General features: G+C 47.1%; 1 gene segment (V, D, J or C); it reads right to left on the bottom strand.

The window, feature by feature from the left end:
• Window positions 1–12,565: 12,565 nt before the first annotated feature.
• LOC132381353 (Ig heavy chain C region-like) lies at window positions 12,566–40,883 on the bottom strand. The segment is given in 7 exon segments: window positions 12,566–13,260; window positions 13,909–14,220; window positions 15,812–16,111; window positions 16,957–17,268; window positions 39,942–40,001; window positions 40,408–40,716; window positions 40,823–40,883. Coding segments are annotated over 7 exon segments (1,725 nt in total).
• Window positions 40,884–72,089: the final 31,206 nt, after the last annotated feature.

Raw genomic sequence — 72,089 nt, forward strand, 5'->3', positions numbered from 1 at the left:
TTACACCTTCAGATCCTATGTCACCTCTTTCTAATTATTTAATTTAATTTTTTTACCAACACAGCCACACCGCACCTTTGGCCTGTCCTTTCAATACAATGTGTATCTTTGGACATTAAGATCAGAGCTATAACCTTCTTTCAGCCACGATTCAGTGATGCCCAGAAAGTCATAGATGCCACTATGTAGCTGGGCTTGAAGTTCATGTAGATTATTCCATATCCTGCGCGCATTCAAATATAACACCTGCAGTCCTGTATTCATCACATTTTAAAATTTTGTCCCCTTTTACATTGCAACTCATCCCACTAACTGCAATTTTACCTGATCATCAGCTTCTTCTTGCTAGCAGTCTCATTGCACAGTGCCTCTGTTTGTTAGCCAATGATTTGATCCTCAACCTCATCACTTAATTTCAGACCCCACTGCCAAATTTGTTTAAACCCTTCTGAACAGCTCTAGCAAACCAGTCTGCAAGGATATTTGTCCCCTGTGGATTCAGGTTTAACCTGTCCCTTTTGTACAGGTCATAACTTCTGCTTATCAAGGCCCAGAGGCTTGGAGTAAAGAGGAAAGGTGTAAAGTCCCAGGGGTTATGAAGGGCCTCAGACTGCATTGTCTGCTGATTGTGCTGTTGTTGGGATGGCAGTGTCAGAGAATGTGATGTGAGATAAGAAAGGTGAAATTGTTTCATGGGATGTCTCTTTAGTCAATTAGTTACCTTGACAACGGTGACAAAGGTGCTGTAGAGGAAACTGATGATGAACAGAATGGCAAAGGCAGCAACTGTAGGCACATTGTCATCTCCATCCACGTGTCCCTGATCTTCCTTCCCCTCCTCTCCTGGCAAGTCGGTGCAGGCTTCTGAAAGAATTGAGAAAATGAGAGCGTTAGTTTCTTGTCAATGTTGCTTGAAGATCAACAAGGCAATAAACTTGAGTAAACTTGATGACTTGAGTCATGTTTCCTCACAGCATGTCACTTGTAACCTGGGAGCCCCTGGACAGAACAAAATGAACCAGTTTCTTCGAATTGACTATGTTTGCTCCGCGAAAAATATTGACCAGATCTTCACTTAGTGTTCATTAAACATCATCCCAACTTGTAATCTGCACTGGGAAGTGCATGTATGTTTAGCAGTCCCTCCAAAACAGTTTGTCCAAAGACCTGGAGTTGGTTGCTGCCTATTCATTTCATGAATTATGATCTCTGTAGTTAAAGCCTTCTAGATGCTGACAGATCTGCCAGCCTTGTGTGAGTGGCAAAGTTGGTCATGTGTGTTTCTGCCCAATACCTAAACCATGAGTAAATCCAGTGAATAATCTCAGCACTGAACACATTGCTGCAGGTCCCAGGGCATCACTGGCTACATATTGTCCCTTCTTACTGTAACTCTCCACTTTCTGAATGAGTTAACCAAACACCTTCACAAAGTTGATAAAATACCTTTCTCTGTTAATCAACCTTTGAAACTGTTGACCAATCCAGAATGTACTCTCATTTGCACAGTGGAAATTACAGCACACATATACCTATATCGACTTGAATCTCTGTCTATCTGCTTATACTATGAAGGACAGAGCCAACCAGACAACACTTGCATTTAAGTCACACATTGTATCCCAAAACATACCAGCATTGAACACTGGCAGCCGAATGCTTTCCATACCATCTTTATTGCAACTTTGATTACACAAACACGGGCAGACATTTAACCTGTCAAGCAGTCTACACAAGTTTCCAACAAGTTCAGACATGGCACAAGGAAGTTTTAACAAGAACTGTTGGATTTCAGAAATGTTGGTAATTTATTTTGATGTATTTAATCATGAAATATATACTTCCATTTTGAACTAATGAGAAAGGACTTGTAGAAAATCTTGCTTGTTTCAGTGATGTGACCCATCAATTGAAGGTTGACAATTGGAGTTGTCGGCCACTCTGTCCATGGGAATCTCTGCTGCAGAGAACCCAGTGACCCAACTTCTTTCCATCTCATCTGGTGGGGAAGGGTAACTTCAGCGGGCTCCTATTGGGATTTTTTTAATATGACGTTTACTGGAAATATTCTGCTCTTACACCATCCAGGCCTATGTTTACACCACTAGTGATCTCTCTGCACCTAAATTGTAAAGGCTTTATACTATTCAAAACATAAAAGAAATTGTGAAAAGCATTCAGTGGGTAAGAGAACACTTATGAACAGAGAAAGGGCTAACACTGAGATAGCATCACAAGTGTACTCTGTACCATTGCTTCAGCACTAGTTCTGTTCCTGGCTGAGTACTGTGCATCTCTCTGGTTTACTGGAACTCAACAACAGTCTGGTGTCCAGTTACATTCCACAATGCCTGCTCCAGTGGAACTCAGTTCCTCCAGTTCTGCTGACAAATAGACTTGCTTCATGTCTCTGAGACTCTGGTGTGCAATCATTGATCCTGCAGTCATTATTTCATCATTCCCGCACTGACAAGGCCGGCATTCCTTGCTCTGCTCCAGCCAGCCGATCACAGAGCAGTGAAGAGTTTGGTGTGGGACTGATGGATATGGGTAAACATGGTAGGAAGGCCAGTGTCCTTCACCAAAGAACATCAGAGAAATAGTTTGTAATCTCAAACTAGAATCCGGCACAGTCACCTCTGGTTGTGTGTTCATGCCATTGTCCTGAGGCTTGGGAACAGAGTGTAGGTCAGTGATTCTGGTAATTTTGGTCACTGTTCTACAGGAAGGATATTAATAAGGTTGAAAGAGTGCAGAGAAGGTTTACAAGGATTTTGCTGGGACTTAGGAAACTGAGTTACAGAGAAAGGTTGAATAGGTTAGGAATTTATTCCATGGAGAGTAGATGAATGAGGGAAGACTTGATACAGGTATATAAAATTATGGTGGGTATAGATAGAGTGAATGCAAGCAGGCTTTTTCCACTGAGGCTAGGGGAGAAAAAAACAGAGGACATGGGTTAAGGGTGAATGGGGAAAAGTTTAAAGGGAACATTAGGGGATGGCTTCTTCACACAGAGACTGATGGGAGTGTGGAATGAGCTGCCAGATGTAGTGGTAAATGTGGGCTCACTTTTAACATTTAAGAAAAACTTGGACAGGTACATGGATGAGAGGTGGAATATGGTCCAGGTGCAGGTCAGTGGGAGTAGGCAGAAAAATGGTTCGGCACAGCCAAGAAGGGCCAAAAGGCCTGTTATTGTACTGAAATGTTCTAAGGTTCTACTAGTACTGAAGGAGTGCTGCACATATCTGTCTGAGATGTGACAGAGGGGCCCAGATGGGCACTTACTGATGGACAGACAGACCTTGTGTTGGTAGTTTGGAAGAGAGTCAAGTTTTGAAAGCATCGGATGAACTCTGATTCTTTCCCATTCTCTGCCTCTGCATTATTAATCCACTCACATAACTACAACAATGCCACACTTGCCGTTACCTATTGACCTTGCTTGGCCCTGGGTTGTGGCTGTGGCAGAGGATGACAACAGTGGAGTGAATCTCAGAATCATACCTTGAATGTTTTTCACATCCAGCCTGACGCTGGTGTTGGAGGGGGGATGAGACACTGTGCATCTGAAAACTGAGCCTTCCTTCCACTATTCTGGGCTCACGGTCAGGACGTAGCTGGCAATGAAAGTCCCCGCCTGTTCCAGAGTAGCTGGTCTCACACTGATGTTGGAAGAGATCAGAGAGTCCCCTTTCTCCCAGGTGATGGTTATTTGGTTTGGGTAGAATCCAGAAGCAATACACTCGAGGGTGACCGTGTTCCCACTCTTGGTCTCTCCCTCTGGCGGGGGCAGCAGTCTGACTTTGGGACCTTTTGTCTCCACTGGAACTGATGAGCAAACAATGGAAATGTCAAACATTTTTACTGAGGTAACAACGTTGTCCATTTTAATCGCTGACCTCTTGCCCACCTTCGGTACTTTTCGTCCGTGCTGATACTGGTGAGGTTGAAGAAGGTTGTTGGGCAGAGCAAGTGTACTCCACCCCACTGGCCCATTCCTCCACACTGGTCTGATGTTGGCTGATCACTGTGTCTTGGGTTCCTTCCTCTCTGGGCTTTTTGGTCACGTTTGCTTTGATTTTCTCCCCCTCGTTCACCTGCCAGTGGATTTGGACCTGGCTCAGATCAGCACCCACAATCATACACACCAGAGTAGCGGTCTGGTTGATCCACATCTCTTCAATGGAGGGATTTTGGATAAAGACAGACAACTCTGTAGATGAGAAATAGAAAATTTACAAACTGGACAATATCTGCTGTCAGCTGGCTTGACAACTTCAGCTCAGACTCATCCTGAAGCTCAATTTGTACAGACTTGTACATTGGAATGAAATCAGGTTTGTTTGCAGAGTGGGTTGCTCATCTCTGCTTACAACCTTTGACTGAGAAAACAAAACCAAACAACAAGGAGCTTATTTCCTCGGGAGCCAGTCGGGTCACAGCAGAGACTGCAGGACAGTTGGCCAGCTACGTGACATTTAGCTGCTGGAATGCAATGAGAGATGCAGTTTCTCATCAAAGACAACATTTCCTGAAATCTTCTTGTCTCAGTGCATGTGAGAGACTGTAGATCCATTTGTGAGATTGAGCTGAATCAATGAGCTGCCTCATATCTCTTTGCACTGAGCCTGGGATTTCTCCAGATTGAAAATTGTGGTGCTGACTTTCGAATCTCCCATGAAAAATCTCTCTTTTCATCTCTGTAACTTGCCTGACCCAGTCAATGATTTCACTTTGTTCCAATTGTCCTGTTCACTTTGTTTATTTCCATCTCTACACTTTAAACCTCCCTGCCATTCTATTTACCGTGGAGTCTGCTTTTCATTTGCTGGACACTCATAGACACGGCTTTGTGTTCCATCATCCACATCATTAGTAATATCAGTGAATCGTTGCAGGGCCAACAAGGATCACTGCAGAACACTGCTCATGATTAAATCCTGCTGGGTTCAGTCCCCTGTCACATGATTCAGTGATAACATAGTTTTTGATGAATAATTGCAAGCTATTTCAATCCATTAGTCTACAGCAGATCCGGGCATTGTGTGGGGGCAGCCACCTCAGGCCAACATCGGGCAGTCACTGGAAGAGCTGAGCACCATGATCGCTAAACATGAAATAGCACACCGGGATTTGAACCAGGACATCTTGAGGAAGTCTCTGTACAATGTCCACTAACATATCTCCTGTGGAAACAGAGGAGCCAACACTTTACCACTGTTATACCACCATCAACATGGTTACCGTGCCAGCCCATGACCACACTCCCAACATATAGGCAGAGAATAAAGACCACAGTACTGGTAGTGAAGTCCAAGAAGATATGGTCAAGAAAGGCAGAAGTGTCCCTACAGTACTTTGAGTTGGAAAACTGGGCAAAATTCAGAGACATATCTTCAAATTTGAATGAATATGCTACCTTTGTCACCAACTTCATCAAGACCTGTGTGGATGAGTGTGTCCCTTCGAGAACATCCTGGATATAGCCAAAGAAAAAGCTGTGGGTGGACCAAGAGATTTGTAGATTTACCAGGGCTCATCTATGGCAGTGTAGGCAGGTGACTTGGCATTAGACAAGAAGCCTAGGTATGATCTGCAGAAGGCTATTTTACGAGTGTTTAAACACATTTTGGTCAAAGTCGCCCCAGCATACAAAGCTCCCTCAGTCAATGTCTTCCAGATAGCTCATGGAAGTATCCTTTTTTGGTCCTTTACGTCTGTTTTTCTCCTTAAGTATTTTTCTGAGACTGTTAGAGTTAGAGACTGTGATTTAGATTGGAGATTGTTTCAGTGATGCAGTGCTTTGCTGTCTCCAAGAAGATTACGAGCATGTACTCAGAAGGCCTCGATGCGATTAAACTTTAAACTGATGATTGACTCCATTTCACCATTGAAGTTGTCCATTAAGCAAGCGAGAGTTTCGGCACCGATTTCTTGCCTTTTGATCACTGCTGGAGATGGACTCTATGAGCAGCCTATTGCTGTGTGGCTCTCTGCCTCTTGTGGTGTCCATCTCCTTCAATGAATGTCGGTGATATCGGAGATGTTACTGCGGATCTGTGTTTATGGATTGGACTGTTGTGTTTATGGACTGTGGACATTTTAACACTTATAGTTTTTTATATTATGTGTTTTATATCAGCTGTTTCCTTTCTGTTTTGTTGTGTGAAGGGAGGGTGTTCTGTTAGTTTTTTGTGTGGGGGAGTGGTTGTTTTTTGGGGTTTATGTTCCATTTTGTGGAGGGAGAGGTGGGTATAAGGACTCTTTGATGATTGTGATGCTCTTTTGTTGCTGGTGGAGGAATGGGATAGGTTTGATGTTTCGCTCTGAATGACTTTCACATTCTTTCTTGTTTTCGTGGCTATCTGGAGAACACAAAAAATTTCAAGTTGTACGTAGATACAGGCTTTGATAATAAATGAACCTTAGAACAATTCCAATTGAACTTAGGGAAGGAATCAGATCCACTTTAGCTCTGGCAAACTTTTCAGGCCATTACTTCCTACAAGTTGAAACCTTAAATGGCAGTGATGCTTCATTCCCAGATGAACCCAATGCCATTAATGTACACTTCAAAAGGGAGAATAAAACCACATACGTGTGAATCCCTGCAGTGCCTGGTGACCCTGTCATCTCTGTCAGAGGCCATTGACAGAACAGCTTTCAAGAGGGTGAATCCTTACAAGGCATCTGGCCCTGATGGTGTACCTTGTACGGAATTGAAAACCTGTGCCAACCAACTAGTGGGAGTGTTCAAGCACATCTTCAATATCTCACTGTTGCAGTCAGAGGTTCCACGTGTTTCAAAAGAGTGAGAATCATACGGTGCCCAAGAAGAGCAGGGTGAGCTGCCTCAATGACCATCACACAGTTGCACCCACATCTACTGTGATGAAATGCTTTGAGAATTTGGTCACTGCAAGAATCAGCTCCTGTCTATAGCAAATGGAATCTCACTTGCTCTCCACTCGGCCTTGGATGACCTGGACAATAACAATACCTGCTGCACGTCAGGATGTTGTTTACTGATTCCAGCTCAGCATTCAACACAATCATTCCCTCAGTTCTAATCAATGCGCTCCAAAACCTGGGCCTCTAGGCCTCCTTCCAAATCTGGGCCCTTAACACCCTCACCAGCAGACCACAGTCAGTGTGGATATGGAAGAGCATCTCCTCCTCACTGACAATCAACACTGGAGCACCTCATGGATGTGTGCTTAATCCACTGCTCTACTCTCTCTGCACCCACGACTGTGTGGCTAGGTACATCTCAAGTGTCATTTAGACAATTGCTGATGAACTATTGTGGGCAGAATTTCAGGGTGATGAGGAGGCATACAAGAGCAAGATCGATCAACTGAGAAAATGGTGTCACAAAAACAACCTTGCATTTAACATGAGTAAGACAAAGCAATGGATTGTACACTTGAAGGGGAAATCATGGGAACAAACATCAGTCTTCACTGAGAGAGATCAGCAATGGAAAGTGTGAGCAGTTTCAAGTTCCTGGGTGTCGATATCTCTGAAGATATTTCCATTTCTTTATTTGCATAGTTCTGATCTCATCTTTTCTCTCTTCTTCCAATTCTTTCTGTCTCTGTCTCCACTGAACTCACAAGACGAAACCAGGAGACAGTGCAGACCACCAGATTCCATCCTCTGGGCTGAGATTTCTGGGTATTCATTCTCTCTGAGGGAAGAAATTTCCCTGCACCCCAGTTTCAAATGTCCTGCCTTTTACTTTGTAACTCTGTCCCCACAATCGATGCTCTGTGACATCTACCCTCTTGTGCCCCTTTTTATATCTGATGTGTTTGAATCTTTTCAGCTACAATCAATGCAGACCCAGACTGTCTGGCCTCAGGCAGCACGAGTGAATCTGCAAATGCTGGAAATAAATAAAAAACACAAAATGCTGGCAGAACTCAGCAGGTCAGAGAGCATCTATGGGAGAAGGTAGTGATGACGTTTCAGGCCGAAACCCTTCATCAGGAGTGAAGTAACATGGGACGGTCAGGGGAATAAGAAGTGGGGGGAGGGATAATGTAGAGAGCTAGGAAGTGATAGGCTGGAGGGAAATGGGCTAGGGGGAAGGTGGAGAATTATGGGAAATAAAAGAGCACCAATGAAGGATATGTGACTATAATACCAGGTCTGGGTTAGCGTGTGGTCCAAAAGTTACAGGGCCGAAGAAATAGTAGGTTGGGAGCAGAGAGACAGGCTGTTGCTGAACTCCCGTCAGAGAGAAGATCTGAACTTCTTCAGTGTAGGCATCACTGGAAGAGGCTTCGCAGTAGTGAATTCAAAGGAAACATGAGTGAATCTGCAGATGCTGGAAATAAATAAAAAACACAAAATGCTGGCAGAACTCAGCAGGCCAGACAGCATCAATGGGAGGAGGTAGTGACGAAGTTTTGGGCCGAAACCCTTCATCAGGAGTGAAGTCATTGAGTCATAGAAAATTATAGCTCAGAAACAAGTCCTTTGTTCCATCTGGTCTGTGCTAAGCTGTTTAAACTGCCAAGTCCCACTGGTTTGCACCCAGACCATCGCCTCTATACCCCTCCCATCCTTGTAACCACCCAGACTTCTCTTAAACATTGAAATCGAGCTTGCAAGCACCATTTTCTCTGGTTGCTCATTCCACCTCTCACAAGTCTCTGAGTGAAGAAGTTTCCCCTCATGTTCCCCTTCAACATTTCACCTTTCACCCTTAACCCATGATCTCTAGTTGTAGTCTCACCCAAGCTCAGTGGAAAGAGCCAGCTTGCATTTACCCTATCTATAGTCCTGATAATTTTGTATACCTCCATCAAATCTCCTCTCAGTCTTCTCCGTATCAAGAAATAAAGTCCTAACCTTCCTTATAATTCAGTTTCTCCAGTCCTGATAGCATCCTTTTAAACTTTCTCTGTACTCTTTTAAGCTTAATTACATCCTTCCTGCAGGTAAGAGACCAAAACGGAACAGGTATTGATTTTTACTCCTCATGTATATGAAGGATGTAAGTAATAAAGTCAATTCAATTCAACTCAATTCAAATTCGGCCTCACAGATGTCTTATACAACTTTAACATAACATCCCATCTCCTGTACTCAGTACATTGATTTATGAAGGCCAAAAGAATTCTTTATGATCCTATCTACCTGTGCCTCCATTTTTCAATGAATTATGGACCTGTATTCCCAGATCTCCTTGTTCTACTGCACTCCTCAGTGTTCTATCGTTCACTTTGTAAGACCTACCCAGGTTGATCCTACCAAAGTGCAACACCTCACACTTGCCTGCATGTAAGTCCATCTGCCATTTTCCCAGCTGGTCTAGATCCCGCTACAATCTCCAATAGTCTTCCTTGCTGATCACTCCACCCCCAATCTTGGTGTCAATTGCAAATTTGCTGATCCAGATTGGTTAGACATGCACTAAACACACAAGGCCATGCTGACTATCCTTAATCAGTCCATGTGTATCCAAATACTCATATATCTGGACTGTTAGAATACCTTCCAATAACTTACCCACTACAGATGTCAGGTTCACTGGCCTATAATTTCCTGGTTTATTTTTACAGCCTTTTTTAAACAGTGGAACAATGTCAGCTATACTTCACCTGGCAGTCATAGAAACATAGAAAACCTACAGCACAATACAGGCCCTACGGCCCACAAAGTTGTGCTGAACACGTCCCTACCTTAGAAATTACTAGGCTTACGTATAGCCCTCTATTTTACTAAGCTCCATGTACCTCTCTAAAAGCCTCTTAAAAGACCCTATTGTATTCGCCTCCACCACTGTTGCTGGCAGCCCATTCCACGCATTCACCACTCTCTGAGTAAAAAATTTACCCCTAACATCTCCTGTGTACCTACTCCCCAGCACCTTAAACCTGTGTCCTTGTGGCAACCACTCCACACTTAACTGGGTTGAACTCCATCTGCCACTTCTCAGCCCAGTTTTGTATCCTATCAATGTTCCGCTGAAACCTCTGACAGCCCTCCACACTATCCACAACACCTCCAACCTTTGTGTTACCAGCAAACTTACTAACACATCCCTCCACTTCCTCATTCAGGACATTTATAAAAATCACGAAGAGTAAGGGTCCCAGAACCGATCCATGAGGCACTCCACTGGTCACTGACCTCCATGCAGAATATGACCCATCTACAAACATTCTTTGCATTCTGTGGGCAAGCCAGTTCTGGATCCACAAAGCAAGCTCCCCTTGGATCCCATGCCTCCTTACTTTCTCAATAATGCCTTGCTGAAATCCATGTATACTACATCTACTGCTCTTCCTTCATCAATGTGTTTAGTCACATCCTCAAAAAATTCAATCACGTTCGTAAGGTACGACCTGCCCTTTACAAAGCCTTGCTGACTACTCCTAGACATATTATACCTCTCTAAATGTTCATAAATCCTGCCTCTCAAGATCTCCATCAACTTATCAACCAATCTTTGTGCTCTTAACATATCTGTAGAGTCCCTTGGGATTCTTCTTCACTATGTCTGCTGGGGCAACCTTGTCCATTCTTTCTTCAGTGTTTTTTTAGCATTTCTTATACTCCATAAGTACCTCATTTGTTCCTCCAGCCTCTACCTGTTGGGCAATTCCTTTTTATTCTTAACCATGGCCTCAATATTTCATGAAGACCAAGGTTCCCAAATCTGTCATCCTTGCCTTTATTCTGACAGGCACGTACAAGCAACATCCTCTCAAAATTTCACTTTCAAAGGCTTCCCACTTACCAAGTACAGCTTTGCCAGAAAACAGCCTGTCCCAATTCACGCTGACCAGATCCTTTCCTATACTATCAGAATTTGCCTTTCTCCAAATTAGAATCTGAACCTGTGTACCAGATTCATCTTTTTCCATATTTATTTTGAAACTACTGCATTATGATCAGTAGATGCAAAGTGATCCCTTACACAATCATCTGTCACTTGTCCTGTCTCATTCCTGAATAATAAATCAAGTATTCCTGTTGGGATTTCTATGTATTGATTAAGGAAACTTACTTGAATACATTTGACAAACTCCATAAACTCCATCCATTTGTATTATGGGAGTCCAATTAATATGTGGAAATTTGAAAAGACCTACTATCAATGCCTTGCAATAGTCTGTGATCTCCCAGCAATTTGTACCTCTAAATCCTGGAGGGTGGTCTATATTATAGCCCATTAGCATGGCCATACCTTTCTTATTCCTCATTACCACCTGTAAAGCCTCACTAGAGGAGTTCTCCAATCTCTCCTGATTGAATATTGCTGTGACACTTTTGTTTGTGTGCAACGCCGCCACTTCCCCGTCAATCCCTCCTGCTGTGTTGCATCTAAAATAGCAGAACTCCGGAACACTGAGCTGCCAGTCCTGCCTTTCCTGCAACCAAGTCTTACTAATGGCTACAATGTCATAATTCCATGTGTTGGTCTCTCCCTTAAGCTCATCTGCCTTTCCTACAATAATACCTGCTTTGAAATATACACAGCTGAGAACATTACTCACACAATGCTGAAATTTTTGATTCCTGACTTTGTCTAATGTCCAAACAAAACCTGTCTCTACAACCTCTCCACGATCTGTTCCTGCGCACTGGTTCTCATCCCCTGCAGCTCGAGTTTAGCCAGTCCCTACCTGCACGATGCAGCACAAGCAAACCTTCCCACAAGGATACTATTCCCCCTTCAATACAGATGCAAACTGTATTAACATGGCCTTTCTTATTCCTCATTTCCACCTGTAAAACCTCACAAGATTAGTTCTCCAGTCTCTCCTGATTGAACACAGCAGTGACACTTTCACTAATGTGTACTGCCACACCTTCCCCTTCAATCCCTCCTACTCTGTTTTGTCTAAAACAAAGGAACCCCAGAATATTGAGCTGCCAGTCCTGCCTCTCCTACAACAAAGTCTCACAAATTGACACCACATCATAATTCTATGTGTTTTTCCCTACAATTATACTTGCTATAAAATATACACAGCTCAGAATATTTCCTTCACACCATGCTCAAATTTTGATTCCTGACTTTGACTAATGTCCTAACATCTGTCTCCACAACCTGTCCATGATCTGTTCCTGCACTCTAGTTTAAACAGCTCCACCCCTACCATGCAGGACAAGCAAACCTTCCCACTATGTTATCAGTACAGATGTAAACTGTCTGCCCTGAAAGACAGATGTGTAACTGCACCATTGCAACAGAACAGTTCCCAACAATGATACATTTCATTTAGTTATTGACACACATGCACCAGATGAGGAGCAGCAATGTTACTGGGCACAAGGGGCCCTCAAACAGTGATCTGACATTTTTGACACCGATATGATGTTTGATGAGTGGTTTCAACTCTCAACTTTGTCAGATGGCCATAGGTTTGAATTTTTCTAACCATTAGTTGACAGCTGATCAGTGGGACACCCAGTGCAGGGAGGGTTTAGACACCAGATAACCAGATACAAAGATAAGTATTTCTCCCCGAGTATATGTCACCTGCAACACATTATGTTGGAAGTTTCTTATTTCACATCCCCAAAAAGTACAACCAAGACATTTTCATATCATATTTATTGAACTTGAATCGATACTTTGACATATACAAAGATTTCATACATTATGTAGTCCCACACAGGGTTGAAATCCATTCAAACATGGCAGAAGGTGGTCTGAGAACCTACCCAGTAACTTAGAGGATTGTGGTGAATCATGTTTGTAGTTTAATTTGGTTTCTGATCTTAATTTCTTTATTAATTATTTGAAAAGGTCCAGGCTTTTATCATCAGCTAAAAATCCTCTGTGATAATTAATAATCATAAAACTAACAAAACAAAAGGATCTCATACATTGGATCACACAGTATTACACACAAGATTTAAAACTATCAGTCAGAACAAGTGAGACATTGACCAGGGTGGGTTTGCTGTGAGATTTATTGATGCTTCGGAACAGGTTGGTTGTGAGCGACTCATGACCCACCACACAGGAGAAAGTGGTGCCGCTCTTCCACTCCTCAGGAGAAACCTTCAGCTGACTGGTCATTGTGTTCCAGCCTTTTCTGGGGTCCTTGGTCACCGGCTGGTTCACAAACACTGTCTTCAGAAGGGTGTCATTGGCCATCCAGACCACATAGATGTCTGCGGGAGAGAACTTGGTGACCAGGCACATCAAGGTCCCAGTCTGATCGGTGTCTATCTCATCCGATGAAGGTGGGAGGAGGTAGACCTGAGGACGAGTCACAAAATCACCTGGAACAGAAAGAATCTCAGTTAGAATGAATCTTCTAATAATTCCCGACTTACCCAACAGTTTCTGGTCTTGTACCAACATGAACAATTTCTAAATCTGAGAGGCTTCACTTTATCTGAAACTAAAGGCTTTTCCCTTTCTGCTCATCATTGGGATTTGTGGAGTGGAAATCTTGAACCTGCTGCATTTTACAGCTTCCAGTGAGGTTAGTCCATTCAGTTCAATCAATGGGAGTCGCTGAACACAGCAACTCGACAGAAAGTGGAACTCAGCCCCTGGACTTGCATCATCCTGTGCTGTTTGTTCCATCTCCCCTGGAGCAGGGGTGGCAGTCTCAGCTGTGTACGTGTAGAGGGAGTGAGAACCTGTGGAACTCTCTCCCACAGAAAGCACTTGAAGAATTATCGTCTAATACATTCTCGAATGGATTGTATATACTTCTTCATGTGAATTCGTCAAAGGATATCTGGAGAAAACAGGTATTGAATTCGGACGATCAGCTGCAACCAAATTGAATGTTTGAGCAGATCAAGAGACCCAGTTATCTGCTCATGTTTTCATTTTCTATAGTCCATCACAGTGCTGGATGGTGATAAATCTGTCCAATTGCTAAGATCAAACTCACACTGAATTCTGTCCACACGTACCTGTGTCCTTCCTGATGGATTTCTTCACTGGTGTTGGCAAACTCTTGTCTTCTATCACACATGAGAACTCAGCCCCACTGTTCCACTCTGCAGCAGGGACTGTCAGTCTGCTGGTGATCGTGTCTTCACCTCCTTTGCTGTCTGTCCTCACCCCATCTTCCCTCTTCCTTCCGTCCACCTGCCAGGTTACACTGAATCCCAGTAAATCACTGTGAACCACCTCACACAGAATGGTCGCTGTCCTCTTTGTCCAGATCTCTTCGAAGGATGGTTTGCTTAAAGTGACTGAGGAGTGGGCATCTGAACAGTCATCTGGGAGAAACGTCACAAATATTATTTCACCATTCCCCAATAGATGATTTTGTCACTGACAAGACCAGCATTTCCTGTTCATCTCTGGTCAAGAATTTGCCAGTCCCATCAAGATGAGATAAGACTAATTTACCTGGTGAAGAAAGGAATCTCCCCTATTGAGCAGACAGGGTAAATACCCTGAGGGAATGTAAATGAACAAGATTGGCCCTTAGATATTGTTTGCAGTTTCATGGTCACTTAAGCTGTTACCAGCCACCTATTAAAACAAATACAGAAAATACCCAGTATTTCAGAGTGCATCTGTGGAATGGGAAACAGAGCAAAGTTTCACGTGAAAATCTTCCAGAAAATACACTTCATGTTTCAAAATTCATGTATGAGAAATATTTAGTTACTGTCACAAATATTAAAATGCACTTTTGTTCTCAGTGTAGTATAACAAAAATTTGCTGCAGCTTTGTCAGAATATTGTGTGTTCTACACATTGTCCAGGCTGACGATTCCCACACAGGAGCAGAGAAGAGCTGCTCTGCTGGAAATTCAGTCGCAACTCAGGCACTAATCAGAGGCTGTTTAAAGGGAGAAGGAGAGAGTAAGAGTGAGAGAGACAGGTGGAGAGAGATATTTGAAGACAATTATTAGGGTTCTCCAGCGTCACTGTACAGGGAAATGATGTGGATTCTCCTCAAGTTATGAAAGTATTTCCTGAGATACTATTATGTCAGGTTTGTAAGTTCTGGATTATGTTGGTTGAGCATGGAAAACAAACCGATGGTTGGATGATTTAAGTGCCAAGTGAGATTAAAAAAAGTTAGGGTGTTGAGGCAGAGTCAATGGACAAACCGGTATTCAGCTCACTACTCTATGAGGCTTCACTCACCTCAGCACTGAACTGACTCTGCAGCTGCGGCCTGCAGCCATCGGCACACACTTCAGCATGATAAATGAATAAAACAGCTCTTTGATCAGTTCTGGGTCACCTGTCCTCTGGGTTAGTGTCGGTTTTGTGTGAAGTTGTTGAGGCCGTCTCCCAATGCGCGATCATCAGTTCACGTACATTGCAGCTCTCTGCACTTCGTGTACACCATTTACACACTCGGTCCCCTTTTGCTCTTTGACATTTAGTGTGGAGGCTGATTGTGTTTGTGTCACGGTTGAGTCCTTCAGTGAGACTGTGAGTCAGTGTCTTTGTCTGAAGAAAGAGCAGATGTAACACACACTGTCCAGTCTGACTGGGATGGGTCATTCGCCAAGGTATGATTTAGATTTCTTAACCCTTCTCATGTCAGTAAGGTTATGAGCAATTTTCTTTGAAAACAGAATGTCCGAGGGTGCAATGTTATGAAAATAGTGAACTTATTTTCATTATAACTACAAACAGAGACAGAATGGACAGGTGACCTAATCTTACACCTTTCCTGCCCAGTAGATGGGGTTAAAGCTGCTGGTGATGTGAGTTGATTCAAACTACAAAGATCATCTGTACATCACTCAACCAGATTGACAGTAGGGACAGGAATTGTGTGGGAGTATCAGTTAGGTAGTTTAGTGCTGTAAGTTAATTAATTTTTCCTCAGACATCACTCACCCTCTTGATACATCATGTTGACCTGACTATTGACACCGGAAGGTGCGTGATTCACTTCACAAGTATATTCCTGTTTCTTGGTCCATTCCTGCACAGGCACTGTCAGGTAAGCGATTGTTTCAAATCCACCACCAGATCTCCGAGTGGAAGGGAGAACAATGCCTTCTTGGGCAGATCCAGCTTTTTTCCAGGATACTGTAACATTGTCAGGAGAGAATCCAGATATCACACAGCCCAGGACAGCATTTGCTTGACTGCGGATCATCTCCCGGGATGGAACAAGGGAGCTGAGCTTCGGAGCTGTAACACATTTAATATCTGTCAGTACATGATTGCTTTGTCCATGCTTTGGACTTCATTCCCCCTCATCCCGGGCAAGTTCCCCAATTCCAGCCCTCTCAAGAATGGTGTTAATTTACAGATGGTCTGATGATCTGATGGCTCACACCAGTGAGTGGGAGGGCTGGGTGTATCACTTGGGACTCCCAGCAGTGTGTCCCACTATGCTATGATAATGCAGAGAAGTGGGTCATGGGGTTGAGGTGCAGACCTGCCGTGATCTAATTGTTTAACGGAGAATGACTGAGACCAGCTCCTGTGAGCAGGAGTACATGGTGTGGTACTGTTTCCACTGGCAAGTTTGGGAAACAAAATTTTACTTTCAATGAGAAAGAAGAACAGATGGACAGGAGGGAATTATTTTGTTGTATCTGCAAAGGCTTGTTCAGATCTGTGAGAAGATGGTTAAAGAAGGGCAGTGGAGTGGATTCCTTCATCACATTCACAAGGGATGATTTTACCAGAAGAGGGGAAAGTGCAGAAGGAGGGGGGTAATGTTTAATTTGTTGTTCTGTGTGCAGGGGTACAATGGGTCAGTGGTCTCTGTATGTGTACAGGAGCTGATCTGTAGGGAGGGTGGTGGAGAGGCTCCTGAAATTAGACAATGGATTGGATACAATGGAGGCAGATTCTGATAATGAAATTCACTGCTCATATCGACTTTCATAGGTTTTCTCACTGTTGTTGTAATAGTAGAATAAAGGAATTAATTGCCATGCTCCTACATTATCTGATGAAGGTTCCTACTCCAGATTTATGCTCTGACATCAGTGCAACTTTAAATACAAATTATTTCTGATACTAACATTGAGGTTGAGGTTTCTGCCACTCCGCTGTCTCAATCTCGTTTGGCTTGTACCCTGCCTTGCAGTAGTAAACTTTATTCTTCCAGTCCGCTGCAGAGACTTCGAGCAAGCTGCTCATCGTGTACTTTGAATTTTGCCCCAACACCGCCGGGTATTTCTTGATTCCAGTGGTGATGTCCCCATTGTTAGTGGACCATGTCTGACTGACGCTCTCAGGCTGATAGTCCTTGACCAGACAGAGGATCCTGTTGCCTTGGTCAGATTTTCTGTTGCAGGAAAGAGTGATGTAGACTGATGGCACAGACTTGACCTCTGAAACAGAAAGAAATTCACAAATGAATTACCATTACCGGCAGAGAAAGGAGATGATATAAAGCAGTAATTGTCAAAATTATTTACCAAATTAAATAAAACATATATCACTTTAACACTCAGCTGTGAGTCTGTGTCGCTGAGGTAGGAGGGTGTGGATCAATCCCACAGTGGCAACTTGGACACACAGTCCAGGCCAACACTTCAGTGAAGGCCTGAAGCAGTGACCCAATGTCCGATTGGTCGGATTTCAGTCAAAATACCAAAGTGACAATCTGTCTCTCATCCAAATACAATTCCTGATTCTGAAAACTCTGTTAGCCCCTGATCAGCAGAGTTTTCAGAAGAAGTAAGATTTAGAAGTAACTTATTTGAATAATTCTGATCAGTTCAGTGTTGCTGTCGATGAGAGGAGTGATTGAGGTGGATATAGTGGTACCTGGTCTCCAGCACCATGTGTGCAATATAGTGAGGTTGGGAAATGGACTCTGCTTCTGAAATTCAACTCAACAGACTACATGATACAGCTGACACTGCCTCACATATTTACCGTGTGTGACTGAGCAAGAATTTCAACCCCACTGAGCCTGTGGAAACTACTGGGTAACCGGGAGGGAACTTGCATCAGAATGGACAGAGGAACTGGGGAAATACATTAGCCCAGACTCTGTGGAGAAGTGTCAGCCAACACATGAGATTCCTGGGCACATGGCGATATCTCATCTAATGCCATTAGATGTAGGTGATATTCTGAATGACCAGCCCAGAGAGTCCAGTGAGGAAATGCAGGTTGTGTCAATTCACAACCACTTCAGGTGCAAAATACTCTTGAAAGCACTGGTTCTCAATTAATTTCACTGGAGAAGGAGAAGTGTTGACTTACCAAGGTAGGTAAAAGTGTCAGGATCAATTAATTATTGACCAATTGACAGCTTTGACAGGTGGATACGTTGAGAAGATGTGGTTTGACCAGTTGTCAGAATTACCTTGGACAGTGCTGTGGACGGAATTTGTTCTGACCCACCGACATGACATCGTTTACCTCATGATTGACTCTGTCAATGACAGATTGTTGCTGGTGGATGAGGTTAAAATCACCCAAAAAGACTGCTTGGACACAGCGGAACATGCAGGAACTCTGGGAGTAGGAGACTAGTGGGAGAGTATGTGTCAGACAGTGTGAATTGCAGTAGATGAGGGATTTTTTGTCCAGCAGTAAAATGGTCAACAGACACACACACAGGCTTCAGATCGATTCTGCTATCGGAAGGGCAGCAAACTCAGCATTTGGAGAAGTGGAGTGGTGGGAAGGTCACAATTTCATTCGGGGCAAAATAATGAAATATGCTCTTCACCGTAATCACTCTGGGACAAAGGGCATAAAATATAGATATCTGGGTTTCAGATAGAATAAAAGTAAATAAATAAATATAACAAGTAAATAGGAATCAATATAATCTAATTGGTCAATAATGACAGCTGCATTGTTTAGGACCATTTCCAGGTGACTCTGGGGACTGTGAACTCAGAACATTTGCCTTCCTGAGTAAACACAGTTGATTCAGGTTGACAGGACAGGCAGAGCAGAGAAATGGTCCCTTTCTCATTCCTTCAGACTGAGCCTGAAACAACCAGTGAAATGCTGATGCCAGACCCCCTACCGGGGACACACCTTCTGTGAAACAGAGGGACAAGCTGACTTGTGCTGTGGGTGAAGGGTCACAGGAGAGAAAGCAAAGGACACGGTGCCAACTGGACCATGTCCACACAGACCGGGCTGAATGGTGCTGGTTCTAACCTGCTGGGACTCTCCCCACACTGCTATTTCAACTGCAACACAGAGTCTTGCCATTTTCAGAAGTTTTCTGATGACTCTGCCATAGTTGGATGCATCAGCAAGGGAGATGAGGCTGAGTACAGGGCTACGGTGGGAAACTTTGTCACATGGTGTGAGCAGAATCATCTGCAGCTTAATGTGAAAAAGACTAAGGAGCTGGTGGTGGACCTGAGGAGGGCTAAGGCACCGGTGACCCCATTTCCATCCAAGGGGTCAGTGTGGACATGGTGGAGGATTACAAATACCTGGGGATACAAATGGACAATAAACTGGACTGGTCAAAGGACACTGAGGCTGTCTACAGGAAGGGTCAGAGCCGTCTCTACTTCCTGAGGAGACTGAGGTCTTTTAACATCTGCCAGACGATGCCGAGGATGTTCTACGAGTCTGTGGTGGCCAGTGCTTTCTTTTTCTTTTCTTTTCTTTTTACAATATTTTTATTCAGAAGAAAAGAAGATTTACAGAGTGCAACACATAGATACATCTCAACATAACTTGTGTACATTCATATATTGTGATAAAATTGATCAAAATGTTATAGCATATCACATAAAGGTGTGCCATTCTGTAATCAAAAATTTAAAGATAGGTCATACATCATAAAAAAAATTATATACAAAAAGTCATCCCCCTGTCAACTACCAAAGAAAAAAGCTGATGGATGATAATGGATAAATTAGAAAAGAAAACATTCGCTTAAGAAGAGAAGATAAAAATATACATAAAAGTCTGTGTACTGTTAAACTTTATAAATTGGAAAAGTAATTTAGGAAAGGTCTCCAGATATGATAAAAAGATTTTTTCGAATTTAAGACTGAGCAACGGATCATTTCTAAATTTAAATATGGCATAATATCACGTAGCCATTGAAGATGTGTAGGAGGGGTAAACTCCTTCTATTTAAGCAAGATTGCTCTCCTTGCTAAAAGAGAGGTAAAAACTAAAACCTGTAGGTTAGAAGTATTTAAAGTTATATCTTTATCTGCAATAATACCAAACAAGGCAGTAAGGGGATTTGGGTCAAATCCAACCCTAAAAAGTTGTGAGAAGGTATGGAATACTTCCTGCCAAAACTTTTCAATTTTAGGGCAAGACCAAAACATATGAATTAAAGAGGCTTCAGCAGAGTTACATTTATTACAAAGTGGAGAAACCTTCGCATAAAAACTGCACAGCTTCTGATTAGAAATGTAAGCTCTATGAACCACTTTAAATTGTAGAAGAGAATGACGAGCACAGAAAGATGATTTATTAACCCGTTTAAGAATTTTATTCCATCTGTCATCAGAAATCTGATAATTTATGTCATCCTCACAAACTTTTTTTATTTTATCTAAAAAGTCTTGTCTAGAATCAATCAACAAGTTATAGATACCAGTAATAGAACCATTAACAAAAGGTTTTAAATTTAAAAGATCATCCAGTAAATTTTTTATCAGGACCTATAGGAAAAGAAGCTAATTGGAAATGTAGAAAATCTCTAATTTGAAGATATCTGAAAAAATGTGATTTTGGGAGTGCAAATTTATTTGCCAATTGGTCAAATGAAGCAAGAGATCCTGAGATAATCAGGTCCCAAAAACTTAATACCTAATTCATCCCAATCTTTAAAGACTTTATCAGTCATGGAAGGAATAAAAAAATAATTAAGGAGAATGGGAGATGATAATGAAAAATTAGCTAAACCAAAAATTTTTCTAAATTGAGACCAGATCCTTAGTTTGCTTAACAATTATGTTATCTGTTGTTTTATTTGCTGAAAAAGAAGAGTATGATCCAAGAAGAGAGACAATAGAGGATTCTTTTACAGAATTAACTTCTAAGGAGACCCATGATGGGCAATCATTACGATAAATATAATAGGACCAGAAAGTAATATTCCTTATATTGGCAGCCCACTAGTAAAACTTAAAATTGGGTAGGGCTAGTCCACCCATCTCTTTCTTTCTTTGTACGTAAACTTTACTGAAACGAGCTTGTTTATTATTCCAAATATAAGAGGTTAAAATTGAATCCAAAGAATCAAAGTACATCTTAGTAATAAAAATAGGTAAGGCCTGAAAAAGATATAAAAATTTAGGAAGAATCTTCATTTTAATCCAATTAATTCGGCCAATTAGGGATAAAGAAAGAGGGGACCATTTAGAACGTGTCTTTTTCACATAATTCAATAAGGGGTTTAAGTTTTCTTTGAAATAAGTTCTTTAAGTTTTTAGTAATTGTTACACCTAAATATGTAAATTGACTTGTAACAACTTTGAACAGAAACTTGGCATTTGATGACATTAGGTCATTTAAAGGAAATAGCTCACTTTTATGTAGGTTCAGCTTATATCCTAAAAAAGAACTAAACTGGGAGATTAAAGAAAGAACCAAAGGTAAAGAAGTTTCAGTGTTAGAAATAAAAAGTAAAATATCATCAGCGTATAAAGAAATTTTATGAAACATACCTTCCCTTAGTATACCAGAAATGTTCTTAGCTTCTCGAAGTGCTATTGCAAAGGGTTCTATAGCTAAAGCAAAAAGTAAAGGACTAAGAGGACATCCTTGTCTAGTTCCCCGCTGTAATTTAAAGGGCTTAGAAATTTGGGAGTTAGTAATAACCTGAGCGGTAGGAGACAAGTAGATTAAGTTAACCCAACGAATAAAATTAGGCCCAAAATTAAACTTTTCTAAGGTCTTAAAAAGATAATTCCACTCAATCCTATCAAAGGCTTTTTCTGCATCTAAGGATAATATACACTCTGATATTTTTTTGGATGGTGAATATATCACATTCAATAACCGACAAATATTAAAATGTGAGTAACGATTTTTTAATAAATCCTGTCTGGTCATGTGATATAATAGATGGTAGAATATTTTCAAGTCTTTGAGCTAAGATTTTGGCTAAAATTTTTGCATCAATATTTAATAAAGAAATCGGTCTGTATGAAGAACATTCAGCTGGATTTTTTTTAAGAATAAGAGAAATAAAAGCTTTATAAAAATATTGAGGGAGTTTACCTGATTTAAAGGACTCTAATAAAACAAAGGATAAATAAAATGAAAGTAACGTAGTGAAAGTTTTATAAAACTCCCCAGGAAAGCCATCAGGTCCTGGGGTCTTACCAGAATGTAAAGCACGTATGGCCTCAGCCACTTCTTCATTGGAAATAGGCTGATCTATCTGTGTTAGACTATCAGCAGACAATATAGGAATGTTGATATTACTGAAAAATGCATTCATATAGGTATCATCTGAAGAAGAGTCAGATTGATACAATTTAAGGTAAAAGTCTTTAAATACATTGTTAATTTCAGAATGGTCGGGTGTTTTAGTTCCATTATCTTTAAAAATTTCTGTTATTTGACGATTAACTGTAGAAGATTTTAAGCAATTAGCTAATAAACTACCAGTTCTATCCCCGTGAATGTAAAATTGAGTTTTATCTCTCAACAGCTGTCGTTCAATTGGGTAAGTCAGCAGAAGATTATACTTGGATTGGATTTCAATCTGCTTATTATATATACTTGGATCTAGAGATAGGGCATACTTTCGATCAAGATCTTTTAATACCGCTGCTAGGTCAGACCTTTCTTTGTCAGCTTTTTTCTTTATATAGGTAGACTAAGAGATAATTTCTCTACAAATATATGCTTTAAAAGTATCCCAGACTATATTACCAGCAGTATCTCCTTTAAAATTTTCTTTAAAAGAAAAAAGTAATATGGTTTTCCAAAAACTTTAGAATTTTTTTATCAGATAACAATGATAAGTTAAAATGCCTACTTCTATTTGGTACAGAGTAAACAGGAGGTCTTAAAGCCAGAAGCACAGGTGCATGATCAGACAAAGCAATCTCCTTATAATCGCGGGATCATACCAGTGGAAGCAAGTTTCTATCTATAAAAAAATAATCAATCCGAGAGTACGTATGATGAACCTGTGAGAAATATGAATATTCCTTTTCTTGGGGGTGTAAAAAACGCCACACGTCAAGAATACCACATTGAGATAAAAAAGATTTAAAATGTAAGACTGATTTATTAGTGACAGGCGTTTTACTTGAACAGCGGTCTAATATAGGGTCAAGCCAAAAATTAAAATCTCCACCCATCACTAAGGAATACTGATTCAAATCAGGCAGAAAAGAGAAAAGACGTTCAAAGAACAAGGAGTCATCTGTATTTTGAGTGTATACATTCGCAAATAAGATTAGTTTATTCCCAAGACTACCGAAACAATAACAAAGCGCCCATTTGTATCAGAAATTACATTATGTTGAATAAAGGATAAATTCTGATCAAACAGGATAGACACCTCCCGATCTAGATTGAGAGGGTGAGTGAAAATGTACACCCTTCCATCCTTTGAAAGAAAGGGAAATATCATCTTTACGAATATAGGTTTCTTGGAGAAAGATTATGAGTTTTAAGTTTCCGGATATAAAAGAAAATCTTATTTCGTTTAACAGGGTTACTTAGACCTTTCACATTAAAACTGAGTATATTAATAAAGGAATCCATCAAGTATCCTTTAGTAATGTATAAAAGGTAATCACAGACATGTAGATAGTGAATAAGTAAAACAGTAAAAACATCCAATCAGCTTCCCCCCTTCCTTCCCCCAAAGAGAGAAATCAGCCAAGAGAGACTGAAGACTAACTCTAATGTTCCCAACCCAGAACTCCGGTGGCTCCAGAAAATATATATGTATAACTGCGCTGAATAAACGATTGTAAATATATATATATATACAAAAATCAAAGTAAATAAGTTTGCTAATTACAATTAAAAAAAACCATGGGGAAATATAAGTATTAGTCTCAGTAAAAAAAAGGAAAGACAGATAAGGAAAATTAAATATGGAAAATCAATAAGTAAAACAAAATATACTCGCGGGTGCAAAAAACGAGTAAAGAAACAAATAGATAATTAAAAAGGGAAGCAGTTTAGATAGCTTCCTACATAACACTGAGAGAATATAACGTATTGTTTAAAAAGAACTGTGAAAAACAGCAAAAGAGAAAATGGATGCAGTCTGCCTGCATATTTTGCAGAGTTTGAGAGATTACAAGGCACCAGTTACTTAGTCAAACAAATGATTAAAACTTCATAAAACCAAGAAGCCTTGTTATCAACAAAACACCAATTACTTGATTGAACACCTGAAATTAAAACATTTAACATAAAACAACTCAAAGTTGAATTTAAGGATGGAGACTTTGTAAAAGTTTCTTAGCTTCTTCAGTCTTCGTAAACCAAGAGATTGTAGCGGTGTGCTACACGCAGCGCTAAAATAACGACACGGAGTTGGTAAATGGCAAAGATAATTTTATTCGAACTTCACAGCCTTGCTTTAAAGCCTCCCTCATCCCGCCCTCCCCGGGCGCGGATGCTCCAAGAGACACGTACTCACAACCCCCCGCAGGCTTTTCTCCCTTTGTTGCGGACCTGGCCTTTGTGCCTGCACGCTGGCTATTTGTGAGCCGGTTCGAGTGTGCTAGGAAGTGGGTCGCAGCCGATGGAGGTCTGTCTCCCAAACCATCCAGGTGCAGTAAGCGGGCAGCCCGCTCGCGCCGTGAGAGTCCGAAAGTCCTTAGGAGCAGGGCTTTGAATTCGGCGTACTTCCCGTCCGCCGGGGGAGACTGTACGGATTCCGCAACCTGGGCCACTGTGTCCTGGTCGAGGGAGCTCACCACGTAGTAGTAACGGGTGTCCTCTGAGGTTATCTGCCGAACGTGGAATTGGGCTTCTGCTTGCTGGAACCATTGGTGAGGTCGCAGCGCCCAGAAGCTTGGCAGTTTCAACGAAACCGCATGAACAGATGCAGCATCAGTCATCTCCGGTCCAAAAATCGTTTGGACTGTCGGGGTCACCAATTGTAGCGGTGTGCTACACGCAGCGCTAAAATAACGACACGGAGTCGGTAAACTGCAGTCAAAGATAATTTTATTCGAACTTCACAGCCTTGCTTTAAAGCCTCCCTCCTCAGTGCGGATGCTCCAAGAGACACGTACTCACAAACTCCCGCAGGCTTTTCACCCTTTGTTGCGGACCTGGCCTTTGGCGAATTGTGAGCCTGTTCGAGTGTGCTCCGAAGTGAGTCGCCACAGGACCTTATTATCAGAAGTAGTAACCTTGAGTTTACACGGATCTCTGAGAGAAAGGCGACAGCCAAGCTTAAAAAGATCAGACATAACCTCTTTAAAAGCTTGTATAGCTCTTAGAACTTCCGGTGGATAATCTTGAACGATCCGAAACTGTTGATCACGAAATTGTAATATACGTTTCTTCCTCGATTCATGAAGGATCTGTTCCTTAATCTGATAGTCATAAAAGCGAATGATAATAGAGCGAGGTTTGGCAGGGTCCCAATTAGGGGGGTAACTCGGTGAACGCGCTCAAATTTCGGTAATTCCGATAATATAGGGAATAAATCTTTCAGCATTTGAGCACAAAAATCGATAGGTTGATTACCCTCCAGTTTTTCAGGAAGTCCAAGAATTCTTATATTGCACCTTCGGTTCCTGGTCTCCAGATCTGTAAATTTCTTCAGTAACGCATCGTATTTTTTAAGTTGTTCCTTAGAAATTCTCTTGGAACCTTCGATATCCTTCTGCAACACTGGCAGAGATTCTTCGTGTAGCTTAATACGAATTTCATGGTCATTCACAGTCTGATGTATACTTCCAAGTTTCCGATTAAGCGTTTTCAGTTCAGATTTAACCAGGTCGAAGGAATTCTGTAACAAATCAAACTTGGATTCCAAGTCATCCAGTTTATCCAATTTTTCGAGTTTCTCTGACATTTGTTGAATCATTTCAGTCAAAGTCTCTAAAGTAGTCTCTTTTTTTGACAGCTTTCTACTCATGGTGCTCTCACCGAGATCGGTGTAAACAGCAAAGTAAGCAAATAATGTTGGAGCACATAGCTGGTGCAACCTACTCAATTACAGGCACCGGAAGTCCCAGCCAGTGCTATGGTGTTTGCTGGGGCAGCAGGCTGAGGGTAGCAGACACAAACAGAATCAACAACCTCATCCGTAAGGCCAGTGATGTTGTGGGGGTGGAACTGGACTCTCTGATGGTGGTGTCTGAAAAGAGGATGCTGTACAAGTTGCATGCCAATTTGGACAATGTCTCCCATCCACTCCATAATGTACTGGTTAGGCACAGGAGTACTTTCAGCCAGAGACTCATTCCACCGAGATGTAACACTGAGCGTCATAGGAAGTCATTCCTGCCTGTGGCCATCAAACTTTACAACTCCTCCCTCAGAGTGTCAGACACCCTGAGCCAATAGGCTGGTCCTGGACTTATTTTTCCACTTGGCATGATTAACATTATTATTTAGTTATTTATGGTTCTATATTCCTATATTTCTTCACTATTCTTGGTGGAGCCACTGTAATGAAACACAATTTCCCTTGGGGTCAATAAAGTCCGTCTGTCTGTCTGTCTGTCTGTCTGTATACACAGGGAAAGGTGGACTCCTTTGGGTTTCTGGATGCTGGAGGCTTGCGGTGAGGTGTACTGAGGCCTCAGGCAGCACCCTGCTGGGACACTGGATCCAGAACACCCTGACACTTGGGAATTCTGGGGCGGGGATTACCTTGTGTCAATGCTGTCATGTAATTTAACAGGTTTGAAATGTCTGGGAAACAGGACTTCCGGTAAAATGGCGATTGCTTAGCTGCTCCGAACTTTTGTTCCATTATTTTCGCTATCTTTGCACTAAATGTCTCCATCTTTTAAACCTTAATTAGGAACTTTATTTGGTTTCTTTTACTTGCCTGTGAACACATCTACCTTACAATGTTTAACAAGAGTTCTAAATCCGGGAGAAAGGAAGTTTCGGCTCTGCCTCCTGAGATGATATTTTAAAGGAATTTAGAACCACTTTCAAACAGCTGGAAGCCAAACTGGATCGGATCAACGATAGAGTGGAGGAACATCCTGAACACTTATCTCGCATCGATTCGACTTCTTAAGATTTAGAAAGTCGTGTTCGATACTTGGAGACTCTCTGTTCCAGCCTAGAGGGGAAATGTAACAAACTCCTTTCCAAAATGGTGGATCTCGAAAATCGGAGCAGACGTTGTAACCTTCGAATTCTTGGGTTGCCAGAGGCCACCGAACAGGGATCAACCGTGAAGTTTTTTGCCGAGTTTCTCTGTGAGATATTCGGGAAAGATTTGCTTCCAAACCCGCCTGTGCTCGAAAGGGCACACCGGGTCTACGTTCCCCCCGGAATTCTGGGCTCCCGCCCGCGACTGGTAATTTTGTGTTTTCACCAATACCAGGTAAAACACCGTCTGATTATGGAGGCACGTCGCAGAGGTACTTTTACTTTCCAAAATACAATCATTCACTTTGTGGAAGATTTTGCACGCCAGACCTTAAAGATGCGCGCTGAGTTTAAAGGCGTAATGAAAGTGCTTTTTGATCATGGTTTTAAATCCTCTCTTCGCACTCCTGCCGATTTACGAATCACGCTTAATACTGGAAAATATAAGTGGTTTGAGTCAGTGAAGGAGGCTGAGGCATTTGTTGCAAGTCTTCCGGCTATCCAGCCATCTTCGGAACCCGATCGGACCTCCTAAAATGGTGGATAAGTACTTCTTGTAGTAAAATTAATTTTTTCTGGTCTCAGACTTTACTTGAATCACTCAGACATTATTCATTGAATCTCTAAGGGCTGTTGACAATCTCTCCCTGGATTTGGTGTGTCTTTTTTAAATAGACATTCTGTGCTTAATGTTTCCCTATAGACGTTTAAATTTTACTTGTGTAATCTATTTTATTCTTGTATAACTTTATCTATAGAGTTCTACAATTGACTCTAACTTGTTTTGGAGGTTTGAAGTCTTTATTGAAGGCCTCCCTGTTTGTTGGTTCATAGTTTAACTGCTGATTATTTTTTATTTTTCTATTTATTATTATTTTTCCACCTTTTTTTTTAATCTTTGATTTTTTTCCTCTATGTAAATGGTTGATAAGTACTCTTCTTGAATCTATAATTTTCCCCTTCATCCATTTTTTTCCCTTTCTCTTACTTTATTCTTCCATAATTTTTCACGGGTAGGTTAGTTTTGGTTTTCTTCCGATTTTCTCTGTATTAAGTTTTATATTTCTGCAGAAGATGTTCCAATTTGTAGTTATGTTTTCTAGTGCATAAACTAGTTACTAGTTGCTATAGTATTTATACAGAACTGCTGTTAATGACACAGATTTGGAAGTTATATTTGGGTTAATTTTTTTGGTAGAGCTAGCTGCTTTTTTTGGTAGCCGTCTAGTTTTGGGTTGTGTGGATGGGGTGGGTTTTCCAGTTCCAACATCACTCACTGTATTTATTGTTTGTCTTTATTGCTCAGGACATGTTTATGTTTTGATTTCACAAATCTATGTTTACATTTCTGCTCCCAGACTGCTATCGTATTGCTTGACTTTTTTATATGCCTGCTGCATTTTATGCATTAGTAATTGATAATGGCTACTGCACTTAAATTCGTGAGCTGGAATGTAAAGGGATTGAATCACCCTGTTAAAAGGAGGAATGTATTCTCACATATTAAACAACTCAAAGCTGACATTGCTTTCCTTCAAGAAACTCATATTCGTTGTTCTGATAACTCCCGACTTCTGTCAATGTGGGCAGGTCAGCATTTTCATTCATCCTTTGCCGCTAAAGCTAGGGGAGTCTCCATTCTTATTAACTCAAATATTCCTTTTGAACTCCATAATAAAATAACTGATACAAATGGCCATTTTATTATTGTTTCTGGTAAACTATACAACACTAAAGTTGTACTAGCAAACCTGTATGGCCCCAACTTTGATGATGTTAACTTTTTTGAACTTTTTTTCCTCACTACCAGACTTAAACTCATACCCTCTTATACTGGTTGGTTAGATCCCAATCTGGATCGATCGTCCTCTGTTACCAGATCACCTACTAAATCTGCCTTAGCTATCCAATGGTTTCTCTCTAATTTTGGTATCTCTGATATATGGCGTTTCCTTCATCCTACTGAGAGAGATTATTCTTTTTTTTTCACATGTTCACCATACCTTCACTACAATTGACTAATTCTCACTCGATAACCAACTTATTCCATTAGCCTACTCTTGTGACTATCAGAGTATACTGATTTCTGACCATACCCCAATTACTCTCTAGCTGAACTTTCCTGGTCTCCCTCAGAGGAATAAACACTGGTGGTTTGATTCAACTTTATTATTGGATGATGATTTTAAAAAATTTATTAAGGATCAGATAACCTTTTATTTTAACACTAATACATCACCTGAAGTGTCATCCCAGATTGTCTGGGATGCCATGAAAGCATATCTGAGGGGTCAAATAATCTCTTACACAGCAAATCCTGTACAGATTGTTAGACATCGTTAACCAGATTAACCAGATTAAAGAATTGGATCAACTATATGCTCAATCTAAGAACCCTAAACTATACAAGAAGCATGTTGAACTCCAAACTAAATTTAATCTTCTGTCTACTCAACCTGTCGAACGCCAACTTTTCAAAAGCAAGAGTCACTTTTACATTCATGGGGATAAGTCTGGTAAATTTCTAGCCAATCAGCTGAGGTATTCCAAAGCCAAACATATTACAAAGATCCGGAAGGAGAATGGAGACTTTACATCAGATCGTTTAGAAATTAATGACGCATTTAAAAATTTTTATTCTCGGCTTTATTCCTCTGAATCTTTGAATGACAATATCTCTGCTGATCAATTTTTAAAGAATCTGAATATTCCCTCACTTTCATCTGATTCTAAAGCCAAACTTAATGAGCCTATATCATCAGAAGAAATATCTTTTACAATTTCTGCACTGTCCTCAGAGAAATCTCCTGGACCTGATGGGTTTCCTGTAGAATTTTATAAATCATTCTCTTCACTTCTTTCTCCTCAGTTACTTTCAGTATTATCTGATTTGTTTAATTACGGCAAATTGCCACCCTCTTTCAATGAGGCATCTATTATTCTTCTATTAAAAAAGGGCAAAGATTCAACAGAGTGTTCCTCGTATAGGCCGATTTCTTTGCTCAATGTTGATGTAAAGATCTTAGCTAAAGTTTTGGCTCATAGATTAGAAACTGTTATTCCCTCTATTATCTCTGATGACCAATCAGGTTTTATTAAAAACCATCTCCCTTTATTTAACATTCGGCATTTATTTCATATCTTATACTCACCTCCAAATGGGATTCCTGAATGTGTTATTTCCCTCGATGCAGAGAAAGCACTTGATCATATAGAGTGGAACTATCTTTTCGAAGTCTTAGAAAAATTTGACCTCGGTCAAAATTTCATCTCTTGGATCAAATTGCTGTACCTGTGTCCTACTGCTTCTGTTTTAACTAATTTTCAGAAATCCCAGGTATTTAATCTCAAACATGGCACCCGTCAAGGATGCCCCTTAAGTCCCCTTCCCTTTGATTTGGCTAAAGAACCTTTGGCGATAGCATTTTGAAGTTGTCCTGAATTGACCGGGATTTGGAGAGGGGGTGTTGAGCATAAAGTTTCTCTTTATGCTGATGACTTATTACTGTTTCTCTCAAATCCATCTACATCCTTACCTCCAATGTTTTCACTTCTTGACCAGTTTAGCCAGATCTCTGGCTATAAACTTAATTTACATAAGAGTGAACTTTTCCCAATTAATAAAGAAGCACAAGAATTAACATTTCGTGATCTCCCTTTTAAAGTAGTCCATAATCAATTTACTTATCTTGGAATTACAGTCACAAGGAAGTTTAAAGATCTCTTTCGTGAAAACTTTGCCAATCTTTCATATACTATAAAACAGAGTCTGGTACAATGGTCACCTCTATTTATGTCTTTGGTAGGTCATATTAATGTTGTTAAAATGTATGTTCTCCCCAAATTTTTATACTTATTTCAATCTATCCCAATTTTTATTCCTAAATCTTTTTTTTTGATTCCTTAGACTCTATTATTTTGTCATATCTGTGGAAGAATAAGCACTCTAGAATTAATAAAAATCCATCTTCAAAAATCTTAAAAAGAGGGTGGCATGGCTTTACCTAACTTTCGTTTATATTATTGGGCAGCTAATATACGTTGTGCTACCTTTTGGTCTTTCTTCCATGGCCAACCCGAGTGCCCTAATTGGTTGCAATGGAGTTGAGCTCCACTAAAGAATTATCTATTTCTGCACTTCTTGGCTCTGCACTTCCTAGCAGTCTGTCCAGATTAATAGCTAATCCTCTTGTTAGACACACTTTGTGTATCTGGGCTCAGTTTAGGAAATGCTATGGTTTCCATGGTTTTTCCATTTCCAGCCCTGTCGTAATCACCTTTTTTTACCTACCACGTACGATTCAGCATTCCAGGTTTGGTATAGGACGTTTTGAAGATCTCTTCATTGATAATCGCTTCGCTTCTTTTCAGCAGCTCTCTGTTAAGTTCAATCTGCCCAGTGCTCATTTTTTTTTAGATATCTCCAAATTAGACACTTTATTGCTCATTTAATTACTAACTTTCCTGAAATGCCTGCGAAAAATGCTATGGACTTATTTCTTTCCATTAATCCACTAGGTAAAGGTTTAATATCCAAGATAAATTAGCAGCCTTACGACGGGCCCCTGTGGATAAAATTAAAATGGCATGGGAGCATGATTTAAATACCTCCTTATCTGATGGGAGCTGGGACTCGATTCTCAAATCGGTTAACTCAACCTCTCTTTGTGCTCACCATTGCCTTTTACAGTTTAAGATTGTTCATAGAGCACATATGTCTAAATCTAAACTATCTCGATTCTACCCTGACATTAGTCCGCTCTGTGATAAAAGCAAGAGGGGCGAGGCCTCTCTCATTCATATGTACTGGTTCTGTCCGAGCTTGGAGATATTTTGGAAAGATGTCTTCACTAAGTTATCGTATATTCTGAATCAGCACCTAGAACCAAACCTCTTAATTGCTTTGTTCGGTTTCTGGAGCGAGACAGATTTACGTCTGAATCCAACCAAATGCCGAATATTATCCTTTGCCTCTCTTCTGGCTAGACGCTTGATCCTACTTAGATGGAGAGATGTCACCCCGCCCACTCATGCTCAATGGCTTAACGACATTATGGCCTGCTTGGACCTCGAAAAAATTCATTATTCAGTTCTCAATTCGGACCTAAAGTTCCATAAGGTCTGGGGACCTTTTATCGAGTACTTTCATAACCTTCCTCTTGACTAGGGTTTTTTTTTTCTTTTTGGTCCTTTGCTTTCAGCTCCTTTTTTTTCTGGTAGTAGGCATTACTATCCTCTGTTGCTAAGTGTATTCACAGTCTGGGAGTTTGATTGTCCTGATTTATATTCTCTATATTGTGTTGTGGTTGGTCTGGAGTTTTTTTTTGTGTTGTGGGGCTTGGGGAGGATACTAAGTTTACTTGTCTTCAATTTAGGTGCTTTTTTAAAAAATTCTCTTTCTCTGTATCATATTGTCATTGTATGCTTAATTTTGCACTGTATTAATGTTCCTCATTGTGATTTGGGTTTTTTTAATCTGTAAAATGTATTAAAAAACTAATAAAAAAAAAGAAATGTTTTGGAAACATTAAAGTTGATGAAAATTCCCATGGCAACAATTAATTTAGGATATTTTGTTTAAAATAATAAATCTGATAAACATTAAAATATAAAAATCACCCAGAAATCATTCCTGATTAAATCCCTTCCCAAGGCTCAGAATCCACAGTCAGATGAATGGGAAATGTGATCCTTTGTCAGGTCCGGCTTGTGAGGGAAATGTGGAGATGGATTTCCCAGTGTTTCCCTGGGAATTCCAGCAGGACCCGTTGTCATGTGGTAGAGTGTGGCATCAGCTCTGGAGGCATCTGTCACTCAGTAAATCCCGGGGTACAGTGGCCTGTGGAACTGAGGGACTGACTCCAGTGTAAATGGCTGAACACTGGTTGTCCCCTTCAGACTGCCAGCCACAACCAGCACCATTTCACCCACACTATCCTCAGCTTCCCGGGTACACGGTACCTCAGGAATAGGCTGGTCAGCTGATGTCTGAGGAACCTCACTGCTTTTTATCAATGTCAGGCCCTGAAAAGAGGAGAATTGCTGGACCAAAGACGAGGGACCAGATGAATGCCGTCAACTAAATAGTGTCAGTCTGTTCATCTACTACACAGTCGGAATCAGATGAGGAGTTCCCAGTAGTTGGGAGCTTTAGGAATTGTAGGTTAAAAGTACAATTCCCTTCCAACATCACCCAAACAGACTAGATTGTTAACTGTAGTTCAGTTTGTGAGAGCAAAATGCAGACGAGTTGGATGTTTCATTCCACATATGAAGTGACACACTGCTGAATTATGTATTGGGCTGGGAAAGGCTCTGGGATGTTTGGGATTGTAGAAGTTAATGAAAAACACACTGTTTTCATCAAAATAAATTCAATAAGATAAAACTGGAAACAGCATAGTTGCCAGAAATCAGACTGACAAGAGTCTGGTGAAATATCACTGATGTGAAACATTAACTCTGTTTCTCACCTCACAGATGTTCCCTGAGCTGCTCAGTGTTGGCAGTGCAGGAGGGACAATAATGTCAGATGGTGAGATTTGCAGCTTTTACATCCCAGGACCAGCAGGTGGTAAGTACACACAAAGTATACTACAGATGTCCTGGTCAAATCAACGGAAACAAACAAGCTGGAGGAACTCAGCGTGTCGGGCAGCATCCGTGGAAACTAACAGTCAATGTTTTGGGCTGAGTCCCTTCATCAGGACTGAAGAGGAAGGGACTGGGGCCCCATAAAGAAGGTGGGGGGAGGGTGGGAAGGAGAAGGCTGATAGGTGCCCGGTGAAAAACCAATCAGAGGAAAGATCAAGGGGTGGGGGAGGGGAAGCAGGGAGAGGATAGGCAGGAAAGGTGAAGAAGGGGAAAGCACTATGGATAATAGAAGAAGGCAGAAACATGAGAGAGGTGATAGGTAGCTGGAAGGGGAGGCAGAATGAAAGTGTGATGGAGTAAGGGAGGGGGAGGGAATTACTTGAAGCTGGAGAATTTGATGTTCATACCAAGGGGCTGGAGTCCACCCAGACGGTATATGAGATGTTGCTCCTCCAACCTGAGTTTGGCCTCATCATGGCAGTAGAGGAGGCCATGTATGGACATATCCGAATGGGAATGTGAAGCAGAGTTGATGTGGGTGGGAACCATGAGATCCTATCTATTGTGACGGATGGAGCATGGGTGCTCGACGAAGCAGTCCCCCAATCTGCGTCAGGTCTCGCCAATGTAGAGGAGGCCGCACCGGGAGCACCGGATACAATAGATGACCACAACAGACTCACAAGTGAAGTGTTGCCTCACCTGGAAGGACTGTTTGGAGCCCTGAATGGTGGTAAGAGGGGAGGTATAGGGACAGGTGTAGCACTTAAGCTTGCGGGGATAAGTACCAGGCGGGAGATCTGTGGGGAAGGATGTGTGGACCGGGCAGTCGTGGAGGGAACGATCCCTACGAAAAGTGGAGAGCTTAGTGGTGGGGTCCTGTTGAAGGTGGTGGAAGTTGCAGAGGATTATATGCTGGATCCGGAGGCTGGTGGGGTGGAAGGTGAGGACAAGGGGAACATGGTACCTGTTGTGTTGATGGGAGGATGGGGTGAGGGCCGAAGTGCGGGAAATTAAGAGATGCGGGTGAGGGCATCATTGATGACGGCAGAAGGGAAATCATGATTCTTAAAGAAAGAGGACATTTGAGATGTCCTGGAATGGAAAGCCTCATTCTGGGAGCAGATGCGACGGTTTTACACCAGGCACCTACCAGCCTTCTCCTTCCTACCCTCCCCCCCACCTTCTTTATGGGGCCCCTGCCCCCTCCTTCTTCAGTCCTGATGAAGGGTCTCGGCACAAAATGTTGACTGTTCATTTGCAAGGACGCTGCCTGACCTGCTGAGTTTCTCCAGCTTGTTTGTTCATGTCGATGTGTTAAGTACAGTTCTGTCTGGATCAGTGTTCCTCCGTGGCTTTATAAAGACACCCATCAAACTGACAGCAGGGTGCTGGGGTGAAGAGGGGAACTGGATGAGGGTGGGTCACAGGGTGCTGGGGTGAGGAGGGAAACTGGATCTGGGTAGATAAGCTCTGAGGAAATTTGCAATGAAATGACACGAGTATTTGTACAAAATGATTGATGGTGAATCAGCAGATCAGGGAAATTCAGTCTGATTTATTGTAGTAAGTGGATTGAACATCAGGTTGTATGAACAAAGGATGGGCAACTTTATTCATTCATCTTTTGGGATCTGGGCTTTGCCGGTAAAGTCTGAATGAATTACACATCTGAGCTGCTATTCAGGGGGCATTTGGATATAAACACATTGAAGCGTCAGGAGTCATAAATAGGCTCGAAGGGTAAGGATGAGAGATCCCCTTCCCTGAGGGACATCAGTAAAACCGAAGGGTCATCATTACTAATGACTGGATTTAAAAACAATACCAATTATTAAGATGTTGTAAATCTGACCACAGATCCAAATCTGTTGCAGATTATGATGAACTGAGTTTAAATTTGTCAGTTTTGTTGTGGTGGTATCCGTGGACTGTTCATCCATCCCTCTGCACTACTCATCTGCTTTGATGTACTGCCCTGTTTCCCATCACTCCGAATCCAACCTTGTGCCTGTCCATTGGATCACTGTGTCCACGGTGTCCTGGACAATATTTCTCCTTCAATAACATCTCCAGAACAGACTGTCTGATCGTTCTCCCCTTGCAGTTTGTGGATTCTGCTGTGTGCAGAGTGGCTCCACATTCCCGACTCTACAACAGGGCTGTACTTTGAAATTATTTCAGACAGACAGACATACTTTATTGATCCTGAGGGAACTTGGGTTTTGTTACAGTTGCACCAACCAATAATAGAGTAGAAATATAGCAAAATAAAACCAGAAATAATTAAATGATAATGTGAAATATGCCAAGTGGAAGTAAGTCCAGGACCGGCTTATTGGCTCAGGGTTTCTGACCCTCCGAGGGAGGAGTTGTAAAGTTTGGTGGCCACAGGTAGGAATGACTTCCTATGACGCTCAGTATTGCATCTCGGTGGAATGAGTCTCTGGCTGAACGTACTCCTGTGCCTAACCAGTGGATGGGAGTCATTGTCCAAGATGGAATGCAACTTGGACAGCATCCTCTTTTCAGACACCACCGTCAGAGAGTCCAGTTCCACCCCCACAACATCACTGGCCTTATAAATGAGTTTGTTGATTCTGTTGGGGTCTGCTACCCTCAGCCTGCTGCCCCAGCACACAACAGCAAACATGATAGCCGGTGAAGAGCTCGGGGACACCATGAAGGGTGCTCTGTAAATGTCAGCACTTTATCTCGCAACTGAATCACCAGCAACATTGGTTCATGTAGGAAAACACTTGTTAACAAACCCATTCGAGGGATGGAAGACGGCAAGAAATTAGAGCAATTGTTCTGTTTGTGAACTGAGAATAAGCAGTTCATTTGAACAGTAAAGTACCTGTCCTGTGAGTGTGTGATGGGACAGGTTGGTGAAGCTTCACGCTGTGACTGACCTCTGCTGCCCCTGCCCTGGGAGGGATGGGACAGTGCAGAAGGATCTTTGCAACTAGTTTGTGGCTGCCAGGACAGGACATGAGAGCTGTAATCTGCATTTAACTCATGCTCTGTTTCCTCTGGGTGCTTGATGGAAACAAAATTCTTTTGAGGAAAAAATTCCCAGATTTACAAGATAAATACTGATTCCATTGAATGACAGAGCAGAGAGTGAGGCCATTCATCCAATAGTGTCTGTGCTTCCCTTTAGCTGAGCAAACCCGATAAACCCATTGGTCTCTTTGCTCTTCCCTGTATCCCTACAAAAGGCGGATCTCCTCCTGTTCCCTCCCTACACTCAATATTGACCACCACCATCATTCAGTCAGTGTGTTCCAGGTCACAAACGTTCAACAACAAACCTTCCTGTAAATGCTTCCCTATTACACATTATTGACTTGAACACTTCCCTCCCCCTTCCCACCAATGCAAAGCTGCCCGGAATGTGTGAAGGAATTGTGATTTCAATTCCCTGCCTTACCCTTTCTGCACCACTTCCCCACTGCCTTCCCAACTCCAAAATTCTTCCCCACCATACCCAACCTCCTCACTCATCAGGAAATAATAGTAAAACCTTAATCCCATCAATTAATCTGGGATATCACTGATACTTTTGCTGTATCCTAGGACGGACCATACATCAGACATTACATGATGGGACTGACACCCACCTGTACCCTGGGGATATTGAGCCATCAACCAGATCATACATGTGTAACCATTCCCTCAGATCATGTCTCAATCCCATTACCTTCAACATGAAAGCAGCCGACAGTAAAACCCGATCCCAATAACTTGACACGGAACAGATCCATTGTTGTCACTGACAGGGAACGAGTTCAACTGCACTGAAACGCTCAGCGCCTGAACGTGGCTTCAGTTGGTGCTGAGGATCAGAAGCCAGACTTGAACCAAACACTTAGCTCACTCAGTGTCATAAGGTGGACATTGGGAATGGACCCAAATGCAAGACACAGGCACTGAAGTACAAGGGAGAGGACTATGTGTATCAAGAAAGCAAGGGATGTGGGGAACAAACAACACTGGGCAAGACCCAGGCCCTGGACATGACTAGGAGGCAGGGCATGGGCAAGGACTAGAGTAGGAAAGTGGGACCTGTATGAGGTACTAGGAACCTGGACATGGGCTCTGAGCCAGAGACTGGTCAGGGACCCAGAACCTGGGTCTTGACTCGGGCTTGAACTCCAGATCCAGGCAAGGACTTGACGTGGCAAGGCAACAGGACTGAATGTGGAGGCAGGACATGGGACTTCTGGGCTGGACAATGACATGAAGCTTAGTCTTGGTCTTGATCGAGGGAGGGTAGGAACACAGAGCCTAGGTCAAGGGAGAGCAGAGCAGAAGTGGGGAGAAACATAGCTGGATACAGACACTAGCCCTGGACAGGACCAGGACTCAGAGCTCAGGCTACTACTTGGACTTGGATATGGACTAGAACCTCCTCAGAGCCTTGGATGCAGAGCACAGGAAAACAGAACACAGAGCCAGGACCTCTCCTTGGGAACAGGATATAGGGCCAGGACTCATACACAGAACTACACCCAGGGACACAAAGAGACAGTTCCAAGCTCAAAGATAGATAGTTCCTTCTGTTGGCATGGTAAGGCTCTGGTCATACTCTGGCAGCTGAACTTGCCAGCAATACAGACAAGGACACAGGCAAGGTTGCTAACAAGGCTTCAAGCACAGGCAGCCAGCAAGGCAACAGTCATAGTTTACAGGCATAGGTTGCAGGCAGGGCTACAGGCCAGACTTCAGAGGGAAAGAAGGAAACAGTCCAGTCTCAGGGTAACAGCAAAGACAGCCTGACTTACCCAACTGAGGCAAGGACAGGAAGGGACAGATCCTACCATAGGGTAACAGCAAGAACAGACCACAGAGGCAAGGACAGGATTCCAACGAGACAAACCAGCAACCACACTCAAACCCAGGGCCACTTTCAGTCCAGCCACAATATGAGAATCAGGTGCCTGTGATTAAGCGCAACTGAAACAACAACAGCCAGACGACCCGGAGTCCGGCGTCAACGGACCGAACCGTGAACCGGAACGCGACTCCACGGACCGGACAATGACACTCAGACAATCAGCCGATGTGAAGGCACAGTCTGGTGACAAGATCCGACCCCATTCCCCTGAGCCTGTTCCCGGTCTGTGGACAGTTCACTTGAGGGGTGGGGTATGTACCCTTGTACTGTTATTGGGCTCTAGAGAAACCTGCCAATCTGGTTCGCAGACTCCGGGTTTTCCGGCGGTCCCTTGCTGCGGTTGGACTTAACTAGAAACACCTGAGGCTCATATTGGAACTGGGAATACAAGTGGCCCTGGTAGTGAGTGTGGTTGGGGGTCGTTTCGCCAAGATACTCATGGCACAGATGGCTGGTGCAAGGCTAGAATGGGCTATTGCCATCCTGCCGGCTGTGTTAGAGAACCATGGCTTCTGGGACCCTTGTTAGTAGTAGTTGGAGCGGTCATTGAGGTAGGGATTCAGCTGTTTCCCGGGCCAGCTGGATGGCCGTCAGCCACTCCGAGCTAGGTGGGGATCCAGTTGCTTCTGTAGGTAGCTAAGGCTACAGGACGTAATGGCTTCTTGGAGCGACCCCAATGCAGAGGTGGAACTGTATGTCGTTCCTTGGTGTTGATCTCTTCCTGTCCTCGTCCCCGTGGGGTAAGTCTGGCCGTTCTGCCGTTACCAGACAGATGGTCCTGCTTCACCTTGGTGTGGAGTTATAGATGAGTCTCGGCTTGTCAGAGGATAATTCCGGGCTCTATGTTGATGTACAGCTCCTCGTCTGCCCCTAGCTCCAGCCTCAAGCATCGACCCAAGCCTGCAGCCTCCAGGCTCTACCCAAGCCCCTAAGTCCCTAGCCGAGCCTCGTCACGTCCTCGCCTGGGTTTGTGGGTCCGAGCCCGAGGCAAGATCCAGTTTCTGGGCCCTTGTCCAGTCTCGGGCTCGGAGTCCACTCCAGACTCCTTGTCCCCACTCGCTCGTCCTGGTCCTGCTTCCCCTGCCTAGACAGCATCCCATCCCGTCCTTGGGTTCCGTCTCGTCCTGTTCTGGGACTTCTGTGTCCTGGGTCCTGATTCAATACCCGACTTATGACATGTAGTTGCTCTAAATATCTCACTGATTTCAGGTGAATCAACGAATTCGCCAAACCCGTAAACAAATAAAATACAAGTGCGTGAAGATACAATTGAGAAGTTGGTCTTACCTGAAGTCACTGTCAGCGAGGTTCCTCCGCCCCAGTAGTCAAGATCGACATATATTCTGCATACACGGTGCTTCATCGTATTTCACAAACCGCCTTCATCACATCCAGCCCGAAATCCAGTTAATCCCAGAGCCGGCCGGCGGATTTATTAAACCCTCCCTCTGTGTCCGGGTGTCCCACACAGCGGGTCTCAATCTCAGCCATCCCAGTCCTGAAGTGGAGATGATATAACCCACCGGGACCTTTCACTGGGCTTCCACTGACAGCTCCTCCTCGGTGGTCCCGTTCCCTTCCAGACACTTCTCCAGTGGAATTTGTACCCTCTCGCAGATTATCCACTCTGGATCTGATTGATATTCACGGATCCCGGGGTAAAGGCCGGTGAAGGGGCCCGAGGAGAGCAATTTAAAGAGTTTTGTTGCGGTAGGTTTGTGTATGGAGGGAGCCACCATCTCTCACACTGTGGCCGCCCCATAATCTCTCGCACAGTAATAGGTCGCCGTGTCGTTCAGTCTCAGGCTGTTCATTTGCAGATACAAGTTGCTGCTGCCCTTGGAAGCGGTGAACCGGCTCTGGACTCCAGGCGCATAATACTTGTAACTTTCACTGTAATGCACTACCAGCCACTCCAGCCCTTTCCCGGGGACCTGTTTCACCCAATGCATGTAGTAGCTGCTGATATCGAACCCTTTGACCTCACAGGTCAGTGTGTGAGACTGTCCGGGCTGGACCACCGCTGACTTGGGCTGTATCAGCACGACGTCGGACCGCACGCCTGTCAAAAAAGTGCAGAAATTAATAAAATGTTCCACGGGCAGAGGTTCACAAAGCCTCCGAGAAACAGCCGGTCGCGGGTGGGCGACAAGCCGCGGGACACCCACCTGCCAGACAAGACAGGAGGAGACAGAGATAAGGAACGACCCCCATCGCCCTGATCACTGAGCCGGTCTTGGACACTGTTGAGATCGGCGGCTTCAGCTCAGGCCGGCTTTGTCCGGAGCCGCAGTGAGCGCTGTTTAAATAGGGACCTGGGCTGTGAGTGAGAGAGGGAGCCGCGGTTTGAACAGGCTCTCACACACTGAAACCAAAGGCGCAGCTTCCTGTCCCCGCCCACAGCAGCGATATCAATTCCCCAAAAGATGTTTGTCTCTGCAACAGGCGGTAGGTCAGCGGCAGTGACCAGATCCGGATTAAAGATCTGTCACACTCTGCTCGATTCATCAATTTCAGCGATGAACAGAATCCAAGCGAGAGGGACTGAGAGACACCAGTCAGTGGACAGATATCGCCCTGAGAGACACCAGTCAGTGGACTGATATCCCCGTGACAGAGACCAGTCAGTGGACAGATATCGCCCTGAGAGACAGGGACTGAGAGACACCAGTCAGTGGACAAATATCCCCCTGAGAGACAACAGTCAGTGGACAGATAATTGCCTGAGAGACACCAGTCAGTGGACAAATCTCCCTCTAAGAGACAGGGACTAAGAGAACCAGTCAGTGGACAGATATCCCTCCGAGAGACAGGGACTGAGAGACACCGGTCAGTGGACATATCCCCCTGAGAGACAGAGACTGAGAGACACCAGTCAGTGGACAGATATCCCCTCTGTGAGACAGGGACTGAGAGACACCAGTCAGTGGACAGATATTCCCGGGAGAGACAGTGACTGAGAGACACCAGTCAGTGGACAGATATTCCCCTGAGAGACAGTGACTGAGAGACATCAGTCAGTGGACAGATCGCCCCTGGGAGACAGTGACTGCGAGACACCAGTCAGTGGACAGATATCCCCTCTGAGAGACAGTGACTGAGAGACCATTCAGTGGACAGATATCCCCCTGAGAGACAAAGACTGAGAGACACCAGTCAGTGGACAGATATCCACTCTGAGAGACAGGGACTGAGAGACACCAGTCAGTGGACAGATATCCCTCTGAGAGACAGGGACTGAGAGGCACCAGTCAGTGGACAGATATTCCCCTGAGAGACAGTGACTGAGAGACACCAGTCAGTGGACAGATATCCCCTCTTTGAGACAGGGACTGAGAGACACCAGTCAGTGGACAGATATTCCCCTGAGAGACAGTGACTGAGAGACACCAGTCAGTGGACAGATATCCATCTGTGAGACAGGGACTGAGAGACACCAGTCAGTGGACAGATATCCTTCTGTGAGACACAGACTGAGAGACACCAATCAGTGGACAGGTATCCCCCTGAGAGACACAGACTGAGAGACAGCAGTCAGTGGACAGATATCCTTCTACGAGACAGGGACCGAGAGACACCAGTCAGTGGACAGATATCCCACTGAGAGACACCAGTCAGTGGACAGATATACCCCTGAGAGACAGGGGCTGAGAGACACCAGTCAGTGGACAGATATTCCCCTGAGAGACAGTAACTGAGAGACACCAGTCAGTGGACAGATATCCTTCTGCGAGACAGGGACTGAGAGACACCAGTCAGTGGAAAGATATCCCCTCTGAGAGACAGGGACTGAGAGACAAGAGTCAGTGGACAGATATCCCCCTGAGAGACAGGGACTGAGAGACAAGAGTCAGTGGACAGATATCCCCCTGAGAGACAGGGACAGAGAGACACCAGTCAGTGGACAGATATTCCTCTGAGAGACAGGGACGGAGAGACCTCAGTCGGTGGACTTATATCCCCCGGAGACAGGGACTGAGAGACCAGTCAGTGGACAGATATCCTCCGGAGACAGGGACTGAGAGACCAGTCAGTGGACAGATATCCCTCTGAGAGTCAGGGACTAAAATACACCAGTCAGTGGACAGATATCCCCCTGAGAGACAGTGACTGAGAGACATCAGTCAGTGGACAGATCGCCCCTGGGAGACAGTGACTGCGAGACACCAGTCAGTGGACAGATATCCCCTCTGAGAGACAGTGACTGAGAGACCATTCAGTGGACAGATATCCCCCTGAGAGACAAAGACTGAGAGACACCAGTCAGTGGACAGACATCCACTCTGAGAGACAGGGACTGAGAGACACCAGTCAGTGGACAGATATCCCTCTGAGAGACAGGGACTGAGAGGCACCAGTCAGTGGACAGATATTCCCCTGAGAGACAGTGACTGAGAGACACCAGTCAGTGGACAGATATCCCCTCTTTGAGACAGGGACTGAGAGACACCAGTCAGTGGACAGATATTCCCCTGAGAGACAGTGACTGAGAGACACCAGTCAGTGGACAGATATCCATCTGTGAGACAGGGACTGAGAGACACCAGTCAGTGGACAGATATCCTTCTGTGAGACACAGACTGAGAGACACCAATCAGTGGACAGGTATCCCCCTGAGAGACACAGACTGAGAGACAGCAGTCAGTGGACAGATATCCTTCTACGAGACAGGGACCGAGAGACACCAGTCAGTGGACAGATATCCCACTGAGAGACACCAGTCAGTGGACAGATATACCCCTGAGAGACAGGGGCTGAGAGACACCAGTCAGTGGACAGATATTCCCCTGAGAGACAGTAACTGAGAGACACCAGTCAGTGGACAGATATCCTTCTGCGAGACAGGGACTGAGAGACACCAGTCAGTGGAAAGATATCCCCTCTGAGAGACAGGGACTGAGAGACAAGAGTCAGTGGACAGATATCCCCCTGAGAGACAGGGACTGAGAGACAAGAGTCAGTGGACAGATATCCCCCTGAGAGACAGGGACAGAGAGACACCAGTCAGTGGACAGATATTCCTCTGAGAGACAGGGACGGAGAGACCTCAGTCGGTGGACTTATATCCCCCGGAGACAGGGACTGAGAGACCAGTCAGTGGACAGATATCCTCCGGAGACAGGGACTGAGAGACCAGTCAGTGGACAGATATCCCTCTGAGAGTCAGGGACTAAAATACACCAGTCAGTGGACAGATATCCCCCTGAGAGACAGGGTCTGAAAGACACCAGTCAGTGGACAGATAACCCTCTGAGAGTCAGGGACTAAAATACACCAGTCAGTGGACAGATATCCCCCTGAGAGACAGGGTCTGAGAGACACCAGTCAGTGGACAGATATCCCCCTGAGAGACGTGGACTAAAATACACCAGTCAGTGGACAGATATCCCCCTGAGAGACAGGGACCGAGAGACACCAGTCAGTGGACAGATATCCCACTGAGAGACACCAGTCAGTGGACAGATATACCCCTGAGAGACAGGGGCTGAGAGACACCAGTCAGTGGACAGATATTCCCCTGAGAGACAGTAACTGAGAGACACCAGTCAGTGGACAGATATCCTTCTGCGAGACAGGGACTGAGAGACACCAGTCAGTGGAAAGATATCCCCTCTGAGAGACAGGGACTGAGAGACAAGAGTCAGTGGACAGATATCCCCCTGAGAGACAGGGACTGAGAGACAAGAGTCAGTGGACAGATATCCCCCTGAGAGACAGGGACAGAGAGACACCAGTCAGTGGACAGATATTCCTCTGAGAGACAGGGACGGAGAGACCTCAGTCGGTGGACTTATATCCCCCGGAGACAGGGACTGAGAGACCAGTCAGTGGACAGATATCCTCCGGAGACAGGGACTGAGAGACCAGTCAGTGGACAGATATCCCTCTGAGAGTCAGGGACTAAAATACACCAGTCAGTGGACAGATATCCCCCTGAGAGACAGGGTCTGAAAGACACCAGTCAGTGGACAGATAACCCTCTGAGAGTCAGGGACTAAAATACACCAGTCAGTGGACAGATATCCCCCTGAGAGACAGGGTCTGAGAGACACCAGTCAGTGGACAGATATCCCCCTGAGAGACAGGGACTGAAAGACACCAGTCAGTGGACAGATATCCACCTGAGAGACAGGGACTGAAAGACACCAGTCAGTGGACAGATATCCCCTCTGAGAGACAGGGACTGAGAAACACCAGTCAGTGGACAGATATCCCGTTGGGAGACAGGGAATGAGGGACACCAGTCAGTGGACAGATATCCCAGTGAGTGACAGGGACTGAGAGACACCAGTCAGTGGACAGATATCCCCCTGAGAGACACAGACTGAGACACACCAGTCAGTGGACAGATATCCCCTCTGAGAGACAGGGACTGAGAGACACCAGTCAGTGGACAGATATCCCCCTGAGAGACACAGACTGAGACACACCAGTCAGTGGACAGATATCCCTCTGAGAGACACAGACTGAGAGACACCAGTCAGTGGACAGATATCCCCTCTGTGAGACAGGGACTGAGAGACACCAGTCAGTGGACAGATATTCCCCTGAGAGACAGTGACTGAGAGACACCAGTCAGTGGACAGATATTCCCCTGAGAGACAGGGACTGAGAGACACCAGTCAGTGGACAGATATTCCCCTGAGAGACAGGGACTGAGAGACACCAGTCAGTGGACAGATATTCCCCTGAGAGACAGTGACTGAGAGACACCAGTCAGTGGACAGATATTCCCCTGAGAGACAGGGACTGAGAGACACCAGTCAGTGGACCGATATTCCCCTGAGAGACAGTGACTGAGAGACACCAGTCAGTGGACAGATATCCCCTCTGTGAGACAGGGACTGAGAGACACCAGTCAGTGGACAGATATTCCCCTGAGAGACAGTGACTGAGAGACACCAGTCAGTGGACAGATATCCATCTGTGAGACAGGGACTAAGAGACACCAGTCAGTGGACAGATATCCAGCAGAGGGAGACAGGCTGAGAGAGACCAGAGTGGACAGATATTCCCCTGAGAGACAGTGACTGGGAGACACCAGTCAGTGGACAGGTATCCCCCTGAGAGACACAGACTGAGAGACAGGTGTCAGTGGACAGATATCCCCCTGAGAGACAGGGACTGAGAGACACCAGTCAGTCGACAGATATCCCCCTCAGAGACAGGGACTGAAAGACACAGGTCAGTGGACAGTTATTCCTCTGAGAGACAGGGACGGAGAGACCTCAGTCGGTGGATTGATATCCCCCGGAGACAGGGACTGAGAGACCAGTCAGTGGACAGATATCCCCCGGAGACAGGGACTGAGAGTCCAGTCAGTGGACAGATATCCCTCTGAGAGTCAGGGACTAAAATACACCAGTCAGTGGACAGATATCCCCCTGAGAGACAGGGTCTGAGAACACCAGTAAGTGGACAGATATCCCTCTGAGAGACAGGGACTGAAAGACACCAGTCAGAGGACAGATATCCCACTGAGAGACAGGGACTGAAAGAAACCAGTCAGTGGACAAATATCCCCCTGAGAGACAGGGACTGAAAGAAACCAGTCAGTAGACAGATATCCTCCTGAGAGACAGGGACTGAAAGACACCAGTCAGTGGACAGATATCCCCTCTGAGAGAGTGGGACGGAGAGACACCAGACAGTGGACAGATATCCCGTTGGGAGACAGGGAATGAGGGACACCAGTCAGTGGCCAGATATCCCAGTGAGAGACAGGGACTGAGAGACACCAGTCATTGGACAGATATCCCCCTGAGAGACAGTGACTGAGAGACACCAGTCAGTGGACAGATATCCCCCTGAGAGACACAGACTGAGAGGCACCAGTCAGTGCACAGATATCCCCTCTGAGAGACAGGGACTGAGAGACACCAGTCAGTGGACATATCCCCCTGAGAGACAGAGACTGTGAGACACCAGTCAGTGGACAGATATCCCCTCTGTGAGACAGGGACTGAGAGACACCAGTCAGTGGACAGATATTCCCCTGAGAGACAGTGACTGAGAGACACCAGTCAGTGGACAGATATCCTTCTGTGAGACAGGGACTGAGAGACACCAGTCAGTGGACAGATATCCAGCTGAGAGAGACAGGATGAGAGAGACCAGAGTGGACAGATATTCCCCTGAGAGACAGTGACTGAGAGACACCAGTCAGTGGGCAGATATCCTTCTGTGAGACACAGACTGAGAGACACCAATCAGTGGACAGGTATCCCGCTGAGAGACACAGACTGAGAGACAGCAGTCAGTGGACAGATATTCCCCTGAGAGACAGTGACTGAGAGACACCAGTCAGTGGACAGATATCCTTCTGTGAGACAGGGACTGAGAGACACCAGTCAGTGGACAGATATCCAGCTGAGAGAGACAGGCTGAGAGAGACCAGTGTGGACAGTTATTCCCCTGAGAGACAGTGACTGAGAGACACCAGTCAGTGGACAGATATCCTTCTGTGAGACAGGGACTGAGAGACACCAGTCAGTGGACAGATATCCAGCTGAGAGAGACAGGCTGAGAGAGACCAGAGTGGACAGTTATTCCCCTGAGAGACAGTGACAGAGAGACACCAGTCAGTGGACAGATATTCCCCTGAGAGACAGTGACTGAGAGACACCAGTCAGTGGACAGATATCCTTCTGTGAGACACAGACTGAGAGACATCAATCAGTGGACAGGTATCCCCCTGAGAGACACAGACTGAGAGACAGCAATCAGTGGACAGATATCCTTCTACGAGACAGGGACTGAGAGACACCAGTCAGTGGACAGATATCCCACTGAGAGACACAGACTGAGAGACACCAGTCAGTGGACAGATATACTCTCTGTGAGACAGGGACTGAGAGACACCAGTCAGTGGACAGATATTCACCTGAGAGACAGTGACTGTGAGACACCAGTCAGTGGACAGATATCCTTCTGCGAGACAGGGACTGAGAGACACCAGTCAGTGGAAAGATATCTAGCTGAGAGAGACAGGCTGAGAGAGACCAGTCAGTGGACAGATATCCCCTCTAAGAGACAGGGACTGAGAGACACCATTCGGTGGACAGATATCCCCCTGAGACACACCAGTCGCTGGACAGGTATCCCCTCTAAGAGACAGGGACTGAGAGACAAGAGTCAGTGGACAGATATCCCCCTGAGAGACAGGGACAGAGAGACATCAGTCGGTGGACTGATATCCCCCGGAGACAGGGACTGAGAGACCAGTCAGTGGACAGATATCCCCCGGAGTCAGGGACTGAGAGACCAGTCAGTGGACAGATATCCCCCTGAGAGACAGGGTCTGCGAGACACCAGTCAGTGGACAGATATCCCTCTGAGAGTCAGGGGCTAAAATACACCAGTCAGAGGACAGTTATCCCCTCTGAGAGACAGGGACTGAAAGACACCAGTCAGTGGACAGATATCCCAGTGAGAGAAAGGGACTGAGAGACACCAGTCAGTGGACAGATATCCTTCTGCGAGACACAGACTGAGAGACACCAATCAGTGGACAGGTATCCCCCTGACAGACACAGACTGAGATACAGCAGTCAGTGGACAGATATTCCCCTGAGAGACAGTGACTGAGAGACACCAGTCAGTGGACAGATATCCCAGTGAGAGAAAGGGACTGAGAGACACCAGTCAGTGGACAGATATCCTTCTGCGAGACACAGACTGAGAGACACCAATCAGTGGACAGGTATCCCCCTGACAGACACAGACTGAGATACAGCAGTCAGTGGACAGATATTCCCCTGAGAGACAGTGACTGAGAGACACCAGTCAGTGGACAGATATCCCCCTGAGAGACAGGGACTGAAAGACACCAGTCAGTGGACAGATATTCACCTGAGAGACAGTGACTGAGAGACACCAGTCAGTGGACAGATATCCTTCTGCGAGACACAGGGACTGAGAGACACCAATCAGTGGACAGGTATCCCCCTGACAGACACAGACTGAGATACAGCAGTCAGTGGACAGATATTCCCCTGAGAGACAGTGACTGAGTGACACCAGTCAGTGGACAGATATCCCCCTGAGAGACAGGGACTGAAAGACACCAGTCAGTGGACAGATATCCCAGTGAGAGAAAGGGACTGAGAGACACCAGTCAGTGGACAGATATCCTTCTGCGAGACACAGACTGAGAGACACCAATCAGTGGACAGGTATCCCCCTGACAGACACAGACTGAGATACAGCAGTCAGTGGACAGATATTCCCCTGAGAGACAGTGACTGAGAGACACCAGTCAGTGGACAGATATCCAGCTGAGAGAGACAGGCTGAGAGAGACCAGAGTGGACAGATATTCCCCTGAGAGACAGTGACTGAGAGACACCAGCCAGTGGACAGATATCCGTCTGTGAGACACAGACTGAGAGACACCAATCAGTGGACAGGTATCCACCTGAGAGACACAGACTGAGAGACAGCAATCAGTGGACAGATATCCTTCTACGAGACAGGGACTGAGAGACACCAGTCAGTGGACAGAGATCCCACTGAGAGACTCAGACTGAGAGACACCAGTCAGTGGACAGATATACCCTCTGTGAGACAGGGACTGAGAGACACCAGTCAGTGGACAGATATTCACCTGAGAGACAGTGACTGTGAGACACCAGTCAGTGGACAGATATCCTTCTGCGAGACAGGGACTGAGAGACACCAGTCAGTGGAAAGACATCTAGCTGAGAGAGACAGGCTGAGAGAGACCAGTCAGTGGACAGATATCCCCTCTAAGAGACAGGGACTGAGAGACACCATTCGGTGGACAGATATCTCTTTGAGACACACCTGTCGCTGGACAGGTATCCCCTCTAAGAGACAGGGACTGAGAGACAAGAGTCGGTGGACTGAAATCCCCCGGAGACAGGGACTGAGAGACCAGTCAGTGGACAGATATCCCCCGGAGTCAGGGACTGAGAGACCAGTCAGTGGACAGATATCCCTCTGAGAGCCAGGGACTACAATACACCAGTCAGTGGACAGATATCCCCCTGAGAGACTGGGTCTGAGAGACACCAGTCAGTGGACAGATATCCCGTTGGGATACAGGGAATGAGGGACACCAGTCAGTGGACAGATATCCCAGTGAGAGACAGGGACTGAGAGACACCAGTCAGTGGACTGTTATCCCCTTGAGAGACACAGACTGAGAGACACCAGTCAGTGGACAGATATCCCCCTGAGAGACAGAGACTGAGAGACACCAGTCAGTGGACAAATATCCCCTCTGTGAGACAGGGACTGAGAGACACCAGTCAGTGGACAGATATTCCCCTGAGAGACAGGGACTGAGAGACATCAGTCAGTGGATAGATATCCCCTCTGAGAGACAGGGACTGAGAGACACCTGTCAGTGGACAGATATTCCCGTGAGAGACAGGGACTGGGAGACACCAGTAAGTGGACAGATATTCCCCTCTGTGAGACAGGGACTGAGAGACACCAGTCAGTGGACAGATATCCCTCTGAGAGACAGTGACTGAGAGACACCAGTCAGTGCACAGATATCCCCTCTAAGAGACAGGGACTGAGAGACACCATTCGGTGGACAGATATCCCCCTGAGACACACCAGTCGCTGGACAGGTATCCCCTCTGAGAGACAGGGACTGAGAGACACCAGTCAGTGGACAGATATCCCTCTGAGAGACAGGGACTGAGAGACACCAGTCAGTGGACAGTTATCCCGCTGAGAGACAGGGACAGAGAGACACCAGTCAGTGGACAGATATTAGTCTGAGAGACAGGGACGGAGAGACATCAGTCGGTGGACAGATATCCCCCTGAGAGACAGGGACAGAGAGACATCAGTCGTTGGACTGATATCCCCCTGAGAGACAGGGACTGAGAGGCACCAGTCAGTCGACAGATATCCCCCTGAGACACACCAGTCGCTGGACAGGTATCCCCTCTAAGAGACAGGGACTGAGAGACAAGAGTCAGTGGACAAATATCCCCCTGAGAGACAGGGACAGAGAGACATCAGTCGGTGGACTGATATCCCCCGGAGACAGGGACTGAGAGACCAGTCAGTGGACAGATATCCCCCGGAGAGACAGGGTCTGCGAGACACCAGTCAGTGGACAGATATCCCTCTGAGAGTCAGGGGCTAAAATACACCAGTCAGAGGACAGTTATCCCCTCTGAGAGACAGGGACTGAAAGACACCAGTCAGTGGACAGATATCCCAGTGAGAGAAAGGGACTGAGAGACACCAGTCAGTGGACAGATATCCTTCTGCGAGACACAGACTGAGAGACACCAATCAGTGGACAGGTATCCCCCTGACAGACACAGACTGAGATACAGCAGTCAGTGGACAGATATTCCCCTGAGAGACAGTGACTGAGAGACACCAGTCAGTGGACAGATATCCCCCTGAGAGACAGGGACTGAAAGACACCAGTCAGTGGACACATATCCCAGTGAGAGAAAGGGACTGAGAGACACCAGTCAGTGGACAGATATCCTTCTGCGAGACACAGACTGAGAGACACCAATCAGTGGACAGGTATCCCCCTGACAGACACAGACTGAGATACAGCAGTCAGTGGACAGATATTCCCCTGAGAGACAGTGACTGAGAGACACCAGTCAGTGGACAGATATCCCCCTGAGAGACAGGGACTGAAAGACACCAGTCAGTGGACAGATATTCACCTGAGAGACAGTGACTGAGAGACACCAGTCAGTGGACAGATATCCTTCTGCGAGACACAGGGACTGAGAGACACCAATCAGTGGACAGGTATCCCCCTGACAGACACAGACTGAGATACAGCAGTCAGTGGACAGATATTCCCCTGAGAGACAGTAACTGAGAGACACCAGTCAGTGGACAGATATCCCCCTGAGAGACAGGGACTGAAAGACACCAGTCAGTGGACAGATATCCCAGTGAGAGAAAGGGACTGAGAGACACCAGTCAGTGGACAGATATCCTTCTGCGAGACACAGACTGAGAGACACCAATCAGTGGACAGGTATCCCCCTGACAGACACAGACTGAGATACAGCAGTCAGTGGACAGATATTCCCCTGAGAGACAGTGACTGAGAGACACCAGTCAGTGGACAGATATCCAGCTGAGAGAGACAGGCTGAGAGAGACCAGAGTGGACAGATATTCCCCTGAGAGACAGTGACTGAGAGACACCAGCCAGTGGACAGATATCCGTCTGTGAGACACAGACTGAGAGACACCAATCAGTGGACAGGTATCCACCTGAGAGACACAGACTGAGAGACAGCAATCAGTGGACAGATATCCTTCTACGAGACAGGGACTGAGAGACACCAGTCAGTGGACAGAGATCCCACTGAGAGACACAGACTGAGAGACACCAGTCAGTGGACAGATATACCCTCTGTGAGACAGGGACTGAGAGACACCAGTCAGTGGACAGATATTCACCTGAGAGACAATGACTGTGAGACATCAGTCAGTGGACAGATATCCTTCTGCGAGACAGGGACTGAGAGACACCAGTCAGTGGAAAGACATCTAGCTGAGAGAGACAGGCTGAGAGAGACCAGTCAGTGGACAGATATCCCCTCTAAGAGACAGGGACTGAGAGACACCATTCGGTGGACAGATATCTCTTTGAGACACACCCGTCGCTGGACAGGTATCCCCTCTAAGAGACAGGGACTGAGAGACAAGAGTCGGTGGACTGAAATCCCCCGGAGACAGGGACTGAGAGACCAGTCAGTGGACAGATATCCCCCGGAGTCAGGGACTGAGAGACCAGTCAGTGGACAGATATCCCTCTGAGAGCCAGGGACTAAAATACACCAGTCAGTGGACAGATATCCCCCTGAGAGACAGGGTCTGAGAGACACCAGTCAGTGGACAGATATCCCTCTGAGAGTCAGGGGCTAAAATACACCAGTCAGAGGACAGATATCCCCCTGAGAGACAGGGACTGAGAAACACCAGTCAGTGGACAGATATCCCGTTGGGATACAGGGAATGAGGGACACCAGTCAGTGGACAGATATCCCAGTGAGAGACAGGGACTGAGAGACACCAGTCAGTGGACAGATATCCCCTTGAGAGACACAGACTGAGAGACATCAGTCAGTGGATAGATATCCCCTCTGAGAGACAGGGACTGAGAGACACCTGTCAGTGGACAGATATTCCCGTGAGAGACAGGGACTGGGAGACACCAGTAAGTGGACAGATATTCCCCTCTGTGAGACAGGGACTGAGAGACACCAGTCAGTGGACAGATATCCCTCTGAGAGACAGTGACTGAGAGACACCAGTCAGTGGACAGATATCCCCTCTAAGAGACAGGGACTGAGAGACAACAGTCAGTGGACAGATATCCCGCTGAGAGACAGGGACAGAGAGACACCAGTCAGTGGACAGATATTAGTCTGAGAGACAGGGACGGAGAGACATCAGTCGGTGGACAGATATCCCCCTGAGAGACAGGGACAGAGAGACATCAGTCGTTGGACTGATATCCCCCTGAGAGACAGGGACTGAGAGACACCAGTCAGTCGACAGATATCCCCCTGAGAGACAGGGACAGAGAGACATCAGTCGTTGGACTGATATCCCCCTGAGTGACAGGGACTGAGAGACACCAGTCAGTCGACAGATATCCCCCTCAGAGACAGGGACTGATAGACACCAGTCAGTGGACAGTTATTCCTCTGAGAGACAGGGACGGAGAGACCTCAGTCGCTGGACTGATATCCCCCGGAGACAGGGACTGAGAGACCAGTCAGTGGACAGATATCCAGCTGAGAGAGACAGGCTGAGAGAGACCAGAGTGGACAGATATTCCCCTGAGAGACAGTGACTGAGAGACACCAGTCAGTGGACAGATATCCTTCTGTGAGACACAGTCTGAGAGACACCAATCAGTGGACAGGTATCCCCCTGAGAGACACAGACTGAGAGACAGCAATCAGTGGACAGATATCCTTCTACGAGACAGGGACTGAGAGACACCAGTCAGTGGACAGATATCCCACTGAGAGACACAGACTGAGAGACACCAGTCAGTGGACAGATATACCCTCTGTGAGACAGGGACTGAGAGACACCAGTCGGTGGACAGATATTCACCTGAGAGACAGTGACTGTTAGACACCAGTCAGTGGACAGATATCCTTCTGCGAGACAGGGACAGAGAGACACCAGTCAGTGGAAAGATATCTAGCTCAGAGGGACAGGCTGAGAGAGACCAGTCAGTGGACAGATATCCCCTCTAAGAGACAGGGACTGAGAGACACCATTCGGTGGACAGATATCCCCCTGAGACACACCAGTCGCTGGACAGGTATCCCCTCTAAGAGACAGGGATTGAGAGACAAGAGTCAGTGGACAGATATTCCCCTGAGAGACAGGGACGTAGAGACACCAGTCAGTGGACAGATATCCCCCTGAGAGACAGGGACAGAGAGACATCAGTCGGTGGACTGATATCCCCCGGAGACAGGGACTGAGAGACCAGTCAGTGGACAGATATCCCCCGGAGTCAGGGATTGAGAGACCAGTCAGTGGACAGATATCCCTCTGAGAGTCAGGGGCTAAAATACACCAGTCAGAGGACAGATATCCCCCTGAGAGACAGGGACTGAAAGACACCAGTCAGTGGACAGATATCCCCCTGTGAGACAGGGACTGAAAGACACCAGTCAATGGACAGATATCCCGTTGGGATACAGGGAATGAGTGACACCAGTCAGTGGACAGATATCCCAGTGAGAGACAGGGACTGAGAGACACCAGTCAGTGGACAGATATCCCCCTGAGAGACACAGACTGAGAGACACCAGTCAGTGGACAGATATCCCCCTGAGAGACAGAGACTGAGAGACACCAGTCAGTGGACAGATATCCCCTCTGTGAGACAGGGACTGAGTGACACCAGTCAGTGGACAGATATTCCCCTCAGAGACAGGGACTGAGAGACATCAGTCAGTGGATAGATATCCCCTCTGAGAGACAGGGACTGAGAGACACCTGTCAGTGGACAGATATTCCCCTGAGAGACAGGGACTGAGAGACACCAGTCAATGGACAGATATTCCCCTCTGTGAGACAGTGACTGAGAGACACCAGTCAGTGGACAGATATCCCTCTGAGAGACAGTGACTGAGAGACACCAGTCAGTGGACAGATATCCCCTCTAAGAGACAGGGACTGAGAGACACCATTCGGTGGACAGATATCCCCCTGAGACACACCAGTCGCTGGACAGGTATCCCCTCTGAGAGACAGGGACGGAGAGACACCAGTCAGTGGACAGATATCCCTCTGAGAGACAGGGACTGAGAGACACCAGTCAGTGGACAGATATCCCCCTGAGAGACAGGGACAGAGAGACACCAGTCAGTGGACAGATATTAGTCTGAGAGACAGGGACGGAGATACATCAGTCGGTGGACAGAAATCCCCCTGAGAGATTGGGACTGAGAGACAAGAGTCAGTGGACAGATATCCCCCTGAGAGACAGGGACAGAGAGACATCAGTCGTTGGACTGATATCCCCCTGAGAGACAGGGACTGAGAGACACCAGTCAGTCGACAGATATCCCCCTGAGAGACAGGGACAGAGAGACATCAGTCGTTGGACTGATATCCTCCTGAGAGACAGGGACTGAGAGACACCAGTCAGTCGACAGATATCCCCCTCAGAGACAGGGACTGATAGACACCAGTCAGTGTACAGTTCTTCCTCTGAGAGACAGGGACGGAGAGACCTCAGTCGCTGGACTGATATCCCCCGGAGACAGGGACTGAGAGACCAGTCAGTGGACAGATATCCCCCGGAGACAGGGACGAAGAGACCAGTCAGTGGACAGATATCCCACTGAGAGTCAGGGACTAAAATACACCAGTTAGTGGACAGATATCCCCCTGAGAGACAGGGACTGAAAGACACCAGTCAGTGGACAGATATCCCCCTGAGAGACAGGGACTGAAAGTCACCAGTCAGTGGACAGATATCCCCTCTGAGAGACAGGGACTGAGAAACACCAGTCAGTAGACAGATATCCCGTTGGGAGACAGGGAATGAGGGACACCAGTCAGTGGACAGATATCCCAGTGAGAGACAGGGACTGAGAGACACCAGTCAGTGGACAGATATCCCCCTGAGAGACAGTGACTGAGAGACAACAGTCAGTGGACAGATATCCCCCTGAGAGACAGGGACTGAGAGACACCAGTCAGTGGACAGATATCCCCTGAGAGACAGGGACTGAGAGACACCAGTCAGTGGACAGATAGCCACCTGAGAGACACAGACTGAGAGACACCTGTCAGTGGACAGATATCCCCCTGAGAGACAGAGACTGAGAGATACCAGTCAGTGGACAGGTATCCCCTCTGTGAGACAGGGACTGAGAGACACCAGTCAGTGGACAGATATTCCCCTGAGAGACAGTGACTGAGAGACACCAGTCAGTGGACAGATATCCCCTCTGTGAGACAGGGACTGAGAGACACCAGTCAGTGGACAGATATCCCTCTGAGAGACAGTGACTGAGAGACACCAGTCAGTGGACAGATATCCCCTCTAAGAGACAGGGACTGAGAGACACCATTCGGTGGACAGATATCCCCCTGAGACACACCAGTCGCTGGACAGGTATCCCCTCTGAGAGACAGTGACTGAGAGACACCAGTCAGTGGACAGATATCCCCCTGAGAGATTGGGACTGAGAGACAAGAGTCAGTGGACAGATATCCCCCTGAGAGACAGGGACAGAGAGACATCAATCGTTGGACTGATATCCCCCTGAGAGACAGGGACTGAGAGACAACAGTCAGTCGACAGATATCCCCCTGAGAGACAGGGACAGAGAGACATCAGTCGTTGGACTGATATCCCCCTGAGAGACAGGGACTGAGAGACACCAGTCAGTCGACAGATATCCACCTCAGAGACAGGGACTGATAGACACCAGTCAGTGGACAGTTCTTCCTCTGAGAGACAGGGACGGAGAGACCACAGTCGCTGGACTGATATCCCCCGGAGACAGGGACTGAGAGACCAGTCAGTGGACAGATATCCCACTGAGAGTCAGGGACTAAAATACACCAGTCAGTGGACAGATATCCCCCTGAGAGACAGGGACTGAAAGACACCAGTCAGTGGACAGATATCCCCCTGAGAGACAGGGACTGAAAGTCACCAGTCAGTGGACAGATATCCCCTCTGAGAGACAGGGACTGAGAAACACCAGTCAGTAGACAGATATCCCGTTGGGAGACAGGGAATGAGGGACACCAGTCAGTGGACAGATATCCCAGTGAGAGACAGGGACTGAGAGACACCAGTCAGTGGACAGATATCCCCCTGAGAGACAGTGACTGAGAGACAACAGTCAGTGGACAGATATCCCCCTGAGAGACAGGGACTGAGAGACACCAGTCACTGGACAGATATCCCCTGAGAGACAGGGACTGAGAGACACCAGTCAGTGGACAGATAGCCCCCTGAGAGACACAGACTGAGAGACACCAGTCAGTGGACAGATATCCCCCTGAGAGACAGGGACTGAGAGACACCAGTCAGTGGACAGATATCCCCCTGAGAGACAGTGACTGAGAGACACCAGTCAGTGGACAGATATCCCCTCTAAGAGACAGGGACTGAGAGACACCAGTCAGTGGACAGATATTCCCCTGAGAGACAGTGACTGAGAGACACCAGTCAGTGGACAGATATCCCCTCTGTGAGACAGGGACTGAGAGACACCAGTCAGTGGACAGATATCCCTCTGAGAGACAGTGACTGAGAGACACCAGTCAGTGGACAGGTATCCCCTCTGTGAGACAGGGACTGAGAGACACCAGTCAGTGGACAGATATTCCCCTGAGAGACAGTGACTGAGAGACACCAGTCAGTGGACAGATATCCCCTCTGTGAGACAGGGACTGAGAGACACCAGTCAGTGGACAGATATCCCTCTGAGAGACAGTGACTGAGAGACACCAGTCAGTGGACAAATATCCCCTCTAAGAGAAAGGGACTGAGAGACACCTGTCAGTGGACAGATATTCCCCTGAGAGACAGGGACTGAGAGACACCAGTCAGTGGACAGATATTCCCCTCTGTGAGACAGGGACTGAGAGACACCAGTCAGTGGACAGATATCCCTCTGAGAGACAGTGACTGAGAGACACCAGTCAGTGGACAGATATCCCCTCTAAGAGACAGGGACTGAGAGACACCATTCGGTGGACAGATATCCCCCTGAGACACACCAGTCGCTGGACAGGTATCCCCTCTGAGAGACAGGGACTGAGAGACACCAGTCAGTGGACAGATATCCCTCTGAGAGACAGGGACTGAGAGACACCAGTCAGTGGACAGATATCCCCCTGAGAGACAGGGACAGAGAGACACCAGTCAGTGGACAGATATTAGCCTGAGAGACAGGGACGGAGAGACATCAGTCGGTGGACAGATATCCCCCTGAGAGATTGGGACTGAGAGACAAGAGTTAGTGGACAGATATCCCCCTGAGAGACAGGGACAGAGAGACATCAGTCATTGGACTGATATCCCCCTGAGAGACAGGGACTGAGAGACACCAGACAGTCGACAGATATCCCCCTGAGAGACAGGGACAGAGAGACATCAGTCGTTGGACTGATATCCCCCTGAGAGACAGGGACTGAGAGACACCAGTCAGTCGACAGATATCCCCCTCAGAGACAGGGACTGATAGACACCAGTCAGTGGACAGTTATTCCTCTGAGAGACAGGGACGGAGAGACCTCAGTCGCTGGACTGATATCCCCCGGAGACAGGGACTGAGAGACCAGTCAGTGGACAGATATCCCCCGGAGACAGGGACTGAGAGACCAGTCAGTGGACAGATATCCCTCTGAGAGTCAGGGACTAAAATACACCAGTCAGTGGACAGATATCCCCCTGAGAGACAGGGACTGAAAGACACCAGTCAGTGGACAGATATCCCCTCTGAGAGACAGGGACTGAGAGACACCATTCGGTGGACAGATATCCCCCTGAGACACACCAGTCGCTGGACAGGTATCCCCTCTGAGAGACAGGGACGGAGAGACACCAGTCAGTGGACAGATATCCCTCTGAGAGACAGGGACTGAGAGACACCAGTCAGTGGACAGATATCCCTCTGAGAGACAGGGACTGAGGGACACCAGTCAGTGGACAGATATCCCCCTGAGAGACAGGGACAGAGAGACATCAGTCGTTGGACTAATATCCCCCTGAGAGACAGGGACTGAGAGACACCAGTCAGTCGACAGATATCCCCCTCAGAGACAGGGACTGATAGACACCAGTCAGTGGACAGTTATTCCTCTGAGAGACAGGGACGGAGAGACCTCAGTCGCTGGACTGATATCCCCCGGAGACAGGGACTGAGAGACCAGTCAATGGACAGATATCCCTCTGAGAGACAGGGACTGAAAGACACCAGTCAGTGGACAGATATCCCCTCTGAGAGACAGGGACTGAGAAACACCAGTCAGTGGACAGATATCCCGTTGGGTGACAGGGAATGAGGGACACCAGTCAGTGGACAGATATCCCAGTGAGAGACACAGACTAAGAGACACCAGTCAGTGGACAGATATACCCTCTGTGAGACAGGGACTGAGAGACACCAGTCAGTGGACAGATATTCACCTGAGAGACAGTGACTGTGAGACACCAGTCAGTGGTCAGATATCCTTCTGCGAGACAGGGACTGAGAGACACCAGTCAGTGGAAAGATATCTAGCTGAGAGAGACAGGCTGAGAGAGACCAGTCAGTGGACAGATATCCCCTCTAAGAGACAGGGACTGAGAGACACCATTCGGTGGACAGATATCCCCCTGAGACACACCAGTCGCTGGACAGGTATCCCCTCTAAGAGACAGGGACTGAGAGACAAGAGTCAGTGGACAGATATTCCCCTGAGAGACAGGGACTGAGAGACACCAGTCAGTGGACAGATATCCCCCTGAGAGACAGGGACAGAGACACATCAGTCGGTGGACTGATGTCCCCCGGAGACAGGGACTGAGAGACCAGTCAGTGGACAGATATCCCCCGGAGTCAGGGACTGAGAGACCAGTCAGTGGACAGATATCCCTCTGAGAGTCAGGGGCTAAAATACACCAGTCAGAGGACAGATATCCCACTGAGAGACAGGGACTGAAAGACACCAGTCAGTGGACAGATATCCCCCTGGGAGACAGGGACTGAAAGACACCAGTCAGTGGACAGATATCCCCTCTGAGAGACAGGGACTGAGAAACACCAGTCAGTGGACAGATATCCCGTTGGGATACAGGGAATGAGGGACACCAGTCAGTGGACAGATATCCCAGTGAGAGACAGGGACTGAGAGACACCAGTCAGTGGACAGATATCCCCCTGAGAGACAGAGACTGAGATACACCAGTCAGTGGACAGATATCCCCTCTGTGAGACAGGGTCTGAGAGACACCAGTCAGTGGACAGATATTCCCCTGAGAGACAGGGACTGAGAGACATCAGTCAGTGGATAGATATCCCCTCTGAGAGACAGGGACTGAGAGACACCTGTCAGTGGACAGATATTCCCCTGAGAGACAGGGACTGAGAGACACCAGTCAGTGGACAGATATTCCCCTCTGTGAGACAGGGACTCAGAGACACCAGTCAGTGGACAGATATCCCTCTGAGAGACAGTGACTGAGAGACACCAGTCAGTGGACAGATATCCCCTCTAAGAGACAGGGACTGAGAGACACCATTCGGTGGACAGATATCCCCCTGAGACACACCAGTCGCTGGTCAGGTATCCCCTCTAAGAGACAGGGACTGAGAGACACCAGTCAATGGACAGATATCCCTCTGAGAGACAGGGACTGAGAGACACCAGTCAGTGGACAGATATCCCCCTGAGAGACAGGGACAGAGAGACACCAGTCAGTGGACAGATATTAGTATGAGAGACAGGGACGGAGAGACATCAGTCGGTGGACAGATATCCCCCTGAGAGATTGGGACTGAGAGACAAGTGTCAGTGGACAGATATACCCCTGAGAGACAGGGACAGAGAGACATCAGTCATTGGACTGATATCCCCCTGAGAGACAGGGACTGAGAGACACCAGTCAGTCGACAGATATCCCCCTCAGAGACAGGGACTGATAGACACCAGTCAGTGACAGTTATTCCTCAGAGAGACAGGGACGGAGAGACCTCAGTCGCTGGACTGATATACCCCGGAGACAGGGACTGAGAGACCAGTCAGTGGACAGATATCCCCCGGAGACAGGGACTGAGAGACCAGTCAGTGGACAGATATCCCTCTGAGAGTCAGGGACTAAAATACACCAGTCAGTGGACAGATATCCCCCTGAGAGACAGGGACTGAAAGACACCAGTCAGTGGACAGATATCCCCCTCTGTGAGACAGGGACTGAGAGACACCAGTCAGTGGACAGATATCCCTCTGAGAGACAGTGACTGAGAGACACCAGTCAGTGGACAGATATCCCCTCTAAGAGACAGGGACTGAGAGACACCATTCGGTGGACAGATATCCCCCTGAGACACACCAGTCGCTGGACAGGTATCCCCTCTGAGAGACAGGGACTGAGAGACACCAGTCAGTGGACAGATATCCCTCTGAGAGACAGGGACTGAGAGACACCAGTCAGTGGACAAATATCCCGCTGAGAGACAGGGACAGAGAGACACCAGTCAGTGGACAGATATTAGTCTGAGAGACAGGGACGGAGAGACATCAGTCAGTGGACAGATATCCCCTCTAAGAGACAGGGACTGAGAGACACCATTCGGTGGACAGATATCCCCCTGAGACACACCAGTCGCTGGACAGGTATCCCCTCTGAGAGACAGGGACGGAGAGACACCAGTCAGTGGACAGATATCCCTCTGAGAGACAGGGACTGAGAGACACCAGTCAGTGGACAGATATCCCTCTGAGAGACAGGGACTGAGAGACACCAGTCAGTGGACAGATATCCCCCTGAGAGACAGGGACGGAGAGACACCAGTCAGTGGACAGATATTAGCCTGAGAGACAGGGACGGAGAGACATCAGTCGGTGGACAGTTATCCCCCTGAGAGATTGGGACTGAGAGACAAGAGTCAGTGGACAGATATCCCCCTGAGAGACAGGGACAGAGAGACATCAGTCGTTGGACTGATATCCCCCTGAGAGACAGGGACTGAGAGACACCAGACAGTCGACAGATATCCCCCTGATAGACAGGGACAGAGAGACATCAGTCGTTGGACTAATATCCCCCTGAGAGACAGGGACTGAGAGACACCAGTCAGTCGACAGATATCCCCCTCAGAGACAGGGACTGATAGACACCAGTCAGTGGACAGTTATTCCTCTGAGAGACAGGGACGGAGAGACCTCAGTCGCTGGACTGATATCCCCCGGAGACAGGGACTGAGAGACCAGTCAATGGACAGATATCCCTCTGAGAGACAGGGACTGAAAGACACCAGTCAGTGGACAGATATCCCCTCTGAGAGACAGGGACTGAGAAACACCAGTCAGTGGACAGATATCCCGTTGGGTGACAGGGAATGAGGGACACCAGTCAGTGGACAGATATCCCAGTGAGAGACACAGACTGAGAGACACCAGTCAGTGGACAGATATACCCTCTGTGAGACAGGGACTGAGAGACACCAGTCAGTGGACAGATATTCACCTGAGAGACAGTGACTGTGAGACACCAGTCAGTGGTCAGATATCCTTCTGCGAGACAGGGACTGAGAGACACCAGTCAGTGGAAAGATATCTAGCTGAGAGAGACAGGCTGAGAGAGACCAGTCAGTGGACAGATATCCCCTCTAAGAGACAGGGACTGAGAGACACCATTCGGTGGACAGATATCCCCCTGAGACACACCAGTCGCTGGACAGGTATCCCCTCTAAGAGACAGGGACTGAGAGACAAGAGTCAGTGGACAGATATTCCCCTGAGAGACAGGGACTGAGAGACACCAGTCAGTGGACAGATATCCCCCTGAGAGACAGGGACAGAGACACATCAGTCGGTGGACTGATGTCCCCCGGAGACAGGGACTGAGAGACCAGTCAGTGGACAGATATCCCCCGGAGTCAGGGACTGAGAGACCAGTCAGTGGACAGATATCCCTCTGAGAGTCAGGGGCTAAAATACACCAGTCAGAGGACAGATATCCCACTGAGAGACAGGGACTGAAAGACACCAGTCAGTGGACAGATATCCCCCTGGGAGACAGGGACTGAAAGACACCAGTCAGTGGACAGATATCCCCTCTGAGAGACAGGGACTGAGAAACACCAGTCAGTGGACAGATATCCCGTTTGGATACAGGGAATGAGGGACACCAGTCAGTGGACAGATATCCCAGTGAGAGACAGGGACTGAGAGACACCAGTCAGTGGACAGATATCCCCCTGAGAGACAGAGACTGAGATACACCAGTCAGTGGACAGATATCCCCTCTGTGAGACAGGGTCTGAGAGACACCAGTCAGTGGACAGATATTCCCCTGAGAGACAGGGACTGAGAGACATCAGTCAGTGGATAGATATCCCCTCTGAGAGACAGGGACTGAGAGACACCTGTCAGTGGACAGATATTCCCCTGAGAGACAGGGACTGAGAGACACCAGTCAGTGGACAGATATTCCCCTCTGTGAGACAGGGACTGAGAGACACCAGTCAGTGGACAGATATCCCTCTGAGAGACAGTGACTGAGAGACACCAGTCAGTGGACAGATATCCCCTCTAAGAGACAGGGACTGAGAGACACCATTCGGTGGACAGATATCCCCCTGAGACACACCAGTCGCTGGTCAGGTATCCCCTCTAAGAGACAGGGACTGAGAGACACCAGTCAATGGACAGATATCCCTCTGAGAGACAGGGACTGAGAGACACCAGTCAGTGGACAGATATCCCCCTGAGAGACAGGGACAGAGAGACACCAGTCAGTGGACTGATATTAGTATGAGAGACAGGGACAGAGAGACATCAGTCGGTGGACAGATATCCCCCTGAGAGATTGGGACTGAGAGACAAGTGTCAGTGGACAGATATCCCCCTGAGAGACAGGGACAGAGAGACATCAGTCATTGGACTGATATCCCCCTGAGAGACAGGGACTGAGAGACACCAGTCAGTCGACAGATATCCCCCTCAGAGACAGGGACTGATAGACACCAGTCAGTGACAGTTATTCCTCAGAGAGACAGGGACGGAGAGACCTCAGTCGCTGGACTGATATCCCCCGGAGACAGGGACTGAGAGACCAGTCAGTGGACAGATATCCCCCGGAGACAGGGACTGAGAGACCAGTCAGTGGACAGATATCCCTCTGAGAGTCAGGGACTAAAATACACCAGTCAGTGGACAGATATCCCCCTGAGAGACAGGGACTGAGAGACACCATTCGGTGGACAGATATCCCCCTGAGACACACCAGTCGCTGGACAGGTATCCCCTCTGAGAGACAGGGACTGAGAGACACCAGTCAGTGGACAGATATCCCTCTGAGAGACAGGGACTGAGAGACACCAGTCAGTGGACAAATATCCCGCTGAGAGAGAGGGACAGAGAGACACCAGTCAGTGGACAGATATTAGTCTGAGAGACAGGGACGGAGAGACATCAGTCGGTGGACAGATATCCCCCTGAGAGACAGGGACAGAGAGACATCAGTCGTTGGACTGATATCCCCCTGAGAGACAGGGACTGAGAGACACCAGTCAGTCGACAGATATCCCCCTGAGAGACAGGGACAGAGAGACATCAGTCGTTGGACTGATATCCCCCTGAGAGACAGGGACTGAGAGACACCAGACAGTCGACAGATATCCCCCTGAGAGACAGGGACAGAGAGACATCAGTCGTTGGACTGATATCCCCCTGAGAGACAGGGACTGAGAGACACCAGTCAGTCGACAGATATCCCCCTCAGAGACAGGGACTGATAGACACCAGTCAGTGGACAGTTATTCCTCTGAGAGACAGGGACGGAGAGACCTCAGTCGCTGGACTGATATCCCCCGGAGACAGGGACTGAGAGACCAGTCAGTGGACAGATATCCAGCTGAGAGAGACAGGCTGAGAGAGACCAGAGTGGACAGATATTCCCCTGAGAGACAGTGACTGAGAGACACCAGTCAGTGGACAGATATCCTTCTGTGAGACACAGTCTGAGAGACACCAATCAGTGGACAGGTATCCCCCTGAGAGACACAGACTGAGAGACAGCAATCAGTGGACAGATATCCTTCTACGAGACAGGGACTGAGAGACACCAGTCAGTGGACAGATATCCCACTGAGAGACACAGACTGAGAGACACCAGTCAGTGGACAGATATACCCTCTGTGAGACAGGGACTGAGAGACACCAGTCAGTGGACAGATATCCCTCTGAGAGACAGGGACTGAGAGACACCAGTCAGTGGACAAATATCCCGCTGAGAGACAGGGACAGAGAGACACCAGTCAGTGGACAGATATTAGTCTGAGAGACAGGGACGGAGAGACATCAGTCGGTGGACAGATATCCCCCTGAGAGACAGGGACAGAGAGACATCAGTCGTTGGACTGATATCCCCCTGAGAGACAGGGACTGAGAGACACCAGTCAGTCGACAGATATCCCCCTGAGAGACAGGGACAGAGAGACATCAGTCGTTGGACTGATATCCCCCTGAGAGACAGGGACTGAGAGACACCAGACAGTCGACAGATATCCCCCTGAGAGACAGGGACAGAGAGACATCAGTCGTTGGACTGATATCCCCCTGAGAGACAGGGACTGAGAGACACCAGTCAGTCGACAGATATCCCCCTCAGAGACAGGGACTGATAGACACCAGTCAGTGGACAGTTATTCCTCTGAGAGACAGGGACGGAGAGACCTCAGTCGCTGGACTGATATCCCCCGGAGACAGGGACTGAGAGACCAGTCAGTGGACAGATATCCAGCTGAGAGAGACAGGCTGAGAGAGACCAGAGTGGACAGATATTCCCCTGAGAGACAGTGACTGAGAGACACCAGTCAGTGGACAGATATCCTTCTGTGAGACACAGTCTGAGAGACACCAATCAGTGGACAGGTATCCCCCTGAGAGACACAGACTGAGAGACAGCAATCAGTGGACAGATATCCTTCTACGAGACAGGGACTGAGAGACACCAGTCAGTGGACAGATATCCCACTGAGAGACACAGACTGAGAGACACCAGTCAGTGGACAGATATACCCTCTGTGAGACAGGGACTGAGAGACACCAGTCGGTGGACAGATATTCACCTGAGAGACAGTGACTGTGAGACACCAGTCAGTGGACAGATATCCTTCTGCGAGACAGGGACAGAGAGACACCAGTCAGTGGAAAGATATCTAGCTGAGAGGGACAGGCTGAGAGAGACCAGTCAGTGGACAGATATCCCCTCTAAGAGACAGGGACTGAGAGACAACATTCGGTGCACAGATATCCCCCTGAGACACACCAGTCGCTGGACAGGTATCCCCTCTAAGAGACAGGGACTGAGAGACAGGAGTCAGTGGACAGATATTCCCCTGAGAGACAGGGACGGAGAGACACCAGTCAGTGGACAGATATCCCCCTGAGAGACAGGGACAGAGAGACATCAGTCGGTGGACTGATATCCCCCGGAGTCAGGGACTGAGAGACCAGTCAGTGGACAGATATCCCCCGGAGTCAGGGACTGAGAGACCAGTCAGTGGACAGATATCCCCCTGAGAGACAGGGACTGAGAGACACCAGTCAGTCGACAGATATCCCCCTCAGAGACAGGGACTGATAGACACCAGTCAGTGGACAGTTATTCCTCTGAGAGACAGGGACGGAGAGACCTCAGTCGCTGGACTGATATCCCCCGGAGACAGGGACTGAGAGACCAGTCAGTGGACAGATATCCCCCGGAGACAGGGACTGAGAGACCAGTCAGTGGACAGATATCCCTCTGAGAGTCAGGGACTAAAATACACCAGTCAGTGGACAGATATCCCCCTGAGAGACAGGGACTGAAAGACACCAGTCAGTGGACAGATATCCCCTCTGAGAGACAGGGACTGGGAGACACCATTCGGTGGACAGATATCCCCCTGAGAGATTGGGACTGAGAGACAAGAGTCAGTGGACAGATATCCCCCTGAGAGACAGGGACAGAGAGACATCAGTCATTGGACTGATATCCCCCTGAGAGACAGGGACTGAGAGACACCAGTCAGTCGACAGATATCCCCCTCAGAGACAGGGACTGATAGACACCAGTCAGTGACAGTTATTCCTCAGAGAGACAGGGACGGAGAGACCTCAGTCGCTGGACTGATATCCCCCGGAGACAGGGACTGAGAGACCAGTCAGTGGACAGATATCCCCCGGAGACAGGGACTGAGAGACCAGTCAGTGGACTGATATCCCTCTGAGAGTCAGGGACTGAAAGACACCAGTCAGTGGACAGATATCCCCCTCTGTGAGACAGGGACTGAGAGACACCAGTCAGTGGACAGATATCCCTCTGAGAGACAGTGACTGAGAGACACCAGTCAGTGGACAGATATCCCCTCTAAGAGACAGGGACTGAGAGACACCATTCGGTGGACAGATATCCCCCTGAGACACACCAGTCGCTGGACAGGTATCCCCTCTGAGAGACAGGGACTGAGAGACACCAGTCAGTGGACAGATATCCCTCTGAGAGACAGGGACTGAGAGACACCAGTCAGTGGACAAATATCCCGCTGAGAGACAGGGACAGAGAGACACCAGTCAGTGGACAGATATTAGTCTGAGAGACAGGGACCCAGAGACATCAGTCGGTGGACAGATATCCCCCTGAGAGACAGGGACAGAGAGACATCAGTCGTTGGACTGATATCCCCCTGAGAGACAGGGACTGAGAGACACCAGTCAGTCGACAGATATCCCCCTGAGAGACAGGGACAGAGAGACATCAGTCGTTGGACTGATATCCCCCTGAGTGACAGGGACTGAGAGACACCAGTCAGTCGACAGATATCCCCCTCATAGACAGGGACTGATAGACACCAGTCAGTGGACAGTTATTCCTCTGAGAGACAGGGACGGAGAGACCTCAGTCGCTGGACTGATATCCCCCGGAGACAGGGACTGAGATACCAGTCAGTGGACAGATATCCAGCTGAGAGAGACAGGCTGAGAGAGACCAGAGTGGACAGATATTCCCCTGAGAGACAGTGACTGAGAGACACCAGTCAGTGGACAGATATCCTTCTGTGAGACACAGTCTGAGAGACACCAATCAGTGGACAGGTATCCCCCTGAGAGACACAGACTGAGAGACAGCAATCAGTGGACAGATATCCTTCTACGAGACAGGGACTGAGAGACACCAGTCAGTGGACAGATATCCCACTGAGAGACACAGACTGAGAGACACCAGTCAGTGGACAGATATACCCTCTGTGAGACAGGGACTGAGAGACACCAGTCGGTGGACAGATATTCACCTGAGAGACAGTGACTGTGAGACACCAGTCAGTGGACAGATATCCTTCTGCGAGACAGGGACAGAGAGACACCAGTCAGTGGAAAGATATCTAGCTGAGAGGGACAGGCTGAGAGAGACCAGTCAGTGGACAGATATCCCCTCTAAGAGACAGGGACTGAGAGACACCATTCGGTGGACAGATATCCCCCTGAGACACACCAGTCTCTGGACAGGTATCCCCTCTAAGAGACAGGGACTGAGAGACAGGAGTCATTGGACAGATATTCCCCTGAGAGACAGGGACGGAGAGACACCAGTCAGTGGACAGATATCCCCCTGAGAGACAGGGACAGAGAGACATCAGTCGGTGGACTGATATCCCCCGGAGACAGGGACTGAGAGACTAGTCAGTGGACAGATATCCCCCGGAGTCAGGGACTGAGAGACCAGTCAGTGGACAGATATCCCTCTGAGAGTCAGGGGCTAAAATACACCAGTCAGAGGACAGATATCCCCCCTGAGAGACAGGGACTGAAAGACACCAGTCAGTGGACAGATATCCCCCTGAGAGACAGGGACTGAAAGACACCAGTCAATGGACAGATATCCCGTTGGGATACAGGGAATGAGTGACACCAGTCAGTGGACAGATATCCCAGTGAGAGACAGGGACTGAGAGCCACCATTCAGTGGACAGATATCCCCCTGAGAGACACAGACTGAGAGACACCAGTCAGTGGACAGATATCCCCCTGAGAGACAGAGACTGAGAGACACCAGTCAGTGGACAGATATCCCCTCTGTGAGACAGGGACTGAGTGACACCAGTCAGTGGACAGATATTCCCCTGAGAGACAGGGACTGAGAGACATCAGTCAGTGGATAGATATCCCCTCTGAGAGACAGGGACTGAGAGACACCTGTCAGTGGACAGATATTCCCCTGAGAGACAGGGACTGAGAGACACCAGTCAGTGGACAGATATTCCCCTCTGTGAGACAGTGACTGAGAGACACCAGTCAGTGGACAGATATCCCTCTGAGAGACAGTGACTGAGAGACACCAGTCAGTGGACAGATATCCCCTCTAAGAGACAGGGACTGAGAGACACCATTCGGTGGACAGATATCCCCCTGAGACACACCAGTCGCTGGACAGGTATCCCCTCTGAGAGACAGGGACGGAGAGACACCAGTCAGTGGACAGATATCCCTCTGAGAGACAGGGACTGTGAGACACCAGTCAGTGGACAGATATCCCCCTGAGAGACAGGGACAGAGAGACACCAGTCAGTGGACATATATTAGTCTGAGAGACAGGGACGGAGAGACATCAGTCGGTGGACAGATATCCCCCTGAGAGATTGGGTCTGGGAGACAAGAGTCAGTGGACAGATATCCCCCTGAGAGACAGGGACAGAGAGACATCAGTCGTTGGACTGATATCCCCCTGGGAGACAGGGACAGAGAGACATCAGTCGTTGGACTGATATCCCCCTGAGAGACAGGGACTGAGAGACACCAGTCAGTGGACATTTCTTCCTTTGAGAGACAGGGACGGAGAGACCTCAGTCGCTGGACTGATATCCCCCGGAGACAGGGACTGAGAGACCAGTCAGTGGACAGATATCCCCCGGAGACAGGGACTAAGAGACCAGTCAGTGGACAGATATCCCACTGAGAGTCAGGGACTAAAATACACCAGTCAGTGGACAGATATCCCCCTGAGAGACAGGGACTGAAAGACACCAGTCAGTGGACAGATATCCCAGTGAGAGACAGGGACTGAGAGACACCAGTCAGTGGACAGATATCCCCCTGAGAGACAGTGACTGAGAGACAACAGTCAGTGGACAGATATCCCCCTGAGAGACAGGGACTGAGAGACACCAGTCAGTGGACAGATATCCCCTGAGAGACAGGGACTGAGAGACACCAGTCAGTGGACAGATATCCCCTCTAAGAGACAGGGACTGAGAGACACCATTCGGTGGACAGATATCCCCCTGAGACACACCAGTCGCTGGACAGGTATCCCCTCTGAGAGACAGGGACGGAGAGACACCAGTCAGTGGACAGATATCCCTCTGAGAGACAGGGACTGTGAGACACCAGTCAGTGGACAGATATCCCCCTGAGAGACAGGGACAGAGAGACACCAGTCAGTGGACATATATTAGTCTGAGAGACAGGGACGGAGAGACATCAGTCGGTGGACAGATATCCCCCTGAGAGATTGGGTCTGAGAGACAAGAGTCAGTGGACAGATATCCCCCTGAGAGACAGGGACAGAGAGACATCAGTCGTTGGACTGATATCCCCCTGGGAGACAGGGACAGAGAGACATCAGTCGTTGGACTGATATCCCCCTGAGAGACAGGGACTGAGAGACACCAGTCAGTCGACAGATATCCCCCTCAGAGACAGGGACTGATAGACACCAGTCAGTGGACACTTCTTCCTTTGAGAGACAGGGACGGAGAGACCTCAGTCGCTGGACTGATATCCCCCGGAGACAGGGACTGAGAGACCAGTCAGTGGACAGATATCCCCCGGAGACAGGGACTAAGAGACCAGTCAGTGGACAGATATCCCACTGAGAGTCAGGGACTAAAATACACCAGTCAGTGGACAGATATCCCCCTGAGAGACAGGGACTGAAAGACACCAGTCAGTGGACAGATATCCCAGTGAGAGACAGGGACTGAGAGACACCAGTCAGTGGACAGATATCCCCCTGAGAGACAGTGACTGAGAGACAACAGTCAGTGGACAGATATCCCCCTGAGAGACAGGGACTGAGAGACACCAGTCAGTGGACAGATATCCCCTGAGAGACAGGGACTGAGAGACACCAGTCAGTGGACAGATATCCCCCTGAGAGACAGAGTCTGAGAGACACCAGTCAGTGGACAGGTATCCCCTCTGTGAGACAGGGACTGAGAGACACCAGTCAGTGGACAGATATTCCCCTGAGAGACAGTGACTGAGAGACACCAGACAGTGGACAGATATCCCCTCTGTGAGACAGGGACTGAGAGACACCAGTCAGTGGACAGATATCCCTCTGAGAGACAGTGACTGAGAGACACCAGTCAGTGGACAGATATCCCCTCTAAGAGACAGGGACTGAGAGACACCAGTCAGTGGACAGATATTCCCCTGAGAGACAGAGACTGAGAGACACCAGTCAGTGGACAGATATCCCCTCTGTGAGACAGGGACTGAGTGACACCAGTCAGTGGACAGATATTCCCCTGAGAGACAGGGACTGAGAGACATCAGTCAGTGGATAGATATCCCCTCTGAGAGACAGGGACTGAGAGACACCTGTCAGTGGACAGATATTCCCCTGAGAGACAGGGACTGAGAGACACCAGTCAGTGGACAGATATTCCCCTCTGTGAGACAGTGACTGAGAGACACCAGTCAGTGGACAGATATCCCTCTGAGAGACAGTGACTGAGAGACACCAGTCAGTGGACAGATATCCCCTCTAAGAGACAGGGACTGAGAGACACGATTCGGTGGACAGATATCCCCCTGAGACACACCAGTCGCTGGACAGGTATCCCCTCTGAGAGACAGGGACGGAGAGACACCAGTCAGTGGACAGATATCCCTCTGAGAGACAGGGACTGTGAGACACCAGTCAGTGGACAGATATCCCCCTCAGAGACAGGGACAGAGAGACACCAGTCAGTGGACATATATTAGTCTGAGAGACAGGGACGGAGAGACATCAGTCGGTGGACAGATATCCCCCTGAGAGATTGGGTCTGGGAGACAAGAGTCAGTGGACAGATATCCCCCTGAGAGACAGGGACAGAGAGACATCAGTCGTTGGACTGATATCCCCCTGGGAGACAGGGACAGAGAGACATCAGTCGTTGGACTGATATCCCCCTGAGAGACAGGGACTGAGAGACACCAGTCAG

The sequence above is a fragment of the Hypanus sabinus genome, chromosome 26 (genome assembly GCF_030144855.1).
Source record: "Hypanus sabinus isolate sHypSab1 chromosome 26, sHypSab1.hap1, whole genome shotgun sequence".
Lineage (NCBI taxonomy): Eukaryota > Metazoa > Chordata > Chondrichthyes > Myliobatiformes > Dasyatidae > Hypanus > Hypanus sabinus.